The 55575-nt window shown below is 53.1% G+C and overlaps 1 protein-coding gene, 1 long non-coding RNA gene and 1 other non-coding gene across 8 annotated transcripts; 1 reads left to right on the top strand and 2 right to left on the bottom strand.

Annotated features, from left to right (window-relative positions):
- Positions 1-11063: 11063 nt before the first annotated feature.
- On the bottom strand, positions 11064-34745 carry RHCG (Rh family C glycoprotein). Of its 6 annotated transcripts, none has more exons than XM_047738551.1 (11): positions 34416-34745; positions 25901-26087; positions 23136-23286; positions 19740-19887; positions 18735-18901; positions 17205-17342; positions 16950-17086; positions 16522-16646; positions 16229-16302; positions 14253-14345; positions 11064-11941 (listed from the first exon to the last, which is right to left on the bottom strand). In XM_047738551.1, exons 1-10 carry the CDS (start codon positions 34597-34599, stop codon positions 14277-14279), a joined length of 1380 nt encoding a protein of 459 aa, XP_047594507.1. In that variant the 5' UTR covers positions 34600-34745; the 3' UTR covers positions 11064-11941; positions 14253-14276. The 6 variants fall into 6 exon arrangements, with proteins under 6 accessions (XP_047594507.1, XP_047594508.1, XP_047594505.1 ...); XM_047738552.1 differs by having other exon boundaries at positions 11064-11938; XM_047738549.1 differs by lacking the exon at positions 11064-11941 and adding an exon at positions 12969-13412.
- LOC125105257 (uncharacterized) lies at positions 17721-25926 on the top strand. Its single transcript, XR_007128850.1, has 3 exons — positions 17721-17838; positions 23956-24052; positions 25590-25926. It is a non-coding gene; the product is annotated as an uncharacterized LOC125105257 (long non-coding RNA).
- A 1769-nt stretch (positions 34746-36514) lies between the features above and the next one.
- LOC125105821 (small nucleolar RNA SNORA71) lies at positions 36515-36648 on the bottom strand. Its single transcript, XR_007129072.1, has one exon. It is a non-coding gene; the product is annotated as a small nucleolar RNA SNORA71 (small nucleolar RNA).
- Positions 36649-55575: the final 18927 nt, after the last annotated feature.

Genomic DNA, 55575 nt, shown 5'->3' with positions numbered 1-55575 from the left:
GGGTTTCAGGATTGGCATTCCCGTGGTTCCTCCTGCCCATGGTTGGGGGGGTGAGCCCCTCGTGGCTGGGACTGTCTTCTGGGATTGAGGAGCTGCCCGCCAGGGCTCGGGAGGAGACCTGGAGCCCAGATCCAGCCCCCAGGGGACAGGGCAGCTGGGCCTCCCTCAGAGGTGGGCGTGTACCCAGGCTTCTAGGGGGCCAAGATGAGGAAGCAAGCTGAAGACTGTCCTCTGAGGCCCTGTGGCAGGGGTGGGGACTTGATCCGTTGGTCTTTCAGGCCCTGAGGATCAGTAATTAATCCACTAAAGAGGCTTGGTTGTTTTGATCTGACTCAGAGCAGTGCCCCTCACCCCACCCAGTCCCCTTTGTACGCCCTGAGGGCTCAGAGACCAGACAAGACTAAAACCCACAGAAGGGTCAGAGGGGAGGGCCTGGCAATTAACCCCACATCCTGAGCAGGGTGGGGTCGGTGGGGGGGGTGTCGCTGGGGTGGGGGAGGGGCTGGCTGCCAGCTGCCACGCCAAGGGGGAGGCTTCCAGGGGTACCCACAGGTGGCATTCCAGCCCCCAGTCCCCCATCATTCCTGCCCCGCACCACCTCCGGGCGGCAGCACGGTGGTCCAGGCCTGAGAAGCATCATCGATCCCAGGCAGACCAGCCGGTGGGATTCCTGACCAGGCCTCTTCCCGGGTGGGACCCTGCCCCCTGCCCCCAGCTTGGAGCGGCAGCTGATTCTACCCCCCTACCCCCCCACCCCCGCACCGCTCGTACCCCCCCCCTCTACGTTAGGGGGAGAATAACCTGTGATAATTTCTTCTTTTTTCTGGCAACTAATGGACTCCTTAAATAGCAAAAATTGCGGCCTGTAATTAAGATCTTGCTTTTTAAATGATTAATCATTGTAACCCCTTTGAGCAGTTTCCTACTTTCCTCCCTTCTCACATTGAAATGCAGATCGCTGGCGGGGGAGGGAGGTGCTCCGGAGCCATGGAGGAGCAATTCAACCTTCCCAGCTGTCTCTCTCGTCTCTCTCGTTCCAGGCCGCCTCCTGGCCTGTCCAGACACCGCCTGCCTCAGAAAGAGCAGCCCCACTCCGCCGCACGCCTGGGGCCTGGCTTGGGGGGCACCAGCGGGTCTGCCTCTGAGCCTGACCCTGGCATAGCAGCCCAGCCACTGGCTCTTGGAAAATTCTAGAAAAGCAGATCACGTTTGGGGAGCACCTCTTACGTGTCCAGCCCGTTAGTACTAAGATCTCATTCAATATTCACAACAAGGAGATGTGAAGGAGCCCCATTTCCACAGAGGGAAAAATGGAGGTGCAAATTCACTGAAGCGGTGAGTGCTACCAGAATTTCAAACAAGGAAGGACAGGCTGATGCCGAAGGGAGGCTTGATTTACTCCTCCCTGGGATGGACAGGCAGGCACAGGACACCTTACTAAACACACAGGCACACGCGCACGCGCGCGCGCACACACACACACGCACACAATTCCTCGACAGTGGGTGACGTTCTCTCTGGGTTGATGGTCTTTAAGCCATCCTGGCAAACAAGCATTTATATATGGGCCCACAGAAGTGTTTTCCAAGGCTTTTCTCCCTTTGGGCCATACACAGACGGACAACGTGATCTGGGGATGGTACAGCGTGAGAGCTAGCAGGGGACTTGGAACCCCTCACCTTACTTAAGAGCACCCCAGGGCTCAGAGGTAAGGGAATTTGGCCGGGATCACAAACCGTATACACAGAGAGGGCTTAGCTGTAGGCCAGGCCCCTCGCAAGTGCGCATGGTGTTGAATGAGTCAACGGGCAGATTTCTTCCTTAAGGGCTTTGCTGATACATTTCTCAGAACCAATTTGTGTGTGCGCTGGTTGCGGTTGGGGGCAGGGGGAGCAGGCTGAGAAGAGGCACGAGAGAGAGAGAAGAGACTCAAGGATGAACGGGTGTGCCGTGTGTGTTTGGACAAGATCACTGCACAGGGCACTGGGCTGGGGAGGTTGAAAGGCCCACAAACTCCTGGCGAAGCGGAGACGTGTGCATGGAAATCGCCAGCGACCCCTCCTTGTTAAGATCCTAGAAGCCATGTCTGGTGGGTAGGCGATGACACCAGCCCCACGGAAGGCGATTAGGCAAGATATGAGGAAATGACAAGTTGCATATAAGCTTTCACCCCACAATCCCCTTCTGCAAATTTATCTCACGGACACACACACTCACACTTGTGAGAACGGACTCATGCTCTAGGTTACTTGTAGTGACATTTGCAAAAGTGAAAGGTTGAAACAGAGCAAATGGACCCTTGAGAGAGGACTTTTTACATGATCCCATGAAGCTGAGTAAAATGCGGGAGAAAATAAGAACACAGATTTGTAGGGGCACCTGGGTGGCTCAGTGGGTTAAAGCCTCTGCCTTGGGTTCAGGTCATGATCCCAGGGTCCTGGGATGGAGCCCTGCATCGGGCTCTCTGCTCAGCGGGGAGCCTGCTTCCCCCTCTCTCTCTGCCTGCCTCTCTGCCCACTTGTGATCTCTGTCTGTCAAATAAACAAATAAAATCTTAAAAAAAAAAGAATACAGATTTGTATTGGCGTGTTTATGTGGCAAGAAACTGGGAGGATACATAAGAAATGAATAGTTCTTTTTAGGGAGCAGCGAGAATGGGGCAGACGTGGGACAAGGACCTGAAGGACACTTCTTACCTCAAAACTTTTGTATATTTGTCCTAGGTGAAAGTATTAGTTATTCAAAAATGACTAAACATGGATGTCCTTTAACACCCTCACCGGCAGGGCTCGCGCTGGCTCACAGGCTCAGACACAGGTCAGCCGCCCCATCAGTGGGCCGCAGGTGTATCAGGACACATGCCCGCTGCAGCGGGTCCACAGGCTCTGAGGACGTGCCCCGCTTCAGGCATCAAGTGAAGACACCTGCTGGGGTGTCCAGGGGTGAAGGCAGGGCAGGTCCGCAGCTGCCTGTCCTTCCCGAGTGAGGCTCCAGCTTCCTTGGCCTTTTGCTCTCCTGGTCCCACGTTGGGACTCACCGCACAATCTAGGCATCACTGCATGCCCACCTTTGTCTTGCCTTTTTAGAGACTTGGCGTGGTTCAAGGCACTGCTCCAGCCACGTGCGTCCGTAGTAAATATGCATGTGCAAACACGCATGCGCACACGCACATGGTCACACACACAGGCCTGGCCTGGGCCGATCTGCAAGTCATGGATGCTTCGGCCACTGCCAGGAATGAGAGACCGAGGAATGCTGAGTGCGGACGTAGGGGAGAAGGAGCTGGAAGAACCAGGGAACTGGGCCCTTCCATTCTCCGCCGGAACCTCCCAATGGCCAGCCCCTAAGCCGGGAAGGAGGGCCCGCGCCCCTTGGGCCCATGAGAAGTAGCAAGCATAAGTCAAAGTCAGAGCACCCTGGATTCAAATCCCAGCCCCACCTCGGGGTCCTGGCCAGGTGCTGGACTGGAGTGTGTCATTAACACCGGCAGGTGTGTGAAGTCAGGCACGCAGGAGTCAGCTGGGCTTGCTAAGGTCTGACCGCTGGTAAGTGGCAAAGCCAGGGTCCCACGGAGCAGGCTGGCCTAGCCCCTGTGCTCTGCCCTCCCCTACACAGGGGGCCACCTCTCTCCCGTGAGCGGCTTCTGTAGGTGTAGTCTGGGTGCAGGTGCCCAACAGGTGCTAGCAAGCGGAAGGGTCGTTATCAGGGCTGTTTCTGCTCTTGACCCCTGTAAGAGGGGGCTCACTGGCTTTTGCTTGGGCAGGACACCTGGTGGCTAAAGGGTCAGTTGCCTGGTCCTGCTAGGGTCCCAGGGAACCTGGTGGTCGTCCTCGGGGAGTGCCTTTGCTGCCTGAGACCCCCTGGGAATGAGGTATCCTGCGGCAAGGGCAGCTCAGGGGCCACTGCCCTCTGGGAAGGGGCAGCCTGGCTCACTGTGCCCCAAGTCAAGGCTCTGTCCCATATCCTCTGTCCCCTACCATGGCCATGCTGTCTCCCCGTCCCCTGACTCTGAGTAGCGCAAGCCCTTTGTCACTCTGAAAGCTCATGACCCGGGGAATATGAGCCCCGGGCTGTCCCACCAAGTCTGATCGGATTGTTTTTGGCTGCAAGGAAGCAACAGCCTGACAGACAGGACAGAGCTTCACCAATGCAGGCTCATTCACTTCACACAGCGGGAGGGCTGCACATGGTACTTCCAAGTCGTCCCAGGAGCTCAGCGATGTCAGGGAATGGGTTCAGCATCTCTCGTGGCCCTGGGACTTGAAACCCAGACCCTCTTCATGCCGTCCCCTCAACAACATGTCATAGTAGCCTATCTGGAGGAAGGACCCATGAACCCTCATCCTGGTCATCAGATGCCAGGGGCACTGGACCACCTTGGTACCCACAAAGTCTTGGGAGGGGGGCCTGGCGGATACAGGGGGAATTGTGTGGCTCCCAGACTTCCCCCATCCCCGGACACCTAGGCCTGGCCTGGAGGAGCAGGGAAGGGAGCTGAGCTGCTCCCTTCTCTCCCCACCCCAAGCCCACATTCCAGGACATCTCTCAGAGCTGGGTCAGGCCAGCCCAGCTTGTTCCCATCCTCCCTGGGCGTGATGAATGCCAGAGCCGCTCACAGAGTCACAATCGCCAAATTAGGTTGCCAAAGGCATCCTAGGCCCAGCCTGGAAACACCTCCCCAGCTGAAAGGAGGCGCGTCTGGACGGAGCAAACGTCTTTATTCAGCTCTAACTGACGTTTCACAGACGTCTGTGTAACTCCGTCTAGAGGGACACAAAGCGCCCCCAGGCTCAGCCCAGGCAGCGTCTTTATGTCGCCCCCTTTCATCTGGCAAAGTGTACGCACTGCCTGGGCCGTCCTGAGGCCAGGACAAAGGCGGGTGCTGCACACACAGGCCGCTGGTGGGCCTTTCCCTCCCAGAGGGCGTTATGCTAATCAGGCCCGCGGGACCCCTCCTGCATATCGATGGGCTGGGGACTGGGAGAGTCCTAGCTCCCCCAGAGAAGGGGTGTCCTGGCCAGTCCAGTCTGAGAGGGTGGGTCGGCCTGGACTCAGCTGGCTGAGGCAGAGGGGGAAGGGAAACTGGCGCTCAGCAGAGGGGATCCATGGTTCCCAGGGGGAGGAGCACGTGACCCTCTCCAATCACAGGCAGATCTCTGAACAGGTCCTTTCCTCTAGGGAGAGGGTCTGTATCTTCTGCCAGATGCTCCTAAAGGCAAGTCTTACTGCTGGGCTCAGCCAACCTCCCATTTCACAGATGGAAAAGCTGAGGCCCAGAGAACAGACACTCCTTACCCAACGTCCCAAGTTAAGTTAGTGGTAGCACTCGGGCCTCTGCCCCTGCCCAGAGTGTCTCTCCACTGTCAGAGGCCACGTCCTTGTGAGCTTACAGAGACGGGCAGGTGCTATAAGGAGGCATTGCAGGTTCAAGGAGGAGGGACCAGGAGGATGAGGGAGCTTGCCACAGCCCCCCAGGGCCACTGATCCTCAGCCACAGCCCAGCGTTGCCAGGTCCTCAAGAGAAGACTCAGATATTTTTTAACGTATCAAATTTGCCACTTAAAAAAAATGTAGGTTCATATTTTAAAGCCTCTGGAAGGGCGGGGAGGGGTGGCCTGCATGGCCAGCAGGTTGCTGGGTTTGAGACCTTTGCTTTTGGCCTCACTGAGATCCCCAACCTCCATTCCCAGGGCTGCAGGCAAGGGAGGCTTGACCATGGCTCCAGCCCAGATTCTCCCTGTGCAGAAGTTCCCGCTTGTGCAGAAGTCAAGACTGGGCTGTGATGCTAGCCTGGTGTCCAGAAACCCACTCCAGCTGTCCTTGGTGCCCTGGAGCCCGTCTGCAGCCCTCTGACTGGGTGGCTTCTGCTCTGGGCTGTCCGCTCAGGCTGAGATGCCGCATCTCCAGGGAATGCCGGTCCCTTGCCTTTCCTGGGCCCTGCTGTTTTCCTGGCTGGAGGCAGAAATGACAGGTTAATGGCGGTCTGTACTGGTCCCCACAGGGTGCCCTGACCTTCCCTCTGGGCTTGGCATGATCCTACAGAGCATCCTTCAGAAGGGGTGAGTGGGGAGGGACACGAAGGAGGAGAGAGTCAGAGACCGAGAACACCAGAGAGAGAGAGAGAAGAGAGAAAAATAGAGAAGATGGGAAGGAAAGAGGGGGAATCAGGCAGATATAGGAGGAGAGAAGAGGGGAAATCAAAGGGAGAGGTGGAGGAGAGGCTGTGGATGGGGGTAGAGACAGAAGAAGGGAGATGGAGAGAGAGGAAGAGGAGAACAAGACCCACACAAGCAGAGAGAGCCAGACAGACAGAAAGAGGAGGGGAGGCTGAACCCACTGAGCCACGTGGGCAGGTGCCCCAGGAGAGGAGGCAAGAAGGGGAGGGTAGGCGGGAGGTGGGGGGTGCTCACTCCAGGCGCCCTCAGGCTCCGCAGACCCAGACCCCCCTCCCTCGGCAGGGCCATCTGGGCCCTTCTGGGAGGCTCTGAGCAGAGAGCATAGTGCCCTCTGTCCGAGCTGATCTGCTCTTCGCTCTGAAACTCAGGTGGGGTCAGCGCCAGCTCTGTGCTGGGTCAGTGGCAGACTTCCAGAACTGACCCACTGGGGCTCTGGAGGGCAGGAAGATGCTTCTCACTGAGACCCCAGGGAGGCCTTCCAGATGGGGGCTTTATTCAACCCTTCAAAGGCGTTCCCATTCAGCTTGGGAAGAATGAGACCCAAATTTCCAAATTCTTTTTTTTTTCTAAGATTTTATTTATTTATTTGACAGAGAGAGAGCAAGCGTGCTCAAGCAGTCAGAGCAGCAGGCAGAGGGAGAGAAATGAGCAGACTCCCCGTGGAGCAGGGGCTCCATCCCAGGCAGGACCCCGGGATCATGACCTGAGCTGAAGGCAGATGCTTAACCGACTGAGCCACCGAGGCCCCCCATTTCCAAATTCTTAAAAATTTTCTTTTTGAAAGAGGTATTAATTTTTAAGATGATAAAGGAAAAATATGTTTGCTGTGTTGGCACAGGAGGGATCAAAAGTCAAGTTTTTCCCAGCAGCTTCCCTGAGTACACTCGGGGGGACAGGATCTGAGTCCTCCAAGCAAAATCCACAAGGGGTTCCCTCCTCTCTCCCTCCCCTCGGCTGAAGGGACTGGCATCCATGCCCGCTCTGCCTGCTGGACCCCACAGCAGCCTCTCTCAGGAACGTACGGGAGGGCCAGGACCTCCGTGAAGCAGCTTTTTACAAGCACCGACACGCGTGTGTAAGTGCATAAGCGTGCGTATCGTCCACTTTCCAGGGGTGGTTCCTGGTGTGCCCAAGGGTCAGCTAGGGGACCTCTCTTTCAGTCGGTGGTAGCAGCCGACCAGAGGCTAGAAGATGGCTCAGGCATTGGCGGCCACTCGCAGCTACGGCCTTTGAGACATCTGACCTGGGGGGCGGGGGGTCTTGGTGCTCAGTGTCACAAGGAGGGACATTTCAGGGACAGGAGAGACAGCGTTAGCCCAGCGCGGGTGGTTTCAGGGAAAAGAAGAGCAGACTGGCCAGACTCATCCCTTTGTCTGCTCAGTGATTGATCCCTTCTATCTAGCATTTTCAGGGATGTTTCTCTCACGTGCATTTAATTCTGTGCATAAATGCTCCATGTTTTTAGTTTAAAAAAACCATAAAGATACATGTGAATATGTCCTCTTTCTCATAAGCAACATGGTAGTACATTCACTTCTACAGGTCTAGGACCAGTTAGAGGGGAGTACACCCAACCGCGCTTACGGGCTTGCTAGGCAGTTGCAAAAGGCTCACCAGGGGTAACCCGCAAAACATTGACTGTAACCCCACAAAGGTCAGACTCTACCTAATCCCTCCTCTGTGCCAAGCCCTCCATTACGCCCTGGGGGAGCCAGAAACGAATGTTCTGTCCTTGTGGACGCTGTATCCTAGTGTGGTATACCGTCTAGGCACGTGCTGCGTATGCCCTCTGATGTGTGCTCGATGGGAGGTTTGCCTGCGGTGAAATGGCATTCAGGAAGGTTCTATAGAGCAGGGACACTGGAAAGAATTCTCAAAGGGGGAGTAGGAGTGGTAGCGGCAGTCGCGGTTTCAGCCATGCTCCGGAGGCCTGGGGGTTCAAGTGCTGACCCTGCCGTATGCTGAGTGAATGAACTCCTGTGGGCCAAGTTCCTAGAAGTGAGCTCGGCACACAGTAGGGTTCAAGTTCTGACCCTGCCATATGCTGAGTGAATGACTTCCTATGGGCCAAGTGCCTAGAAGTGAGTCCGCACACAGTAGGGCTTTGTGTGTTATTAGTCTTTCCTCCTATCCTGTCCTGACCATCTACTGCGTCAGTGGTCTTGGACTTGTCTCCCCGGTGGAGCCTGTGCTTATGGTGTTGGGGGCCTCCCTGCACCCCTGCCTCCCAGCATCTGGCCCGATGGAGGTCAAATGGTAACTGCGAATCAAAGTATATTTGCTCTGGAAAGAAATTCTGATCATCGTCCCATATAGTGATAAACGTGGACCCTGGCCTTTTCTCCCTCTTGGGTGAGAGGTGCTCAGCTGTGGCTGCAGACCCTCCCCCAGATCTCTCTCCCTGCCACCAACTGCCAAAGCCACCCTACACCCCATCTCTCTGCCAGCTTCCCCCAGGGCAGATCCTAACAGCCCTGGATGGAAGAGTCGGGGTAGGGGTGGGGCGTGGTCAGGCAGCCGCCCTGCGAGCACAGATGGAGAGCGGGCTCCTTACATCCAGAGGGACACTGACGAGCCAGGTGGGCCCAGCAGGGAACAGCCAGCGTGGACAGGGCCCCATAATCAGAGAAACCGGTGTCAGACTGCCATCCCCGGGGGAAATGGGAGAGTCTGGGGAAGGGAGGGGTGCCCGGAGGGAAGGGGAATGCCTCTGGGGCAGAATCCAAACAGGGTATGTTCCTAACATCCATGACGTCTCCTAAGCAACACATCCCCTGCCCGACCCTTCCACGTGCCCACAGCTCCTGGCTGAGAGTGACCGGAGCACACCCTACAGTGTGCCAGGGCTGAGGGTGCCCTCCCTGGGGCATCTTGGTCTCCTGCGTCCTCCATGCCTCATACACAACCAAGTGGACTGTTGGCTCCTTTTTGCTGCTTGAAGGAAGAACTGAACTCCCGCAGTGGGGGAGAGACAGGAGGGGTAGAGGGATCAGACAGAGCTGGGTTCAAATCTCTGTTCCTCACCTATTAGTTGTGTGGCTTTGGGCAAGTCACTTAGCTCCTCTGAGCCTCAGTTTCTTGGTCTGTGAAATGGGAAGCCCAGTGCCTACCTCCCCGGTTCAATAAGCCGCTGTTTGCCAAGGAGGTGCACAGTGGGCTGGTGCCTTCATGGAGGCTTGGTGAACGGGGAAGAACTTTCTCTGAGTCTCCACACGTCTCCGTCTATGCATGCTGCGGCTCTCTCTTTCAGGACCCCATCTCTGCCCCCTCTTGGATCCCATGCAGCTCTCTAGCTGCTCAAGACCCCGCCTGGCCCACAACGGACCAGGCACAGGGACAGCAAGCTGCCCACCTTCATCGTAATGGAACCTGGAGGCCACCTCTTCTGTCCCCTCTGGGGTCCCTGCCTCCTTCCCCGTCCTTCGTTTTCTCAGACCCAAAAGGACATCCCAGAGCACAACTCAAGCTGGAAGCTTCTGGGGTTCATGAGAAAAGCCCCGCACTGGTGCGGAGGTGTCCCCAAGGCCTCACACCCCCAGGCCTGCCTGCTCATCGGAGAAGGGTCCGGGTACCTCCTATTTTCCCAGCCAGGAGGCCTTCGGGTTCCCACATTACCACATGAATGGGGCACAAGCCCCTGGTCCACTCGAGCAAACAATTTGGCTAGCAAATTGACATAATTATGAGAGACAGAGAGGGAAGAAAGCGGCCCCCACCCCGGAGGCCCCCCAGCGGGTGGCTCCCGCCGAGCTCCTCCCTGGCTTTGTGGGCCGGGCGCTCAGGGCTGATTAGAAACCGTGTGGCCTTTTCAAGAGCCCTAAGTGATTGGCCCCCTTAATCTGATTACAATTTGCAGAGCCCCTCCAGCCGCCTCCGAAGGGCCTTTCTCAAGCACCCCCGCTCTATGGTGCGCACACACGCACACACACGCACACACACACACTTAGCACCCACTTGGGCCTGCTGGTGGGGGCTCTGCTTCTCTTTGTCCGCGCCTCACGTCCTCAGTCGGGGACCCTCAGTGGGTCAGTGGCTGCCCTCGGGCCCCAGTCCCTCAAGGTACGCCCTCAACTTCAGACACATGTTGGGTGTCGGCGACCTCCTAACACATGAGGTCCCCTATCTTGAGGGTCTCACACAGATACCCTGCCTGGGCAAGGGGCACGTGGGGATGCCCCGTCCTTCCCCATGACCATCCTTCGTCAGAGAGGCCACTCCGAGCATCCAGTTCTGGGCTGTGTGATCCCATCAAGGGCATCCCTCTCTCCACAGCAGCTATATTTCTGGGGCTCAGGCTGCAGCTCCCAGGGGATTAGGCCCAGCGGGCAGCCGGGACAGCTCCGGCACAGGCTGCCCAGTCTACCCTCCCTGGGAACTCAGCCCTCCACAGCCACTTTGTAGCTCTTAATCCCCGAGGCTAAGCCACAATGGCTCCTTTTCCCATACTTGTTCTCGCAGGCCCCAGCCTGGCTTCCCACCCCAAATGGAGGCCCCCCTCCCCCTGGGCAGCCACTCAGGATGAGGGTGGGGTCGGGGGCAAATCTGGGGCCAAGGCAGAAGGCGACAGAAGATGGGGCTCTGGCCTTGTTAGTGAACCACACGTCCCCCGGGAGGAGCAAGTTGGGTGTGAGCCGGTAGGGAACATGCCTAGCGACCTCCTGGTTGACCACCCCCCGCCCCGAGGCTGCTGCACCCCCATACTTCAGGGCCCTCAGCCTGGAGGTCCTGAGAAGCGTCTTCTCCTCTTAGGAACCCCACTCTCTTCTCAGACTGTCCCGAAGCCCTTCACGTGGCTGGGCCAGAGAGCAATCTGGAGCTCAGGTTGAGGTGTTGGAATCAGAGGGACCTGGGCCCCAGTCTCACTCTAGCACCATCTTTAATAACCCTGTGACCTCCGAAGGGTTACTTATCAGCCAGGCCTCAGTCTCCCCACCTGTGAGGTGGGTGTGCTAACAAGTTTCCATCAGGGTGGCTGAGAGGTCAAAGAGGGAGCCTCGTGCACTCAGCACGGCACCTCGCACACAACTGGCATCAGTCCATGGCTGCTGTCATCACATGGGAGTCAAGACCAGGAGGAAAGCTGGGGTGCAAACTCAGATGGGGGAAGCAGTCTCTAGGAATCCGTGTGGTCCTGCTGGAAACGCCAGGCTCTGCAGTGCTGGGTGTTTTTTTAGGACAAACCTCGCAGGCGCCAACAATTTTTAGATGCCGCCCCGGATCACGAGAGGAGAGGCAGAGCGAGTCTGGGCAACAGGGGTCTAGACCCAGGTGTCTCCCTCCATAGGGCCGGGAGCACGGAGGCGACAGATCGACCCCTTCCCTCGGTGACCTCCCCGCACAGCGCCCAGGATCCAGGTCGGGTAACGGGGAGCGAGGGGAAGAGGGGACCCGTCCCAGCCCCTCGGAGCCCCGTGCTGCACCGGGTCTATCCCTGCGGGCGGACGACTGGCGGGCTCCCGGGGCAGGCTCTGGGAGGGTCTCCCCCGGCGCGCCCCCGCCCCCGCGGACAGGCCCCTCCCCGGGCCTCGTGGGCGTGCCGCTGGGCGGGGCCGCCGGGCCGGGGGCGGGCGGCTGGGGCCCCCGCTCCGCGGAAATCAAAGCCGCCGCTCCCCTCCTCGCCGCGCCGCACCCCTGCCGCGCGGCCGCGCACCTCCTCCTTTGTCACAATGTTTTTCAATCCGGTGAAGCAAACTGTCCAATTAGAGCCGGGGCCTCCAGCTTCCATCTTTGCCGACGTTTAATTAACATGCTCCTCTTGGCAGCTGCTGACAAGTTCCAGAAACAGGTTGTAAAGGGTTTTTGTCTTTACCCAGCATGGAAAATGAGGGGTGTTACATCGCGGGAACATGAATAGGTTGCATTTCAGCTCCCTCCTCCCCTCCTTCTCCTCCCCCTCCCCTCCTCTGGCACGGAGAATGAAGGCCTGTGTATGTATGTATGTGTGAATTGTGAGGGGGCGGGGAGGGCGGATTTGGAGGCAGGAGAGACCTTCTCCTCCCGCTCCCCTCACCCCTTCTTCCCTGGAGTCTGCTCCACAAAGGGTCTGGATTCTGCATCTTATTGGCCAGCTGGCACACTTTTGCCTCACGTCTCTTTTAACCGTAGCAAACCTCGCCATGTTGATTCCCATCTCTGGGTCTCTGCCCCTGCTGTCCCTGTGCCTATGTTCTGGTAAACTCCTATCCAGCCTCCAAAACCCTGCTCCGGTGACCCACTCTGGGAAGCCCCCCTGGGGAACTGGATGGCTGTCAGGGTTGAGGGTGGATCCTGAGGCATCAGGTCGGTCCTCAGCTAGACTGTGAGCCCCTGAGGGTAGGAAGTGTTAGTCTGCCCAGGGTGGTGGCTGGCTGCAGGAAGTGGGGAGAGCCAAACCGCTGAAGCCTTCTCCCACTGTGGAGGGAGGGAAGGCTGGCTTGGCAGGGAGGATGGAGGGAAAGGTTGGGGTCAGGGGATTGGCCTGAAGGAGGCTTCCCCCCTATTCTCCCACCCTGCCCGAGTACCCCTGAACCAGAGCACAGTCACATGAAGGGCACAGTAAACATGGGTGTGTTTCTGGGATGGTTGACGTGAAGTCAACCTTGGAGAGAGGCCCCGGCCCAGAAGTGAGCCTGGAAGGGGGCCCCAAGCCGGGCAGCCTCCAGCATCCCAAATTCCTCCTCTTCAGCCTGGGATGACTCCACTTGCATTGTGGATGGTGGGGTGGTTTGGGAGGGCAGGACTGGGGCAGGAGGCGGGGTCTCTTGGGTCCTTTTCTCCCTCAGATTGGCCCTGTTGAAGTACTCACACCCATTCTACAAAGAATACCAAGAACGTTTATTCACAGAGGCCACCATCTGCATGGCACGGAGTGGTCTGGGGGACGCAGGGAGCAAGGGAGGTGCTGGCCGAGGGGCAGGCAGAGAGTGGAGGAGCCCAGCGGTCGATGGCTGGCAGCTGAGTTGTCTCCTAGGAGGGCTGTGGTCCACGGCCAGCTCCCAGCCCCACTCCTGCCTGCTTTTCCCAGGATGTGGCCACCAAGACCGCTGGAGGCAGGTCGCCTCAGCCAGAACCTGGCTTGGATGCCCACTTTGTCTATACCTCTTCCTTCTCCATTCTCAGGCAGGACCCCTGGGATGAAGGGGAAGGGAAGGGAGGCACCCTGGGCCAGGCCAGCAGTGGGGTGCTGCTCGCCTTGCTCTTGTGTTCCCAGTTTGGTCAGCACGGCTCCTTTGGGAGCACCGGGACAGTCTGTGGAGCCTGTAGGGAGAGAGCCAGGAGCAGCAGGACACTGTGGGTCCTGCTCTAGCCCTTCGGGCCCCTTTACCTTTTCCGGACAGGGTGGGCATTAGAGGCAAGGGGTCATAGCCTCATTCTTCTCTATCCTTAAGACCCAACATCCTCTCCTGCCCCATCACTCAGCCTTTTGCTCCAGACACAGCTCCTTCCAAGCTCTGGCCTTGCAGGGGATCAAATTGTACTACTGAATACAAAGGAAATGACCTGCAGGGATCCCATGCCCCCCACTTGCTCTGTGGGGCCTCAAAGAGCCTGAGCTTCTCTGAGCCTTCATTTTCTCATCTATTAGAAAGAGGGAAGCAGTTGCACCTGTCGAGTGGAGCTCTCTGGAGGGTGAGATGCAAAAGGGAGGGCTTGGTGCATTCCACAGAGGAGCAAGGAAAGGTGAGCTGATGGGAGGAAGAAAGGAGAGAAGAGAGAAGAAAGGAAGAACTAGCTTGAGCTGATCAATGAACAGAGTCAGACCTGTCATTTCCACTTTTAGAGATGAGGAAATGAAGGCTCTGTCTCTGGGTGAGGAGGGGCTCAAAGTCACTACTGGTAAGCAGCAAAGCCAAGTGTGTAGCCAGATCACCTAGATCTTTTTTTTTTTTTTTTTTTTTTTTAGTGCCTTCCACATATTCTTGTACCTGCCTGGCTTGCTAGGAGTCTTATTCTGAGGCCACCAACCCCACGTGCCCACCCCAATCCAGGCAGGAGGGGTGGATTTCTTGATGATTTCTTTTTGCCCCTTTACTGGTGGCATCCAATTCCCAGAGCGGGGGTGGGGGGGGCACACGGGGAGGACCTGCCCATGCTCACCTGCTTCTCACCTGGCCTGGGAGTTTAAGGTTCTGCGGGCTTGAGGGTAGAGTCCTCAGGATGCAAGACCGTGCTCTTTGGCTCCTCAGGCGTCTGCGGAGAGAGGAGGGCAGCTCCAGGGGCCTTGTCCCAGGCCAGGCGGGTGTCCCTGGTAGGACTAGAACAACCTGGCCAAGTCTGGAGGGGGTGGATGGTGTGTGGCGGGCGCCACCTTGTGATCACTGTGCAGAGCGCACGCAGAGAAGCAGGGCAGTCGCACACACAGTATCCTGCCCTCTGCATCAGGTTGGCCACTGTCCAGGGTGCTGGGGCTCTGCAAGGACGACACAGTTTCCTTGCCCCACTTAGAGCAATGGGAAAGCGTTCAGGTGATGGGCACAGTGACAACAGAAGCTGCAAACGCACGCGAGAGGCTGATAACCCGCCCGAGGTGGGGGGGTGGAATTACGGTGGTGCAGAATGAACCCACTTTTGAAAGATGAGGGGAGATGTGCCAGGAAGAGACAGCATGGCAAGCTCCCTGAACACCAGGCAGGTCCAAAAGTGGGGTGGGGTGAGATGTAGGGGAGGCCGGAAATGGATGGGTAGCTGGAGTAGGGGTGGGGTGGAACAGCCTTGCGCTGGCTTCAAGGCTTCGATTTAATCTTAAAGATGGCCTCATCAGAGGTCCTGGGGAACATCTGTCTCACCACATCCTCTAGAAGGCCACCTCATCTCCCAGGTAAAGCAGCCAGAGGCCAGGGGCCAAACGGATGGCCTGATGGTGCCTTACTTCCACAGACACAGAATTAGATCTCAAAACGGAGCACTGCTGAAGGGTATGCAGCAGCTAGAATGTGTGAACTAAGAATGATAAAGATCCAAACAGAACCAAGAGTGAACTCCTCTGTATGGGAATTGATAAGATTTTTTAGTTTATTTCATTAGTGGCAAATCCATGTGATTTCTCATGGTCGTGTCTAATATAGTTTAAGTTCTGACTTTAAATATGGAATGAAAATAATGCTGCTAAAAGAAGAAAGTTTATTAAGAATGCAATGACACAGAATACTTTTTACAATAGAGACAGAGTGAGCAGGATCCCAAATTGGGCATAAATCTCTGCTAAGAAAAGTCTCGGCTGATAAAAAAAAAAATACTGGAGGAACATAGACCCAAAATATTAGCAGTGCTTGAATTAAGGTGATGGGATTTCTTTCTATTTTTTTTTTCTATTTCCCGATTTCTCTTAATGGGCTTCTATTCATTTTATAATAGACATTTTAAAGAGAATGAATTTAAAAATGTTATTAGTTGTGTACATGAAATTGGCTTATAGTGGATATTAGTGAAAATGTCCCAGAAAACTTTCTGGTGTGGTTTTAAAATTACGGAGCCAAATGAAAGGCGGTGATGGGCAGACCCGAGTCACAGGGGCCACCGACAGAGGTTACGTCCTGCCCTGTGTCATGAGGGGAGATACAGGTGGCTGTCATCCCCCCAACATCGAATGCCAGTAGACACCTGCAACAAGGATCCGTTGGGAGGGAGCCCTGCCTCAAGTCAAAAAAACCCGAATTGTGGCAAGTTTTTAAAGAAACAGAGTTCTATGACATCTTACTACTTTCAGCTTCTAGAACAATGTTTCTCAAGTTGAGTTTCTGTACAGGTACCTCTCTGGATGCTGAAAGCAATGGAATGTCGCTCAGTTTTCTGGGCCAGAATCAGCTGGGAACTTGTTCCCATGAGGAGGCCCTATTCAGTGACAGTTCTGGGCTGGCACCTGGGAAGCTGCCACACTTTGGGAATGACTGCTCTAGAACAAAGCCTTTGGCCTCCAGGAGACACACAGCCTCTGGATGGAGCAGGGTGATGCAGGCTCTGTCCCCAACCCTCAGCTTCTGCTCCCTCAGGCCCCAGCTCAGCTGATGAGGGCCGGGTCTGTGGAGAAGGGATGTAACTCCCTTTGTGCAGGGGAACCAGTCCCTGGAACTCACCTCCCAGTAGACCGAATCCTCAAAGCAGTTCTCATCAGCGGGTTGTCCCCAGACTGGCAGTTTCAGGATAATTCCTAAGGAAAGTTTGGGGTCACACAAGGTCAGGACCACTTCCTTTTAGCCTACCCAGTCCTTCCCCTTAGCTGAGAAGCACCCCCTCCCACCCCACAACTCAGTCCCAAAGCCACAAGTGCACAGGATTACTGTGGGCTCCAGGCTGACCCCTGGTACATGCTCTTGGGTCCCCCACCCACAGCAGCCCCGCTTTCTCTGGCCCAGCCACTTCCACTCACCCACGATGCCGCCGCCCACCAGGGCCATGGCCAGGGACACAAAGAGACCAGCAGCCTGAAACTTGCCCTGCATGCTTGCGTTCCAGTTAGTCTTGAAACCATCAAAGCCAAAGGCAAGGGCAAGCCTGGGGTGGAGATCGGGGGCAGATCAGGGCTGCACAGAGAGGCCAAGAAACCCTTGTTGTCGCCCACAAATGTGAGCAGGCACCAAGGCTCTGAGCCTTCCCGTGTGCACTGGACAGATCAGATGGTTTCTAGGACTCATGAGGAGGGACAGAGGTTGGGGAGAGAGGCCCATGGACAGTGTGGTTCAGGTTGGGGAAGGCTAGGGGTAGAGACGGTATGTTGGACCCTGGAGGAACAGCAAGGAGGAGGAATGGAGAAGGAAGGAGGGAGCTCGGGCTCCCCTGTCCCTCCTCCATACTTACCCGTTTCTTCCATACACATCGGTGGTGGCACAAGACGCGGTCACGGCACCCACGATGGCACCGATGATGCCGGGAATGCCGTGCAGGTTGTGAATGCCGCACGTGTCCTGGATCCTCAGCCGGGCCTCCAGGAATGGCTGGACAGGGGAGACGGGTGCTACTCAGGCCCTGAGCAGTGGCAGCGGTATGGGGAAGCCCCAAATACGCGGAAACCCAGGATCCTCCAGCCCTCAGCCCCTGGCCTGGGGTCCTCACCGTCAGGTATACAAAACCCAGGGTGGAGACGATGCCGCAGATGAAGCCAACGATGAGGGAGCCGTAAGGCATGAGCATCATTTCAGCGGCCGTCCCCACGGCCACCCCTCCTGCGAGCGTGGCATTCTGGATGTGCACCTGGGTAGGGCGGGCAGGGCGGGCCAGAGCTCAGTCCTGTCCCCAGATCCCGCCTGCACCAGCACGCCGTGTCTGGGGACGCCAGCGCTGGGAGGCAGGGATGACTCCGAGGGCATCTTGCAAACCGGCAGACCGCAGAAGGCGCCGGCCTGGGCCTGCTCCTGTGCTCTCTGCACACTGGGCACCCCCACCAGCAGGCTGGCCATCGTCCATGGACACAAATCGGTGTAATCGTGTCGGGGTGGGTGAACCCTCTTGGCACGTCTACACCTCCCCTCTGGCTCTGTGTGCGCAGGTGCGCATGTCTGATGGGCTCTACACCCACATCTGCTGACGTCAGGCGCCCGTGGGGCCCCACGCATGCGCACACGCCCGTGTCGGCGTCTGGGGGCCTGCACCAGCGCCCGCTGACCCCTCTGTGGGGGCCGACCGCTCCCGGTACTGTGCTGCCCGCTGTGGGGAGGATTTCACTCCGTCTCCACAACCAGCCCAGGAGGTAAGGACAGTAATCTTTGGATGTTTGCAGAGGAGGAAATGCAGGTGCAGGGAGACCATACAACTAGCAAGGGGCAGAAAGGTGTCTTGATCATGATCAGGGCGGAGCTGGGGGCCCCCGACTTTGACCCTGTTCCGTGTCCTTGTCTGCGCGGGGGTGTTGGGCGCACACAGGGTTTGTCTGATTCTCTTCCCCCTGATGCGAGCATCCCTACCTCTCTGTGTGGTGAGTGTCCCACATATGCTGCGTCAAGAAGCTAGTGTCAGACTGGGAAATAGAGAGGCGGTCTTCTTTTTATAGAAAAATCGACCAACACCTATGGGGTTTGGCCCCTCCCCACTAGAGACAGAACGGTCTGTCCCAGTGGCGGGAGAGGAAGGACACTGCGAAACCATATGCCCTCACAAACCTCTCCAGGGGAGTGGACAGACAGCAAAGGGGTCCCCTTTCTGATGGTATGGGGCCGGGCAGGTGGAGGCAGCTTTAGGAAGGCTGAGGACCAGCGTTTGGAGGATCGGAAGCCTGACAGAGGAGAAATGCCCCTGGCAACCGGACCAGGCTGGTGTGATGGGGCCCTCAGCCCAGAAGAGCTATCAGCACCCCAGGCTGGAAGGAGGAGAATGAAGAGGAGGAGACGCTCACCCAGAGCAGCCAGTGTAACAGAATCTGGGAATCTGGTTCTGGGCTCTGCAGAAAACCAGCTATGGAATCCAAACAAATCATTTCTCCCCGAGACTCCATTTTTTCACCTGTAGGATGGGTGTGATCACCCTGATGCTGCCTGCCTCACAGAGTCGTTGGCCGGACGTGGTGATCAGTGCCCACCGGGCGCAGGCAGTCATAGTCACACCTCCCCCCAGGGCTCCCCAGTCTCCCCCCCTGCCCCTGCCACTCACCATGTCCAGCTTGCCCTTCTTGTGCAAGGCGCTGGACAGTGCTACCGAGGTGAGCACGCAGGCTGCCAACGAGCAGTAGGTGTTGATGGCAGCTCGGTGCTGGGCGTCTCCGTGGTTGGACACAGCTGAGTTGAAGCTGGGCCAGTACATCCACAGGAAGAGGGTGCCTGGCCAGACCAGACAGGACCGGTGGGCCCGGGGGGGAAGAGGTGTTAGATGGGCCCAACAGAGCTTAGGCAGACTTCCTGTCCTTTAGTTCCAGAGATGTCATAGGACTCATGCGCCCCAGTAGTAGTTTCCACCCCTGCAGCTTTACTCATGCTGGGGGCTCTCCCCAGAACATCCTTCCTGCCTAACTTCCACTCAGCCCTCCTCTGCTCCAGGAAGTCTACCCCAGCCCCATAACTGGGCTAAATGCCTCGCCCCTTGCTCCCATGGCATCAGGAGGGAGAATCTTTTTCCCCACTGCAGTTAGATCATGTGGTAACATTGCCATCTCTTCCACCATATTGTGAGGAGCTCCTTGAAGGCAGGGCTGGGTTTTAGGAGACCAGAGTGGGTGGTTGGTATGTATTCTCTGGAATGAATGGACACAGGAAGTAGGAGGAATTCACACCTTGCCCTAGCCCAGGGGATGGACTGACCAGTTTCTGGGTGCCGCTTCATCTGCCTTGGGGCATCCTAGGGAATACAGGATGAGTGACCAACTTCTTCCAGCCCCATAGGAAAAAGGGAAGATATCTGGGATCCTGGAGGTGTCTACAGGCAACCCCTCCTCTGCCTTTCCCCCAAGGGAACTACCTGCCACCCACCAGACCACGTGGGTATCAGGTGTGATTATGGTGGCCTGAACTCCTCCTGGAGACCCTCACCTGTTAATGGGGGTTCTTACTCCTCAAGAGGTCCTCACCCATCATGGCAGCCCTAAGACATCATGATGGCCCGTAGCCACCAGGGCCATCTTCCCCCATCCCAGTGGCCCTCATTCATTATAGCAGCTCTCACCGATCATGGCAAAGAGGTCCGAGTGGTACACAGCTTTCTGCCTCTCCTTGCTCTGATGTAGGCCGGGCCGGTAGAGGATCCAGGTCACTGTGAGCCCAAAGTAGGCACCAAATGTGTGGATGGTCATAGAGCCCCCTGCGTCCTTTACCTGGGGGGTAGGGATCTGTCAGACTCTGATACCTTCTCTCTCTCCCAACTATTAGCACTTTCCTTGCCCACCCCTGTGAAACACACACACACACACACACACACACACACAGAGCTCCATCTGTCTGACTCCACAAGCTTCAGGATGAGCTCAGGGTTCCCACAGACCAATCCGTTGGGAAGGGGAGAAAGTGGGGATCCCTGAGCCCAAGCTGTGAGCCTGTCAGCAAAATGCCAGGGCATCGTCCCCCAGCAGATGGGATTGTGCCCAGATGGGGAACCCCAGGCTTGGAGAGGACCTTGCTCAGTCAAGCAGCGGGAAGAGGTGAAGCAGAGCTAGAACCCAGGCCCAGCCCCTATCTAGTTTGTCACCCACTAGCTTCTTTTGTATCTTAATTCCTGGGAGCCCTGCCGTTCCCTCTGGGCCTCCCCTCTCCACATTGCTTCCTCCACAGCCACTCCTGGCCCAGCCCCAGTCCGTCTAGAAGGCCATTCCTCATCTCCCCAGCATCCTGCCACCCTTGTTGCCTGACAACCTTCCTGCTGACCGCCCGCCCCCAGCCCATCCCCACCCCACCCTCCTCTCCTCTGTCCCCTATAGTCAGAGCACACAGATCGGTTTCTTCCTCTTCTGTCCCCTTCTGCCCTACCCCACTCTGTGCCTCAAGTTCCTCCTTCACAAAGTGGGGGAGACCAGGGTGACTTATTTAGTAGGGCTCTCTCAACGGTGAAACTAGACAACTCGTGTCTGGCAACTGGCGAGCGACTGGTACCCCACAGGGGCTTGGTTGACTTAGCCTTCCTCCCCATGCCCCCACCTCCTCTCTAGCCTCCTCTTCCTCCCCACTCAGAACCAATCTCAGGGGAAATTCCAATCAGAATCACAGACTTGCTCCTTCACTGTAGGTGGGGAAATCCCGGCAGAGAGGTTAAGTGTGTTGTCCAAGGTCACAGAGCTAGTTAGTTGTCGGCAGAGCTGGGTTTCCTGGTTCCCAGCCTGACGGGTGCCTCTATTAGCTCTGGGACCTGGGCGGAGCCCCTTAATCTCCGAGCCTCAATTTTCTCTTCTGTAAAGTGGGGATAATAATTGCGCCTATCTCAGAGGGGAGGATAAATGAGGTAAGCCATGTGAAGCATTTAGAGCAGGGACCAGCCAAGGGCAAGTGCTCCTTGCATGTCAGCTGGGACTTGGCACGGAGACGGACTCAAATGTTGTCGTGCATTCAAAGAATTTCCGTAGCAGGTCGGGAGGATTTTTGAGACCCTCTTAACTTGTGCCCAAGATTCATTCTTGGCGGGCGCCTGGGTGGCTCAGTTGGTTAAGCGACTGCCTTCAGCTCAGGTCATGATCCTGGAGTCCCGCGATCGAGTCCCACATCAGGCTCCCAGCTCCACGGGGAGTCTGCTTCTCCCTCTGACCTTCTCCTCGCTCATGCTCTCTCTCACTCTCTCTCTCTTCTCTCAAATAAATAAATAAAATGTTAAAAAAAAAAAGAAAAAAAAAAAGATTCATTCTTGGCACACCCTCTTCCAGCAGGTCGGCCCACTGGAAACCTCTCACCATAGGCCTCCCTCAAGGCCTAGCCACTCACTGTTCCCTCTGCCTCACTCCTTCGCCCAGTTGTTTCCCACTTGACTTCTAGCTTTGACATCTCTTCCTCCAGGAAGCCTCTCTGACCTGTCCTGCTGGTTCAGACACCTGCCCGCCCCCCTTTTAGGCCAGCAAGGCCCTGACCCCACTCCTCATTATACTATGTTACTGTCTACTGACTTCCTAGCTCCCTCTCTAGATTGTGAGCTCCTTAGGGTCTAAAGAGGTCTGCCCACCTATGTATGAGGTGCCAGGAGCATTGTCCGATGTGTGGTCAGACTCCAAAATGCATTTACTTGATAAATATTTGTTGAGCCCTTATTAGGCATTGAACTAGGTACTGGAGATCCCGATGGCCCAGACACATCAGGTTTATCAGAAAAGGAGAAAGTTTACAAAGGAAATGAACCAAGTCAGTGTGAGAGATAGTGACTTGGGGTGGGGGGCAGTAGAGTAAGGTAGAGGCCAACACTGTGGGGCAGGGGGGAATCTGGGAGGGCCTCTCTGAAGAGGTAATATTCCAGCTGAGACCTCAGTAATGAAAATGACTGAGGGATGAGCATTCCAGGCAAAGGGAATAGCAAGTGCAAAGGCCCTGAGGTGGGACCAAGCATGTGTTGAAGAGCAGACAGCAGGGTGTGGCCAAAGCATGGAGAGATGGGGAGAAAGTAGATTATAAGGTTGGAGGGAAAGACTGAGGGCAGAACATGTGGGGCTTTACAACAAATTTGGATTTTACTCAAAGTGAAATTTTAAAAACCACTGGAGGGTTTTGATCAGGGCAATGGTCTCACACACATTATTAACAGGTCTCCATGGTTGCTGGTGGAGATTGGCCTGAGGCGGTGAGTAGAGCAAGGATGAAGATAGGGAAATTAGTTAGGAGAAAGATATATGGTGGCTTGGACCAGTCTGGTGGCTGAAGAAAATGACAAAATGAATGACTGAATATAGTGGGATCTAAAAGAGAAAACAAAACAAAAACAAAAAAATCTCTCCCCCTTGTGGGGGGCAGAAATGTGCCAGGCAGAGTCCAAATGTAGAGGAGCTGGGGACTAAGAAATGGATGAGGTCCCTGAATGACCTTCACCCCTGCAGAGGTACCAAAGAGGTATCTGAGCTAGAGTCAGAGGTCTAAGGTCCCCTTACTTGGGCCATTGAATCGGCCGACTTCAAGGGGCGTCATTCCTGCCATAGTCCACATGAATGTCATCTTTGGAGTTGTGCAGGACACAACCTATGCAGCTGTCCATGTCCACCATGGCTTTTCCCCTAGGATCCTTCCTTACAGACGTGCACCCCCAATCTACTGGGTCCTTTTCTTGGCAGAGCAAACTGGGAAGGAGGTGTGTATGTGCAGGAACACCCACTCTTTCCATCTGATATGCTGGAAAGAGAAAGGAGGGAGAAAACCACCATATGAGGAACCCCTGCTCTGCCAACGTGCTGATCTGATTGGCTAGGTGGACCACCATCCCTGCCCAAATAAATGTCATTACTCTCCTTTTAGTGATAAGGAGACTGAGGTTCAGAAGGTTAAGTGACCGGCCAAGAGTGAATTGAATCCAGCCAGCATGGCTCCCTGACCCTCCTTTTCTCTCCTCCCCTGCTGTCACCCCATGTGTCCCCCTGAACCGCCATCCTTGAGCCCTGCTCACCTCTAGCAGACTGAGGAGGATGTACTCATTCACTGAAAAGAGGGTCACTTGGAAGAGAGTCATGATGAGTAGCTGGACAGGGCTGACTTTGCCCAGAATTGCCCCAAAGGCCACACAGACAGAGCCCACGCAGAAGTCCGCATTGATGAGGCTGTGGGGAGACAGGTCAGGGGAGGGTCTGAGGCAACAGCAAAAAGTGGCACTCTGAGTCCTGGGTTTGAATCTGGATGTTGGCCATCTGTGCATTTGGCTTTGTGGCTTAACCTTTCTGAGCCTCAGTTTCATGGTGTGGTCATGAGCACACAGTATCTTTTTTTTTTTTTTTTTTTTAATGTTCTGTTAGTCACCATACAGTACATCATTAGTTTTTGATATAATATTCCATGCTTCCTTGCTTACATATAACACCCAGTGCTCCATGCAATCCGTGTCCTCCTTAAAACCCATCATTGGGTTCACCCATTACCACCACCCCTCCCAGCACAGAGTATCTTAAAGCTAATCTAGGAATGAAAAGAAATAGCAGGTGAAAGGGCCATCACAGCAATGGCACGTACCAGATGTCACACCCTTCCTCCGTGGCCCCCATCCCAGTGCCCCCTCAGGGAGCTTGTGTTCATGCCACCCAAGTCATCTGGCTGCTGTTCGAGGACATGCCCCATAAGTGGGGGCTTCTCCTGCCCTCCATCCTCTACCTGCCCTTCTAGAACAACCTCTGACTGCCTCCTTTTTCAGGAAGCCTTCCTCGATTCCTCCACGCAGATGGGGTCTCCACCTCCAGACCCTTATCTCTCACTCCACACATGCTTCTGTCTACCAGGGCCCTGCTTGGGTTGGAGCTCTCATGACCTCCTCTTCACCTTTCCTGGGAGAGAGGATCTGTGTCCCCGGAAGAAAGAGTGGCCTTCCTGTAGGAGGTAGGTAGGGACCTGGGGGCTGGGTGGAAGGGGGCAGGAAAGCCAACAGAGAGAACAGAGGCAGAGGAGCAACTCAATCCTTCTTAAGTCTGGACCCTGAAGGCCCAGCCAGCCAGCAGAAGGCCGATGGAGAGGCAGACAGCCAGGCAGATGTCGTGGGGCCAAAGGAGACCCTGGTTCCATCCACATGCCTGCCTAACCCAGGCCTTTCTGTGCTCAACCAGCAGCAAAGTGGTCAAGGATTCCAAGGCAGACTCATGAGAGTTGTTAATGGGGTGGGGGTGGGTGCAGGGACAATAGAGGCTCCTTCCTCAAGACATTCACATCTAGAAGAAGTGCCCCTGCCCCATGCTCAGGGGTATGAGAGAATCAGGAGGTGAGAAGTAAGAAGCCAGGGACGCCTGGGTGGCTCAGTGGGTTCAGCCTCTGCCTTCAGCTCAGGTCATGATCCCAGGGTCCTGGGATCGAGCCCCGCATCAGGCTCTCTGCTCAGCAGAGAGCCTGCTTCCTCCTCTCTCTGTCTCTGCCTCTCTGCCTACGTGTGATCTCTGTCTGTCAGATAAATAAAATCTTAAAAAAAAAAAAAAAGTAAGAAGCCAGCTCATTGTAGGGCCAGGGTGTGGAATGAGGCCGGCTGTCAGGGTCCCTCCCAAGATGAGGATGTTCCTTGGAACCTCGGCTTCCCTGTGAGCCTTGTTTGCTGCTGTGTCCCCAGGGCCTCACACAGGGCCTGATTGAAGGAATCATGGCAGTTACTAAGTGCCAGGCAGGGAAACACCCGCTAGGTACTGCATAGGCCCACCTGTACCACACCCAAACCTGCGGGGACAGGTACTATTACTAGCCACATCATAGGGATGGAACAGGGGGGCTTAGAGAGGCTGTGTTATTTGCTCACTTTCCCATAACTGACCCATCGGACAGACGTGACCATTGGCAAGAAGGGAGAGGGAGAGCAGAAAAGCCCACATCTTGGCCCATCAGCTCCCTGGAGACGGAGGTTTGCATGTCCCCATCTCAGGAGGGCCCATGGAGGCTGGGGCAGAGCCTGAGGGCATCGCCCTACAGCGACAGGTGGGACCTGGAGGACTCTTTAGCGGGGACAGGACAGAAGCCAGGAGGAGGGTCTGGGGACAACATGGTCATCCAGCCCTTAGCACCAGGACTGGCTCCAGCTCGGTTGCTGGAAATCAACTCCCTGAAAACCAGTTTGCCAAAATCTCAATTTGTCGAGTGACCAACTTGCCCCATAACTGGTTCACCACACACTTCCAACTCACAAAGTATATGATGATTCCCTTTGAAGATTTCTAAAACGTTGTATGCTTCTGTTTTTTCAACTAGCCATAGCTCTCTTGCTGGGGTGGCCATCTAAATATATTACAGGTGTTTTTATTCTCTGGGTCTACAGTTTTGGGAGTGAGACTTTTCTTGTGTATTTCGAACTGCTTGGTGATATGCATGTCAACGGTTTTATATACAAAAGACTGACTTACTGATTCCAACACATTTTCTGTTTTGTCAACTGTTTTTCCAGTTTCTCTTAAGTCACTTAAGAAGACTTAAGTCCCTGACCAGGTTGAGTGAACGAGTATCTTGCAAGTATTTGGCAGGTTTTAAATTTCAGACACCTGGCATATGATCCCCCGTTGGTGCCCTGGATGTGACGTGGTGTTATGGCAATTTGCCTCTAAACCCTTTCTGTGGACTTGGTCTTCCAAGCAGGCTAATGAGTGTTCCTTCGCACACCCGCCCCCTCGCCCTCTGGGCTCCGCCCCCGGGCACGCCCTCTCTCCGGGCCCCGCCCCGGGCCCGCCCCCACTCGCGCCGGGCCCGCCCCGCGCTCACTTTTCCACGCCCACGTGAATGTAGCCTTCGTGGTAGGAGTGGAACCAGCCCTGCATGAGCAGCGCCCATTGGATGCCGAAGGCCGCCAGCAGGAAGTTAAAGCCCACGGAGCTGTAACCGTAGCGCTGCAGGAAAGTCATGAGGAAGCCGAAGCCCACGAAGATCATCACGTGCACGTCCTGGAAGCCTGCGGGGAGAGCGCAGCCGGGGGTCTCGGTGGTCTGGGCCAGCGCCGCCTGGCGCAGCGCTGTCTTCCTGGACGCCTGGCCCCGAGGTAGCCTCCCGAACCCCCTCCTCCCATCTCTGCATCTGGATCCTGGGGCCAGGCGCAGTTGCTGCAGGTAGAGCCGCCACTGCCTGCATCTTGTCCTAAGAACCCCTGGAGGGGTCTGGGCTTGGGGGGGGCGGGGGCCTAGGTGAGCCTCCCACTATAGAACGCTCGTTCTAATGCCAAGACATGCCCTGCCGTGCTAGAGCGCAAAATTGGCGCCAGGCTGTGGCTCACACCTAGAATCTAGGGTCTAGAACCCAGACTTCCTGCGGCCTTGCTCCTTCAACTCCGTTTTTTTAGTACAGAGAAGTTAGTCTCCACTGGGTCTGCGTCTCTGGAGGGGCCAAGCACACGAGTTGATCATCTCCCCCCCCCCCCCATGAATGTCACATCCCACCTCCACCCCCAGCAAGTACACTTTCTTGCATCACGGAGACCTGAATCTGGACCCCAGTTCCTCCATCTGCTGCGTGGATGACTCTGGAAAGTCAGGTAGCATCCTTGGCTTTCCGTGCCCTCTGTAATGCTTACAAAGCCTGCAGAGATTAAATGCGGGTGTGTAGGTACACCACCTAGCAGTGTCCGTCCCATAACAGGAGCTCAAACTGGACAAGTGGCATTGTTGCTTTATTATTTATTATTTGTTATTACTTAGGCGTAGGTTCATTCTGAGTTTTGAGCCAACTCCTCTGCCAACTCTTGGGGTCTAGCCTTGACAACCAACTTCCCCTCTCACAGCCAGTTTTCTCCATAAAACCAAAGGATGGATTAGAGTGATTGTAACTGTCCTCCCAGTGCTAATGTTACCTGATTCTGGAGTCCCAGAAAATTAAAATAGAGGGCAAGGACCTTTGGGAAGCAAAGACAGTTACAAAAACATAAGGCACTGTGTGGGTCTATAGGACACAGGAGCTAGATTGAAGGGTTCCCACTGGCCAAATCTGGGATGGTTTGAGCACCAAAATAATTATGTACTGTAATAAATTAAAACCATTACAAAGTAGCAACTTGGAGTAGGAAATAAGTGAGAATGTGGGGAAGGCTCTTGAGGGAAAGAGAATGCTGAGAGCCAGACAGTTAAATGTGGAATGAGCGACGAAGTTGGAAAATCGTGATTTTCACAGTAAAGACTATCAGTGGATGCTGAATCCAGGGGGAAATTTTGATGAGGAGGAGAACATTTGCATTGTCTTCAAGAGTCTCCCCAGAGACTGTGAGTTGCAAGGGACTGAAAAACAACAACAACAACAACAACCCAGTAATTATGAAGTGGAGAAACAGGACGACTTCTCAGCGGGGTGATCAAAATTAACCTTACTCACGAGGGACAGGTGGGTTACCACGGGCCTTCAGATGTGATCATCTGAAGGCAACTTATCATCTGTATGGCATTCTAGCCCAGCAGGCATTATCCCAGTCTACTGACAAGGAAGATCAAACAGAGAACGAGTAATGTGCCATTAGAGGCTGTGTGTGTGTGTGTGTGTGTGTGTGTGTGCGCGCGCGCACATGCACACTGAGGCTGTAATCTTCAAAAATGTCAGTGTCGTAAAAGACAAAGGCGGCAGAAATATTCCAGGTTAAAAGAGACTAAGGAGATATGCCAGCTACATTCACTACCTAACTTCGGACTGGATTCTGGATGTGACAGGGGGAATGGGAGGAGAGCTGCGAAGGTCGTTGTCAACAAAAGTAGAAAATAACTAGAAAATTCGGTTGAGGAAATGAGATTGGAACCATTTATTAAGCTATCACACAACGTAGATGGATGAAATTGATTAGCATGGTGTTAGAAGAGAATCCCTCCATGCTCGGGACATCCTGGGGTCATGAAGGTGACAACAGGGCCATGGCATGTGTAACTGACCCGCAGGTGGTTCAGAGGAAACAAGTGTGTGTGTGGAGAAAGAGAAGGAACAGGTCGCTGATTCGGAGTTACAGAGTATATAGTGCTCTTTATGCTACTTCTGTTTTAGCAACTTCTTGCAAATTTGAAATTCTTCCCAAGTAAAAGAAAAAAAAAAGGTGGGCGGGACCTGCAGGGTCTTTCTTCATTCCTGGCTCCTCCTCCCCCCATGCACCAGCAGCACAGGTCTGGCGTGTTCCTCAGCCCTGCTCCAGGGTCTCTGGCTGTGGCCTCCCCCTGCCCAGGATGCTGTTCCCGCAAAGTGGAGGCCAACAACTTCTTTTCCTGCAGATCTCATCCAAACATGGCCTCATCACAGAGGCCCTCCTGACCCTCCCGTTTAAAGGCGGTTCGCCCCCTCCCGGCCCCCCTTCCTTCCTTTCTAGTTCTTACGACTGTGTGCAGTTGGAGTGTTTGTCCCGCCCACCAGACTGGAAACTCCCAGAAGGCGAGGCCAGGCCTGTTTCCTTAGAGCCGCTGTTGCCCAGCACCTGGGAGAGTGGCTGGGGAGACTCTCCGACACTGTCTGTGACGGAATGAATGATGACGGCTGTCACCCCAGCAGCACCGAGGGTGTCCGCTGAGCAGCCAGTCAGGGGAGGCTGTGGTCCCTCTCCAGTCGGACACCTCTTGCACCCCGGGGTGGAGAGCCTGGCCGAGGTGGTGGCAACGGTGCTGATGCTACAGCAGCCCTAACCTTGCCTGCCCCCGCCTGCCCCCCCACAGCTCTCCCTGGGGCCCAGGCCACAGCCACAGCCCCCTTGGCTAGTGGGCACCTGGAGGCGGCTTAGGGAGGAGGTGCTGGCACAGTGCCGGGTGGGGGCGGAGGCATGCCAGCTGGTGCCAGGGAGCCGTGGGTCTCACCCCGGTGGGGTGCTGTGAGCGGCTGTCTGGAGACCTGTGCAGGTCTGCATGAACCAACAGCAGCTCAGTGGAGGTTTCACAATGTGTGCGCGGCTGATTTCGTGTATTACCGCGTTTCATGGTTTATCACGTTTCCAACTGTTGTGGGGGGATCTGAGCTAATGCGTGTGAGGCACCATACGTGGCATCATGGTTATTCTTGGGAAGAACGGATGGGTGGCAGACTGGAGGAGAGGTGTGAAAGAGGGAGATGACACTTTCAGACTCCAGTTCCAGCAGCAGGGAGGGGAGCTGGTAGGAGGGCAGGGCTGCCGATAGACCCGATAGACCCGGGGATCTGGGAGCTGATTGTGGAGTGGGAGGGAGGGGCTGGGTCAAGTGCTGGCCTTGGAGGACCACGGCGGGGTGGGCATGGCAGGTGAGAGGGACAGAGCCTGGCTGTGTGGGGTGAAGTGGGGATCTGAGACCGGGGTATGGGGGGCAGGCCCGCAGATGGAGCTGTGAGTCAGAATGTGGGCACAGTGAGGGGGAGACAGCAGCTGAGAGCTGGCCGCCTTGGAAGCTAGCAGGTTGGACAGGGAAGGCGCTGGCAGGGGGTGGGAGGAATCCCCGGGAAGAGGCAGCGTCACAGAGGGTGGGGGCCTTTCAGCCGTTTGGTGGCATAGAGGAACCATGTGGGCAGGGGCGGAGGGTGGGTGTGGTGGGGGGGGCCCTCCTGGGGAATAGCTTCAATTTCAGGGCTGCCTGACGCCCTCCCCTTCTTGGCACACCATCTCTGCCGGCCCCCTCTTGCCAGTTCTCTGTCCTCCGTGACTCCCCTTACTCCCCGGCTATCCTGACTTCTCTCTCTTTGCCCCTTTCTGGGGGTGTCTCTTTTTTCCTGGCCCACTTGGAGCACGCAGACACCAGCTTCCCTCTCCTTGGGCACCTCCCTGTTCATGCTCTTGTTCCCTTTCTGTTTCTCTCCCACAGTGGTCCTAATTTAGAACCCCAACCTACCAGCTGAATAATTTATGTTTCCTAAGGTTGGGTGCTTCCTAAAATGCTTTTACTAGTAATGGTTCGAAGGTCCCAACTGTGTGACCTTCGGGAAGGACATCATCTCTCGGATCTGCAGTTTCTTATTCTGTAAAGTGGGGTTAGTCCATGTGTTTGGGAAGTGCTCACCCCAGAGTTCTGGGGTGCACATGTAATGACTTCATCCAGCCCTGGGTAGAGGCCTGGCTCTTTTGCAAATTGATCAATCATATTAGCTACTATTTCTCTTTTCTCCTTCAAGGCTGTCTTTGTGTTTCGCAGAGTTGGCGCCTTGCTGTAGATCAGTGGAAGGTGGTGAGACACCTCCCTTTACCCCCCTCTTTCCCCAGCCTGGGGTGACACAGCAGTCCTTTGCCGCCCAGAATCTGTCCTCTCTACCCAGAGATCTTCCCCCAAAACCAACGGGGCGGGACAGGCATGCTGGCTTGCAGCCACGAAGGCTGCCACAAGGGGGCACCAGTACACAGCCGCTCTCACTCCCGTTCTCCACCCCCTCGCTAGGTCTAGAGGGGCCCTTTTCCCCCACCTCCAGAATGTGTCCCCAGCGAAGCCGGCAGTGGCTCAGAAATAGGAGTTTCCCGTGTCACTGGACCACAGCAGCTTCCTCCCCTCTGCTGCCCCGGCACAGAGAGCGTGGAGCCCTGCCTGGTGCCGGTGAGTGCTGCTCCCTTCCCACTCTCTGCAGGCCAGCCAGGCCCAGACTTTCCCTTGGAGTCCTCCTGGCCAGTCCAGCACTTCCCCAAGGCTCTGTGTCCACCTCCCCCACACCTCAGATCAGACCCAGTCACCGCACAATCTCCTGGCAATGGCGCAGAGGCCCCGGGAAAGCAGGTGGGCTGTGGGGAGGGAGGGCTCAGCCAGTCCCTGTCCCTGCCACTGGCGCTCAGAGCCCTGGGCACATCTCTAAGGTCCACTCTGGGCACCACAAGATGGAAAGAAATGCTCTGCCTGACAGAGCCTGCTAAAAGCACTTGTAAGTGGGGAAAGCACAGAGGAATTTAAATGCTCACGTTTAGGGACAAACTAATATTCAGGGACACACTCCTTGGCCATATCTCTAAAGAGATCCTGAGCCTCCACTTGCGTCCCTTCAGCACCAGAGCACTCACTCCCCTCTGAGGACACCTGATACCCCTGATACCAGCATTCACTGTCCCCTCACTTCCTGCCCCCAGACGGCCCCTACCGGTCCCCTGGCCTCTTCAGTTTTCCTGGAGAGCCAGTGCATTAAATAACAGTCCCACTTCACAGACGAGCATACTGAGGCTCACTCCATTTAGTGAGGGACGCAGATCTGTTGAATTCCACAGTCCAGGTTGTGCTGCCCTCTGAGACTTGTGGGCAAGCTTGTCCTTTACTAAATGGAGCTGAGTCTGAGGGGGCAGGTCCCAGAATTGCAGAGCGAGCCTGGCTGCCGTGGCTTCATGAAACAGTCTTTCTGGGGTTGAAATTACGGCAGCCTCTGCCCTCGGTCATGTCCTAGAAATGTGTCCACTCCTCCTGCAGTCTTTGCAGGAAGTTTCAGGAGCGCAGACTCTGAGGGCTCTTCCTCAAGCCAGCTTCCCCCTGACCCTTCCAACAGCCACGGAGGCCCCAGAGCCCTAGCCCGGGAGGAGCACGGACCTTAGAGGGCACTGTCAGGGCAGGTCCCCAGCTGGCTTGGTGCCTGCTGCCTGCTGAGGGGCCCATGCTCGGGGAGCAGTCCTGAGGCCTTCCTGAGCCCCAGCCCAAGCCAGCTGGAGCTGGACTCTTCTGGAAACCTGAGATGCCCAACAGGCTCCACTAATCCCCCGGGGAAGGAATGAGGCCCACACAGGTGTTGTGTGGACAGCCTAGTGCCAAGAACCCAGAAGGTACCAGAAGGGCACACCCTCATCCCTGGCCCCGGGAACTGCCATACCGGAACACCACCGGCACCACCTGGGAGGCCGCTTGCCCTCTACCCCTCACCACCACCAGGTAGACCAGAAAAGGGTGGGGGGGGGGAGTGGGAAAGGTGCCAGGAGGAAGGAGAGCGAAGGGAGAGGAACCCAGGGCTCCTACGTGGGCTCTCTGGTTTCCTAGTCACTCTCCTTCCCTGGCCTTGGTCTCCTTGTGTATAAAATGGGAACCCAGACCCTGCCTTCCTCCTGGGGCGGTGGGGGCATCCAAGGAGAGAACGCACACCTGCTAGCTTGCCTTGTTGCCACTACTTGCCAAGGAGTCCCGAGGCCAAGGGTCTCTCCCTGTACTGCTCTCCTCTCTGTCACTTCCTGCGTGGTGCCCAAAAGCTTCTCAGCACCCACGGGGAAACGGCAGGGGAAACTCAAGCCCGCCTTGATGGCTGCCTCGTTCCCTCTTAGGAACCTCCCTCCTATCCCTTCCACAAACCCTACCCTTGGGCCACTCTGCACCACTCACGTGCTCCCCGCATGCCTGCCCTGCTTCCCCACGCCCCCACTGTCCCACTACCTTCCAAGAAGTGGAAGAGAAGTGCCCAGAAAACCTGACCCCATTGAGGACAGGGTGTTGGGGTGCTCTCAATGAGTCTGGGAGCCCTTTGGGGTCAGAGACCCAGGATATGCAACTTGTTCCTCCAGAGCGGCCGTTAAGTCCTGTGTGTGTGACGTGTGTGTCCTGGCAAATGACTGCTAGCACAACTCCCTCACCTCCTCACTCTCCAGAGTGCCATTGGTTGATAAATGACACGGCCACCCCATAGGTAAGTGATTGATAAATGAAGGTGGATGTGGATGAGGTGGGGTTAGAAGCTGGGGAGATGCGAGGGCCACACCTCTTGTTGGGAATGTTCTGTAGCTTCCATTTGAGGGCTTTGAGACTTTCCACTGCCTGGACTCATCGAGGACCCATGAACGCCCGTGGGAGACCTTGCCTCCTGTGCTTTGCTGGGAGGCTGGCTTTTTGGCTAAGAGATAAGTAAGAACCAGCGCGAAGGAGTGGAACAGGCAAAGGAGGGTCTCCAGCTGGCCTGCCTCTCCATTTGCGGGGTCAGTTCAAGGAGAGTCAAGGTGGGCAGTGAAGGGCAGATTTAGAGTCCAAATTCTAAGGCCACAGCTGTCAAGATCTCTTAAAACACGACTCTGAGTAGAGCCCAGTAGAGGCTGTGGTCTCAACCAGCACAGGGTACAACCCCCTTCCATCACCTCCTTTCTTCTAGGCACCATATTTCTATTAATGTAGCCTGTGGATAGCTTTTTGGCAGCCATTTAATATGGCTGGCTCCCACTGAGTTGGCCGACCCCCACTCTTGTCTTTGTTCATGCAGGCCGTCATCCTGAATGTATGCTGTTATTTATCTGGATCTAAGTGACATGTTATTTCTGGAGGTAAAAGCTCCCATCACTGCGGGTTTTCAAGCCATGGAGGGAACGCCAGTTGGGAGAGGTGGCTATTGCTGACGAGCTTTAGGGTCCGTGCCGAGACTAACAGTCCGTGACCACGTGAGCACCACCAAGTTGGAATGACTGTCATTGGCTGCTGGTTGATGGTGTGGGCAGTCGGAAAGCACACGGGTATGGAAAGAGCCCTGGGCTGGGAGTTTGGAGGTTGGGCTGACCTGAGTGACCTTGAGCCAGTTTTTCCAACTCCTGAGTCCCAGGGCATCTGTGCTCAGTGCTCCTCCACTAAGTGCTCCCTTAGGAAGTGAGGGCTCCATGGCCAGCCCCATGCCAGGGCTCGACGGGCACTATCTCACACCAGCCTCTCCCCAGCCCAGTAAGGCAGAGGTGGAAATGGAGTCTCAGTGAGGTTGACCCGTGCCTAAGGCTGCTCACCTGGTCAATGGTGGAATCGTGACAAAAGTGAGGTCTGGTGATTCCAAACCCATGCTCTTAAGCACAGTAGCACAGACCCCAGAGAACTCAGGATGCCCCTTCTTCCTCTCCAAGCCAGAAGAGGGCAGGTGCCGTGGTCCCGCATGCCTCTCCCTGCACACCTCTCCCCACAGCCATCCTGCAGCCCTTGACTTGGGACCAAGACCAGCCCAAGATTTGGGACCTTGACTTGATGGGCACACCTGGACAAGGGAGCTGGTGTCACCCCCTGGCTGGTGACTGAGATGGGACTCGGGTCTTTGCAGGACAAGTAGGGCCCTCTGACGGGAGGCTGGAGGACTCTGATGGCCCCCAGGAGGGAGCTCCCCTGGGGAGTTTTCCCTCTTTGTTTAACGCAGGGAAAAGGAGTTAGCGCGCACGTGGCCTTTTGCGAGCTCTCCAGGGGCTGGCCGGGGCGCGGTTGGGAAGGCTGAATGGGGAGGACCACGGGGCTCCAAGGGAGGGAGCAGGGAGGACCAGCAGCTTCTCCTGCTCCAGCCCCCTCCCGCCCTCTCTTCCCGAGCAGCCAACTGTGCAGGTGCCTCGAGGCAGCGCTCTCGGCGGGAGGCGCCGCGGGGACCTGCAGGGATGCCTCTGGGGGGCCTGCGGGGTGTCCAGACTTACTCGGGTAGCGGTAGTAGAATTCGTTCTCCAGGTCGCTGGTGTTGTGTTGCGCCTTATTGTCGGCCCAGTGGGCGTCGGCATCGGCCTCGTAGCGCACAAACACGCCGAAGAGGACCACCATGGCCACCTGCAGGAGCAGGCAGGTGACCGGCAGCCGCCAGCGGAGGTTGGTGTTCCAGACCATGCTGCGGGGAGGGCGGGGCGCCTGGCCGGGGAGGGCAGCGGGCAGTTCGGACCCACACTCGCAGGCGGGAGAGGCTTATAAGACCCGGGAAGGGGCGGGGCGGCCGCGGGCCGTGGCGGAACAGCTGACCTGGGTGCCGCCCGCGCGCTCGCCCAACCGGCGAGGGGACCCGCGGGCTCGGGGCTCGCCTCCCCCCGGGGGCCTTCCCGAAGCTCCCAGGCCAGGGGCCGAGTGGGCAAGTGGGCGGGGATCGAGGCGCCCCAGCCTCCGCGGGTCCCCTCGATACCTGGGCCGCTGGTCTGTCCCCTTTTGTTCCGGACCGAGTCAGGAAAAGGCGGATTGTCAGCCTCCCACTGAGAGAGGAACTGGAGGAATTCCTAGACGGCGCTCTTCATCACCAACATCACCACCCTCAGCCCTTTCTTTTTATGATCACAGGATTTACAGAGAGTACGTGGAAAACCAGGGAAGGCTAAGAACTGTCACAGACCGAGAAGCTGGGAGAGGTGTGACTGCTGGTTCAGTCCGTACCATGGAACAGAGAGGATGTTGGGGGGAAAACTGGTGAAATCCACACGAAGTGTGAAGTTTAGTTCATAGCGTTGTGCCCACGTGGGTTTCACGGTTGTGGCAAATGTACCAGGCTTAGGTGAGATGTTAGCAGGGGACACTGGGGGCCGGGTAGTGTCCGGCACTAGGGGAGCACAGTACTGTCTTTGCAACTTTTCTGTAAGTCTAAAATTATCCCTGAAAATAGGGTATTAAGAAAAATTTTGTATATGTGTGTGTGTGTATATATATGAATGATCAGAACAGTTGAGTTTTTCACAATTCATTGATCTTGATCAGGAATTATCTGTTGGTCAATTTGTGGGATATTGATGTGAGGAAACCATAGAATTTAAGTTAAATCTTTTGCTTAGCCTATATCTTATCGACATAAATTCAATTTTCTAATTTTTCTTTAAAGAAATTGAATACAGAGTGCCTGGGTGGCTCAGTGGGTTAAGCCTCTGCCTTTGGCTCAGGTCATGATCTCAGGGTCCTGGGATCGAGCCCTGCTTCCTCCTCTCTCTCTGCCTACCTCTCCGCCTACTTGTGATCTCTGTCAAATAAATAAATAAAATCTTTAAAAAAAAATTGAGTGTAACTATATTGTAGAGATTTTGGAAAATATAGAAAGCACAAAGAGGAAACCAGAAAACCACCTGTAATTCCTCCACCTAGAGGCAACAATAACATGAGAAAGAGAAAGAGGAAGAGATTCATCCTGTAATACTGTTTTATAGCTGCTTTATCCACTTAATAGTTTGTAAACAATAGTTTGTAAACGTTACAAACTTAGTAGTTTGTAAAAAAAAAAGTTTGTAAACATACTCTTGTTTACTACAGCATTTTTTTTAATTTTTTTAATTTTTTATTTTTTTTAAGAAGCACTTGGAACCGCTTTACCTATCTGGGAAACCTCTATGCTCACGAACAAGAAAACACTGAGAGAGTCTGGGTCTTAGGAGGTAAATGCACTGAAAGTCTCCCTCCCTGCATCTACCTCGTGCTCCGTTACCTAGGGCTGTCCTAGTCTAGAACCCCTGAACATAAAGAAAGCCTTGCAACTTTTCCTGTGCCTGCATTACCAGTGACCAGGACACAGGTAGCCTGTTATCCTTTCAAACACAGGCAGAAAGCAACACGTGGCTGCGGAAGTTAGAGACCAGAGTCAGAAGACCACAGCAGTGGTTCCCACAACCTACTCAGACATGCATTGAGGCAGGACCCACGCTCGTGCTCCCTTTATAAAACCTCACAGAAACAGAAACCATCCTGAGCCAGGCACAGAGAGCACTCCATAGGACACCATAAGACATGTCATAAGCAGGTGCCCAGAGGCACCTAAAAGGTGGGGAGGAGAAGGAAGTGTGGGAAAGCTCCAGAGTTTGGAAGGGACAGGAAGGGACCCTCCAAACACGGGGAAGCGCTTTCAGCAACTCCTCTCCCTGCACTATCAATGACCAGGACACAGACAGACCATGATCACTTTCGAATGCACGTTTACTACAGCATTTTAAATGGCAGGACATACCCTGCCTTATCTAGCCAAACCCCTAGTGTTAGGTGATGGGGCTGCTTTGGGTTTGTCTGGTGTAGTAAATAGCACTGTTGTGAACATCCGGGTAATAGGTCTTTGTATGGGTTTCCGTGAGTTCCCAGAGGCTGAATCACTTTGATACACGCTGCAAAAAGTCCCCCGAAGTGTGTTCCTCCTGAGTCGTGTGGTACAAATGCACCCTCACCGATGCTGGATTACAGAAAACCATTGCCAGTTTGAATCCCAGATATGTAAAAGGCAGGAATGAGCCCCTGATCAGGGTGCTGGGAACTCAAATGTAGCCCTGCCGTATTCATGTGGGCACCATTCCCTTAGCAGGAAAAGCAGCCGGCTTCAAGACCCAGCCAGACATGCAGAAGCGATACCAGCAAGAGGGGCCATTTATTACATATTTGCCGTGGCCAAACCTTTGAGACATGTTCTGCTTCTCCGTGGAACCCTTGCAGCGTGGACAATGGATCTCCATCCTACAGATGAAACTGAGTTGAGATTCCAACTCAGGGCTGTCCTATCTCATTGCACCGTGCTGCTGGCCCCCTCTGGGCAGGGCAGAAGGAAGGTTTGGTTTCAGGTAGGTGTACCCACCATTGCAGAGAGAGACCTCTACATGCACAGCCAAGGGAGAGTGGAGGGCGGGAGGCAAGGGCTGGGATTGAAGTCTGGTGATGATGTGTTCCGTGGGAACCCAAGGGCTTCTGGAGTCATCCATTCCCCAGGGGGCCATGAGCCCCTTTCAGAGAAGAATGTGTCTTATGTCTAACTCTCTCCCCTGCCCACAGCACGGCATGCATGCAGAGTGAGAAGGAGGAAGTGGAGAATAATATTCTTTGAGCACCTGTGTCCCAGTCACTGTTCTAGGTGCTGGGAGGTAAATCTCTGTCCCCATGGAAATTGTTGCGGGGTGGGGGGGGTGACAAAAGGAAGCAGGATAGAGAACTATACGGTATGTGTGAGGGTGATGAGTGCCATGCAGGAAAAGGACGTGGAAAGTGGACAAGATGGGGCTGGGAGTGGGAAGGTCACTTCAGGAGAGGGGGGCTGGGGGTGTGGAGAGATGGAGGGACGGAGGGAGGCAGGAAGGGAGAAAGGGAGGCAGGAAGATAGAAAAAGAAAGAGAAGATTTGGGACACCTGGGGAGTTCAGTTGGTTACGGATCTGCCTTCAGCTCAGGTCATGATCCTGGGGTCCTGGATTGGAGGCCCACATTGGGCTCCCTGCTCAGTGGAGAATCTGCTTCTCCCTCTGCCTCTGCCCCTCCCCGTGCTCATGTGTGCGCACTCTCTCTCTCTCTTCCAAATAGATAATATCTTTTTTAAAAAAAGATTTTTCTGCTGGCTCTAGTCCCGCCTCACCCCTGACTTTGGGGCCTGGCACCCTCAGCAGCACTTAGATGCTTCCGTACTTTCCTGAATGTCCCAGAGCAGCTGTTCCCTTCATCAGCTGCCCTTGGTCTTTGTGGCGGACTGAGCTCCCAGTCCCCCTGTCCCCCCCTGTTTTATTTCTGGTGCTTCTGGGGGAAAAAATGACCCCTGCTCCCAGCAACCTAGAAGAAAATGTCTCCTCCCAGAATATTTTCTCTCAGCTACCAAAGCAAGGCCAGACCAGCAGGTCGCCCCACTTCCGAAGAGGCTGGTTCTCTGCAGAGTGTCTGTGCTCCCATCGTGATGCGTGCTGCAGGGCTGGAGCTGGGGCGGGAAGATGGGAGCTCTCTCCCCTGGACCCTCTGCCCACTTTCTCCTGTCCCCGGTCTCCATGCATGCATTCATGCATTCAGCTCTCTTCCCAGCCCTGGCCTCATGTGATCTGCTCCTTTGTCTGTCTGTGGGCTGTTGCCTTCTACCAGAATGCCAGCCCCCAGGCCAAGCCTCTAGAAGAGAGCCTAACTCAAGACGGTTGCTCTTAATGACTTTTTTTTTTCTTAAGATTTTATTTATTTATTTGACAGAGAGATCACAAGCAGGCAGAGAGGCAGGCAGAGAGAGAGAGGAGGAAGCAGGCTCCCTGCTGAGCAGAGAGCCCGATGCGGGGCTCGATCCCAGGACCCTGAGATCATGACCTGAGCCGAAGGCAGCGGCTTAACCCACTGAGCCACCCAGGCGCCCCTCTTAATGACTTTTTGAATGAATGAACAAACTCTTTCAGTTTCTAGTAATCAAAGTGTGTCCAGAGCACCTGCCACATGCACAGCTCAGTGTTCAGCCCACAGAGCCTCACAGAGATGTCCCCCTAGTTCATACTACACAGGAGGAGGCCCAAGTGACTGGCCCTGGTGGTTAAAGCAGAAAGGAAGACTTTCCCAGGTAGTCGGGGAGTGCTTGGTGGGCACTGTGGTGATCAGGGTGGGCTTCGCGGAGTAGAACCAATCTAGGATTTGTAGAGCAGGTAGGAGGTAGACCTTTCCTTCTCTGCCCTCTGGCTTTTCTTGTCTCATCTGCCACCCCCCCAAACTGATGATTCCAGGTCACCTCCCCATCCTGGCCTGGTACTTCCTCTGTCCACCAGCAGCCTGGAATTCTGGGCTTGTCCTCTGAGACCAGGGTTCAGAAACTGGCTGCTCAGGTCTGTCAGGCCGGGCCGGGATTTGCCAGAGGAGCTAGCCACTTCCTCCTAAAATGTGGGTGACTTGACAAATGGGAATGACAGGCAGGGGTGACGAGTTGGAATGGTTCCTTCCCCAGCTGGAGAGGCAGGGTGTGGCAGTGACGGTGGCTGGCAGGCTAGAGGTGGGAGAGGCAGTGGCCACGTGGTTTGGGCCAGGGGTGATTCAGATTGTCCTGCTTTGCGGCAGGGTCTCCCTGGTCCAGGCATGGTGACCGTGCCGAGGGAGCTGTGCAGGGACAGTCACTGCCATTGCTCTTCTCCGCGCCTGTCCCTCAGGACGGATCACCATCAGTGCCCTTGGCATCTGTGGCCTGGCTCCCACAAGCAGCCTGAGGTTGTGGCAAGGGCGCTAGGCCAGGACTCACAAGTTCTTGAGTCGGTCCCGGTGCCGTCAAGTTGCTGGTACGCACAACCTCTCTGGGCCTTATTTCCTCCATCTGCAAATGGGTAGGTGCTGCCTGCTCACCACTTCAGTCTGCTCTGATGCTCAAAGGAGAACAGCAGCCTGATGCTTAACACCTTGGCCAAGGTTCAAAGGGGCCAGGGCTTGCGTGCCCTGAGTCTGGTCACCTCCGAGCTGGGTGAACTTGGGCAAGCCACTTAACCGCTTTGTGACTCCATCCTCACATCCACATCATGGTGCAACAGTATCATCCACCTCTCAGGGCGGTTAGGAGGGCTGGATGGCAATTGCTGGAGGAAACAGTAGCTCTCGTTTGCAACTGGAAATGAATGGGAAAGTCCCTCGTAAATGATGCAATGTCATAAATACAATTAAGGGAGGCTTCTATGATGCTGGGTAATGGCATTCTCCTCCAGTGCTCTTTGAAAAGTCTGCAGAAGGTAAGGGCCCTGGAGAGGGATCCCCACGCCCTCCCCAGAACTGCAGGGCTGGGAGCAGGGTTTGGGGCCCTGGGAAGCAGTCCTGGACACACACCGTCCCCTTCATTCCCTCAGAGCCACACCCACGGGGAGCTCTCCAGTACAGCCAGGCCAGCCTGGTGGGGCGGGGAGAGGATGCGGGGCTCTCCACAAAGTTCCCTCCTCTGTGACAACCTGTGGGATCCAAAGTAAGGTGACCGTAGTGGGGAACGGGCCATCTTATTTGCTCTGCCTGGTTGGTGGGTTGCTCTGAAAAGGACATAGCTTCCTGTCCATGCTCTTCCTGCCAAAATCCCTTGCCCTGAATTCAGTCATGCAGAAGCAGTGGGAAACCCAAACTGAGGGACAGCCTGTAAGATAACTGGCCTGGAGGCTTTAAAAAAAAAAAAAAAAAAAAAGTACACGTCTCAGATGCCACAGAAGGGGAGCTAGGTTAGAAAGACATGACAAGTGCCCGCAGTGCTTTGACTGATCTGCGATTGGCTCCTGGATCAAAACAAAAAGCTCTGTATAAGAAAGAACACTCTTGGAGCAACTGGGGAAAGCTAAAAAAGAACCATATGCTAGCTAGGGGACTCAGCAGTGCTGAGGTTTGTGAGGATGATCGTGGCAAGGTGGTTGTCTAGGAGAAGGTTCTAGTTCTTAGAGCGTGCCTGGGGAAGCGTTTTAGAGGTGGAATGTCCTGTCTACAACTCTCAAGTGTGTGTGTGTGTGAGAGAGAGAGAGAGAGAGAGAGATACACAGAAAGAAAAAGCAAGCATGACAAATCCAAGTGAAGGGTGTATGCACATGTGTTGTACTGTTCTTTTTTTTAAATTTTATTTATTTATTTGACAGAGACCGTGAGAGAGGGAACACAAGCAGGAGGACTGGGAGAGGGAGAAGCAGGCTTTCTGCTGAGCAGGGAACCTGATGCGGGGCTCATTCCCAGGACCCCAGGACCATGACCTGAGCCGAAGGCAGATGCCCAATGACTGAGCCCCCCAGGTGCACATGTACTATACTTTTTTTTTAAAAAAGATTTTATTATTTATTTTTGTGAGAGAGAGACCAAGCGCACAAGCACAAGTAGGAGAAGGGGCAGAAGGAGAGGGAGAAGCTGACTCCGTGCTGAGCAGAGAGCCTGACACGGTACTCGATCCCAGGACTCTGCAATCATGACTCCAGTCGAAGCAGACCCTTAACCAACTGAGCCACTCAGGTGCCTGCATGATACTATCCTTGTAACTTTTCTGTAGGTCTTGAAGATTTGTAAACAAGAAGTTTGGAGATAAGTCCTGTGGGGCCGTCATGGGAAGTCTCTGATGTCTGTAGGACAAATTTGCCTCCCCAACGTGTAGGGTGAAGCCACAGAGTCCTAGGGTCAAGGGGAATCCCACACCCACCCTTTGCCTGATTACAGCTCAAACTCTGCCTAACCCTCCCCCCCCCCATTTCCCCCGCTCCCGGGCTCTCTGTGTTCCTTATGGCCTAGGGGCCAGCACCCGCCCCCTCCATAGCCCTGGACAAGCCACTGAGCCATGAAGATGTGGCCTCTGCTTGGTCAGGGCCCACAGTTCACAGGGGTCAGCCCGGATCACTGCAGAGTATGTCATGGGTACGGGAGTCCAAAGACTCACAAATAACTCACAGTGGTCCAGGGGAAGGCGGAAGCAGAAAATATAATGGCAGCTGCTCTGGGAACTGGGAGCGCCTAGAAGCCAAGCACAGAGCTAGGCTTTCCCTGGGCATCCCTGTGTCTCCTCCTCACCGTGCTGACTGTGCAGGAGGCACCTTTTTTTTTTTTTTTTTTTTTTTTTTAACAAGGTGGAGATTCTGACTCAAAGAATTCAAACCACTTGCCTAATGTCACACAGCTAGAGGATGGCAGCCAGTCTCGGCCATGAAGGGGTTTCAGAAGCTGACGGGGGAGAGCCAGGCATTCCAGGCAGAGAGTGGGACAACTGAAGGGAAGATGAGGAGGGAGGAGGGCCCGGGGCGGGGTTCTCAGCCTGGGCACTGGTGACGTCGTGAGCCCAAGAAATCTCTGTTGCAGAGGCTGTCCTGTGCCTTGCGGATGTTAGGTGGTATCCCAGCCTCCTGGATGCCGGTAGCCCGTAGCACCCTCCACTCCTACCTGAAACAACTACAGACGTCTGCAAATGTTGCCGGACAGCGGGGCTGAACACCTTCCTCCTGCCTGGAGCCAGAAGGCCGTTCTTGGTGTAGCCCTGCTCCTGGCTGGCAGTGGGCAGGCGGACAAGCCCCAGTGGGAGTTCTGGTCTACCTCTGCAGTTTCCTCCCACAGAGCGGGGAAGGGAAGGCTAGACCTGGTTTACCCCACACGCTGCTCTTCCCTCCATCGCTGCCCTGTGGCTCTCCCTGGGGATCCAGCAAGTGACAGCCCCAATGGGACCCATGAAAGTGACCAGAGACAGGCCAAGCCCTGTTCATCACCCTCAGGCCTGGGGAAGTTCTCCCCTGCCAGCACCCCAGTGTTCCATCCTGCAGTGTACTTCAAGGGGTCCCCGTGGCCTCAGGGTGCCTGGCCAGGCCTGGCATTCCAGACAGTCAGAAACAAAGGGAGGGATCTTGCGCATGAGCTGACCCCTACCTCCATCCCTACCCAGGGTGGCTGGAGTTCTCTCTGCAGCCGAGGGTGCTGCTCTCCAATTTTATTTTATTTTATTTCATTTCATTCATTTTATGGTTATTTATTTTTATTTACTTATTTGACGGAGAGAGAGAGAGAACATAAGCAGGGGGAGCAGCAGGCAGAGGGAGAGGGGGAGCAGGCTCCCTGTTGAGCAGGAAGCCCAATGAGGGGCTTGATCTCAGGACCCCGGGATCGTGACTTGAGCAAAAGGCAGACGCTTAACTGACTGAGCCACCCAGGCGCCCCCCTCCAGACAATTTTAAAAACTCTCCAAGCCAAGTGTCTGGGAACTTGCCATCAGCACTAAACTGCAGCCAGTAGGGGCGCCTGGGTGGCTCAGTGGGTTAAGCCTCTGCCTTCAGCTAGGGTCATGATCTCAGGGTCATGGGATGGAGCCCCACATTGGGCTCTCTGCTCAGCAGGGAGCCTGCCTCCCCCTCCCTCTCTGCCTGCCTCTCTGCCTATTTGTGATCTCTGTCTGTCAAAAAAAAAAAAAAATCTTTAAAAAAAATAAAGTGCAGCCAGTACTCGGTGGTATGGCCAAACCAGCGTCCTTCTCCACCCCAGCCCACCTGGACCCCTGGCTTCCCCGAAACCAGCCTCTGGAGCCTCAACATTCTTCTAATGGGGACCCTTCAGAACCTTCTCCCCACCCCCACCCTTCCCGGTCCCACCCCCACCCCACTGCCCTACTGATTGTTAGGTATTTTGACCAGCTCTTTATCAGCCAAGTATTGCAGACCTATCAGGAGCCAGATCCTATGATAGGTGCCGCTCTCTGCATGTTCCTGAGCCTCTAGGGAAGAGAGCCCTACGATCGCCTTAACATAGCACAGCGGTTGTCAAGACACTGGCCTGTAGAGAGTGCCCTGGGGGTCCCCACGGAAGTGGGAGCATTTGCGGGGGAGTCTCAGGTATGCAGACTGGCTCTGGAAGACTAAATGGAAGTTCACAGTGAAAGACAAGGGAGGGGAATTCCAGGACAAGGGACCAACATGAACAAAAAACACGGGTAATCCATAGGCTACGGAGAGAAAATATTAGAGCTCGTATTTATACTCATTTTTAGTCTCATACTTATTTTCTGTTTTATATACAATGATGCACATGACATATTAACATAGTTATATATAGAACATTTATATAGACATATATAACGTTGATATATGGTATACAATATGTATGTAAAATATATGTATGTATAATATGCATATATGTATATATAAATACATATTATATATAAATTTATATAGAAGTATAAGTACTTAACATGTATATGTGATTTATATGTATATATATAACATTTATGTAGATATGGTTTATTTTGAATATATGTATTTTGAGGTGCACACCCCCACATTTTTCCTGATATATAATCCAAATTTTGCCGAGCCTGGTTCAGGACGTGCTGTATTTGAAGGGCACATAAATGCCCAGGAGGTGATGTTTAGCATCCCATGGAGCTAGCCATGGGCGAGCCGGCCTCGGGCGCTGGGTGGGAAGGAAGGGAGCAGTGTTTAGAGTGAGTGGAACAGAACAGGGTGGAGGAGGAATCAAGTGGAGCAAGTGTTTCTCAGCCTGGCTGCCCTTTGAATCACCTAAGGAGCTTCTAAAAAAGTCCTCACTCCTAGCTCCTTTGATTTTATTGGCCTGGAATGAAGCCCAGACATCATCTTCTTTTAAACTCCCCAAATAATTCCGGTTGTACCCAGAATTGAGAACCACTCCCCCAGATCAGATTTCTTCAGACTTTTCGTGCCTGTGTGCTCCCTAAAAGGATTTTGGAAAACAACATACCCCTTTTCATGTTTGTAAGTTAATGTCCAGATTTTTAATCATAATTCTGTTTTGTTTTTGTTTTTGTTTTTTTTTAAAGATTTTATTTTTATTTATTTGACAGAGAGAGATCACAAGTAGACGGAGAGGCAGGCAGAGAGAGAGAGAGAGGGAAGCAGGCTTCTTGCTGAGCAGAGAGCCCGATGTGGGACTCGATCCCAGGACCCTGAGATCATGACCTGAGCCGAAGGCAGCGGCTTAACCCACTGAGCCACCCAGGCGCCCATAATTCTGTTTTATTTAAAAAAAATATTCGAGAGAGAAAAAGCACAAGCAGAGAGGCAGGGAGAAGGAGAGAGAATCTCAAGCAGACTCTGTACTGAGGGTAGAGCTTGGGTTTGGGGCTCATTCTCATGATCCTGAGATCACAACCTGTGTCAGAACCAAGAGTCTGATTCTCAACCAACTGCACTACCCAGGGCCCCCCCCCCCCATCATAATTTTAATAGCTGCAAATATACCATTTCCAGAATCATTTCTCCAGAATCTCAGAGTTGCAAATTCAGTTTATTTAATTTATGGAAAAGGTCTGCCATAGAAGCTAATTAGCAACATCAGAATCCATTGCCAAACCAGTCGGCCTAATTAGACTCTTTGTCAAAAGAAAATGTGGATACATTTTTCAATTCAGATAAATATATTAATACATAGCCTTGTGACCACCATCTCACTTCCATATTCTACTTCTAAGCTAAATAGTATATAGAGTCTTGTCACCTAGAATTGGTCCCTTCAGTGTCAGAAAATACTTTGTCACCAATATTTATAGCTGATAGTGTGCTTTTCTGAAGGGTCCCTCCCTCAGGAGGTTCGGTCCCCAGTGGTTGGCACACATCTAGATGATGCACCATGGTCAGAGTGGGGTTGGGTGAAAAGTAAACCTTAGTTGGAAAGCTAAGTGAGACTAGAAGGGAAAACTGGCTTGATGTTTGACTGCAGAGGCAAACAGATTCATTTTAGAAAGAAGGACCTGGAGAAGTTGAGGATCTGGAAATTGGTATCTTTAAAATTGTTCACGGTAGATCGATACATGTATGGTAACTTGTTACAAGAAAGATGCCTATGCAATTCTGTGGGGGCCAGTGTTTTTTTCTATGCATGCTCATGGGGAGGGTGGGGAAGAGCTCTGATCCCTTCCTCACACCATACACATTAATTCAAGATGGGTCAGAGACCTAAATGTGCAAACCAAACAGTAAACCTTCTGGAAGAAAACACGGGAGGGAATCTTTACAAACAGGCAAAGATCTTTTGTGCAGGACATAAAAGGCTCTTCTATAATTGTTTTTAATTTAAGTTTTAGTTAACATACAGAGCAATATTGATTATAATTTTTAATTGGTAAATTGGACTTCATTAAAGTAAAAACCTCTGTTTATCAAAAGATGTCATTAAGAGAGTGAAAGGGCAAGAGAAGTGGCACCTGGGTGGCTCAGGAGGTTAAGCCTCTGCCTTCGGCTCAGGTCTTTTTTTTTTTTTTTTTTAAAGATTTTATTTATTTATTTGACAGAGAGAGATCACAAGAAGGCAGAGAGGCAGGCAGAGAGAGAGGAAGGGAAGCAGGCTCCCCGCTGAGCAGAGAGCCCGACGCGGGACTCGATCCCAGGACCCTGAGATCATGACCTGAGCCGAAGGCAGCGGCTCAACCCACTGAGCCACCCAGGTGCCCCTCGGCTCAGGTCTTGATCTCAGAGCCCCGCATCAGGCTCTCTGCTCAGCAGGGAACCTGCTTCCTCCTCTCTCTCTGCCTGCCTCTCTGCCTGCTTGTGATCTCTGTCTGTCAAATAAATAAATAATATCTTAAAGGAAAAAAAAAAAAAAGGGCAAGCGAAGACTTTCACAATGCATATATCAGACAAGGGACTCGTGTCCTGAATATATAAAGATCTCTTTCAAATCAATGAGAAAAGCACAACCAACCCAACCAGAATTTGGGCAAAGACTTGAAAGAGAGGCTATTTAAAGGGCTAGTAAGCATATGAAAAGGCTCTCAACACTATTAGTCATCAAGGAAATGCAAAACAAAACCTCAGTGAGATTCTGTGATACTCATCAGAATGATTAAAATTGAAGCGATCAACAGTAAGAAACGTTGTCAAGGATATAGAGCAGCTGGAGCATTTCTACGTTGGTGGAGGGAGAATAAATCAGTAAAAACCAGACCTACCCCTGCTCTGGTCTCAGAAATTCCACTCTTAGGCATATATCCAAAGCAAAGTGGTAGCTGCAGTTCAATTAGTGTGCAGGCAATAAGGAGGTACTTGTAGAGAATTTAGGACAGTGATAAAAACTAAAGTCATTCTGCTTTGGGGGTTCCTGGCTGGCTCAGTTGGTAGTGTTGGACTCTCGACCTCCCGGGGTTGTGAGTTTGAGTCCCATGCTGGGGCAGAGTTTACTTAAAAAAAAAAGATGGGGGGGTTACTGGGTGGCTCAGTGGGTTAAAGCCTCTGCCTTCGGCTCAAGTCATGGTCTCAGGGTCCTGGGACCAAGCCCCGCATCTCAGCGGGGATTCTGCTTCCCCCTCTCTCTCTGGCCGCTTGTGATTTCTGTCTGTCAAATAAATACATAAAGTCTTAAAAAAAAAAGATAATCTGCTTTTTATTATCACTGTGCACCAGGATCAGCCATTCTGAACAATGATAAAATACCCGCTACCCCAGAACATCTTTTTTTGGCCTAAGTTCTAAACAATGGCTGCAATTAGCACTGAGTTTTAAAAATGCATGTATAAGCTTCAGTGAGCATAGTTACAGAAGCATTGCATTCTACATGGAAGTGAATTTGGAGGATGTCCAGGTATGCCCTTGGCCCCCAGCACACATGGGTTCTGTGCATTCGTGTATCTTGTTAGTGAGGGGTTGTTTTAAATGGTGGTAGAATATATGTAATCTGCAATCTGCCATTTTACCCATGTTTGAATGTACAATTCAGCAACGTCAATTACGTTCATATTGTTACGCAGACATCACCACCACCCATCTCCAGACCTTCTCGTCTTCCCAAAGGGAAGCTCTGCCCATTAAATACTCACTCTCCACCCTTTGTCCTCCTGTCTCTTGATAACAACCTCTAATATACTTTCCGTCTCTATGAATTTGTCTACCCTAGGCACCTGCTGTATGTGGAATCCTACAGGATTTTTCCTCTTATTTCACTTAACCTAAAGATCTCAAGTTACATCCATGTTGTCACATGTATATGATTATATCTCCCCCTTGATTGATTGATTTTATTTATTTGACAGAGAAAGACACGTGAGAGAGGGAACACAAGCAGGGGGAGTAGGAGAGGGAGAAGCAGGCTTCCTCCTGAGCAGAGAGCCCAGTGCGGGGGTCGATCCCAGAACCCTGGGATCATGACCTGAGCGGAAGGCAGATGCCCAATGACTGAGCCACCCAGGTATGCCATATTTAAAGATTTTATTTATTTATTTGGGAGAGAGAGAGGGAATAAGCTGGGGGAATAGCAGACAGAACGAGAGGGAAAAGCAAACCCCCCACTGAGCAGGGAACCCTCTGCGAGACTCGATCCCAGGACCCTGAGATCATGACCTGAGCCGAAGGCAGACGCTTAACCCACTGAGCCACTCAGGTGCCCCATGATTACTTCATTCCTTTTTATGTCTGAATCATATTCCATCATACCTGCGTTTATTTTATTTTTTTAAAGATTTATTTATTTATTTATTTGACAGAGATCACAAGTAAGCAGAGAGGCAGGCAGAGAGAGAGAGAGAGAGAGAGAGGAGGAGGAAGAAACAGGCTCCCTGCAGAGCAGAGAGCCCAGTGTAGGGCTGGATTCTAGGACCCTGGGATCATGACCCAAGCTGAAGGCAGAGCCTTAACCCACTGAGCCACCCAGGTGCCCCACCTGCATTTATTTTGAGAATAATTTCCTGAGGGTTCAGGACCATGCAACACTTATAGGCACCTTATATAGAAATTTTTTTTAAAGGTAACTATTTGTAGGTGCAGCCACTTAGATGGCTCTCCCAGACAGAAAGGAAGGAAGCCAGCCACCAAAGACTATGCGCCTGACAACTCCATTGACATCAATTTTAAAGACATGGGGTGCCTGGGTGGCTCAGTAGGTTAAGCATCTGCCTTTGGCTAAGGTCATGATCCCGGGTCCCTGGGATCAAGGCCCGCATCCAGTTCCCTGCTTGGCAGGGAGTCTGCTTCCCCCTCCCTCTGCCGCTCCCCCTGCTTGTGCGTGCTCTCTCTCTTTCTCTCTCTCTCTGACAAATAAATAAAACTAAAAGAATAAAAGTAAAGATAGACAAGTTTTTCTAAAGTGTTTTTTTTTTAATTCCAGTTAGTTCACATACAGTGTAATGTTAATATCTGGTGTACAGTATAGTGATTTTTCACGTCCATGCATCACCCGGGGCTCATTGTGACATGTGCCCTGCTTCATCCCCAACAGGCTGTCTGGTAACCACCAGTTTGTTCTCCATAGTTAAGAGTCTATTTCTTGGTTTGTCTCTTTCTCTCTCTCCTTTTTCTGTTTGCTCATTTGTTTTGTTTCTTAAATTCTACATAGGAGTGAAATCAAATAGTATTTGTCTTTCTCTAACTGACATTTCACTTAGCGTGATACACTCCAGCTTTATCCGTGTCATTGCAAATCGCAAGATTTCCTTCTTTTCATGGCAGGATAATATCCCATAATATTTTACGGAGTAATAGTCCATATTCCATATGTATCTCTCACATCTTCTTTGTCTCTTCTATTGATGGACACTTGGGCTGTTTCCGTAATTTGACTATTGTAAATAATGCTGCTATAAACTTTGGGGTGTATGCAACCCTTTAAATTAGTGTTTTGTATTTTAGGGTAAATTCCCAGTAGTGTGATTACGGATCATAGGGCAATTCTACTTTTAAGGTTTCAAGGACCCTCCATACTGTCTTCCACAGGGGCTGCCCTAGCCTGCGTTCCCACCAACAGTGCACGCAGGCTGCCCTTTCTGCACATCCTCGCCCACACCTGTTGTTTCCTTTGCTGTTGATTTTAGCTGTTCTGACAGGTGTGAGATGACATTTCATTGTGGTTTTGATTTGCATTTCCCTGAGGATGAATGATACTGAGCATTTTTTCATGAGTTTGTTGGCCCTCTATCTGTTTTCTTTGGAAAAATGTCTAGTCATGTCTTCTGCCTGTTCTTTTTTTTTAAGATTTTATTTATTTATTTGACAGAGATTGCAAGCAGGCAGGGAGGCAGGCGGAGAGAGAGGAGGAAGCAGGCTCCCTGCTGAGCAGAGAGCCCGATTCGGGGCTCCATCCCAGGACCCTGAGATCATGACCCGAGCCGAAGGCAGAGCCGAAGGCAGAGGCTTTAACCCACTGAGCCACCTCATCTGCCCCTCGTCTGCCCATTTTTAATCAGATTATCCATTTTTGGGGTGTTGAGTTTCATAAGCTCTTTACATATTTTGGATACTAACCCTTTCTCAGGTATGTCATCTGCGAATATCTTCTCCCACCCTGTAGGTCGCCCTTTGTCTCGTTTTGTTGATTGTTGTGAGGACAGGCAGCCGTGACAGTGGTGAAGGAAGTCGGGACAGTGGTTACCAGGGTGGGGGGGGACAGTTATTGACTGAGGGTGGTGGATACTCAGATGTATACGTTTATAAAAATGTATCAAGCTTTATACTTTGGATTAATATATTTTACTATATATAAATTATTCCTCAATACAAAAGAAAAAAAAATGCAAGCTCTAAGGGGGCAGAGATTTTTGTCTGTTGGGCTCAACTCTGTATCCTCAGAGGCTAGAGGAGGGCCTGCACGGGGTAGCACGCGGAAGCCCTGAACGAATGAATGAGCTTCAGACGGCTCTTGGCACTGTGACAGCATTGCTCTTAGCATGTAAGTCCTGCAAGGCTACGTGTATGGATCTGTCTCCCCCATCAGTTTCTGGCCTTGGGGATCAGGGACTTGGTGGAGGGACAGTGAGCGGTGAGGCTGGTCTGTGCCTGGATCAGGACGGTTTGAAGACTTCGGTACGTTCCCCCCACCCCCTTTAGGGGAATCATGATGGGCTGGTCTCCGGAACCACAGAGCATTTAGGATGCATTTTCAGGACTTTGAGATGGACCAGCAGTGTTAATAGAATGAAGGAAGGAGAGAAATAAGGACCCTGTGGCCATGCCGACCCCAAAGCCCTTCTCATTCCCCAACCTTAGACCATACTGTAGGCTCCACTCCTTCAGCCCAGGGTCCCTCTGTGGCTGCTGGCTCAGCTGGGAGGTCTTCCCCCGACCCCCCACAGCTCTTCCAGGTTCTCGTCTGCCCCTCTCTATGGTGGACGCTCCCTTCTGATTGCCTCCAGCAGCTTCCCTGCCCATCCCTCCCTTTCTCTCTCCTTTTTGGAATAGAATTTATGGAAATGTTATTTCACAACCATGCATGTTTATTTCTTCTCCTCTCTTTAAAAGAGTTCAGTGGGTCTCTTTCCTCTCCCTTGTTTCAAACCTCTCTTGCTGGTCTCCAGCTCCCATGTCTGACCTTCCAGCATGACTCATCCTGAACCTGACCTCCCCAAAGCCTATGTTCACATGGAACGCCTTTTAAAACCAAGAGAAATTTGGAGAGGGCAGTGGCTTTATTCACAAGCGCTAATAATCCCTGATTAGGTCTTTCGTCAAATTACAATCCAGATGTGGCAGGTGGATCAGGACACCCAGGAGGGGCCCTTGGCAGAAGTGACAGCAGTGAGAAAGCTCCCCGAAAAGTGGCTCTAAGGGCCAAGTGGTGACAGAGACACACCTAGTCAACGCCTGTCTAGCACCGGAGAGCTGTTCTCCAACAGAGGGAGGCGACCAGTTTCTTGTTTTCAGTTTTTAAATCCTTGGGGATAAAGCAAAGGACACTGGATTAAAAGCAGCAGGAAGGATTGGGGCTCCAAATCAGGAAGAATTGCCAAACTGATGGTGAGAACACGGAACCTGGGCGTGACCTGTCAGGAGCAGTGGGGCAGGCCCCTTCTAGAAAGCCCTGAGCACAAAGATGATTCCTGATTCAGCTGAATTTATGGCCCGAGCTGGAGCCAAGCCTGGTCGTCATGACCTATCACCGTTGCAAGACCAGTGAGCTAGGTCGATGGGGAGGCAGGGCCACCAGATGGCCAGGGAGTCTGTCCCAGCCAAGGAGGGCTTCTGGGTGGGGCTGGTTCTGTAAATGCCTGTCAGGAGCCCAGAGCAACAACAGATTTACCTGTGAGGGTTAGCTCTTGTCCATTTTCCTTCCTGACCGGCTCCTCTGCATCTGTCAGGATTCAACACAGGTACTGCCTCCTCCAGGAAGCCCTCCCTCAGGGTTCTGAGCACACAACAGCGCACTGTGGACTCAGTTGCTTCCATCTCCAGACTACAGATCCCTGGGGGTGGGGCAGTGGGGGGTCACCATTGTGTCCCTTGTGCTTGACATGCTTGGAAATTAGAAGGGAGTGAAGGAAGGAAAGAAGAAGGGATGGAGGGAAAGACAAAGGGAGAAGGGAGAGAGGAAGGATGAAAGAGAGAGGAAAAGAGTGAGATAGGAGGATGGAAGGGATTGGGGGAAGGGAGGAAGGGAGGGAGGAGGGGAGGACGCAGGGACTCCCTGCCCAGAGCTGACACAGATGCCCGAACTCACCCCTGTTCCATAGACAGAGGTTTGCCCATAGCAACACTACCCCAGGCTTTCTGGCAGCTGGGACTTGGACTTGGACATCCCACCCCCATGGCCCCCACTGCAGGCCCAGCCCAGGGACAGGGGCAGCCCAGGCTGGCAGTCCCTGAGCATCTGAGCTGGGGGTTACAGGGGCGGTGATGGGCACAGGCTGGTGGGTGAGGGCGGACAGCTCCGGGGGACCAAGGGAGAGCTCCGTGGAGAATTGCTATTATATCTGGTTCTTGTTCATTTCCACTTGATTCACACAATTCCCGAGCTGCGTTCTTACGGGGAAATGTGCTTTCATTTAATTTAATGTTTTCCACAAAATGATGATAACCTTCTTGTTCTTCCTGAATATAAAAGAAAGAAAGCGCATTATAGCAAATAGAAACAAAGAATACAAGAATGGCCTGAAATCCCAGGTAAGTGTTGTCAACATGTTGTTGCTATCATTCTAGAATTTATATATCCACATATGTACATTAACATATTTAAATACAGAAAGGATTTTTGAAAGCAGACGCAACGGGAATTGTACTGTACATAGGGCACTGCAACCTTCTTGTTTCCGTTCAGTGATGCCTTGTGAACGCTCTTCCTTATCAGCAAATCCACTTTTGCATCATGATAGCCGCGGCCGATATTTTGAGTGCATGAAAGTCTCGTCATTTATTTATTTAACCTCTTTGAACATTTAGGTTCCCCCCCCCCCGGGGTTTTACTGTCAAAAATGACCTTGGGGAAGATGTAGCCCTTATGGCGTCATTTTTTAGGACACACAGACACAAGTGCACTACAGAACGTGGTGGAGTTTGAATCACAAATTTTAGAAAGAACTTGCTTGTAAATCAGCAACGGCGTCATTCGTTAATGTCAAAAATTGTGGTAAAAAAATCAAGAATTGGGCAATATCTGCAATTGAGATGACTGTGAGTGAGATGAGAAAGGGAGAGGTTTTGTCCTGAAAGGAACACTGCGGAGATCGATCTATCGATCATCAATCTCCCGTCCTTCCTTCCTTTCTTTTCTTCTTTCCTGTCTTTCTCTCTTTCTTTCCCTCCTTCCCTCCCTCCCTTCCCTTCCCTTCCTTTCCTTCCTCCCTTTCTCCCTCCCTCACTCTCTCTCCCTTCCTTCTTCTTTCTTTCTCTCTTCTTTCTTTCCTTCCTTCCTTCCAAAAATAGACTTCTCCACATACCTTTGTTTTGAATAGACTGTCGCCTGTAATCATTCGGTCTATCAGTTAACTGACCACAGAGTATACAAAGATATTTGTACACCCATGTTCACAGCAGCATTGTGCATAATGGCCAAAAGTTGGAAGCAACCCAAGTGTTCGTTGATGGATGAAGGGATAAACGAAATGTGGTATATGTGTATAATGGAATATGAATCAGCCTTTAAAAGGAAGAAGATTCCGACACATGTTACAATGTGGATGAACCTTGAGGACCTTTTGTGAACTGAAATTAGCCGGTCATGAATAGACAACTACTGTACGATTGCATTTACATGAGGGACCTAGAATAGGCAAATTCGTAGACAGAAGGAAGGATGGTGGTTGCCAGGGGCCAGAGGGAGGGGAGAACTAGGAGTTCATGTGTAATGGGATGGGAACAGAATTTCAGTTTGGGAGGATGAAAAAAAGTATGAAAAATGTTGTGATGTTTGCAGTGTGAGTGGACTTCATGTTAGAGTTGTACACTTACAAACAGTTAAAATGGTAACTTTTATGCTATGTATATTTCACCACAACTTAAAGTTAAATTTTATTTTATTTTTAAAAGATTTTATTTTATGTATGTATTTTGAGAGAGAGAGAGTGTGTGTACACACATGAGTGGGGGGGAGGGCAGAAGGAAATAGAGAATCTTCAGCGGACCCCACGCTGAGCACAGAGCTCCATATGTGGGCTCAGTCCTACAGCCCTGAGATCATGACCTGAGCCTAAACCAAGAGTTGGAGGCTTAACCAGCTGAGCCACCCAGGCGCCCCTATGTTAAATTTAAAAAACTCAAAAGGAGGGGTGTCTGGCTGACTTGGTTGGAAGAGCATGTGACTTGATCTGAGGGTCAGGAGTTTGAGCCCCATGCTGGGTAGTAGAGATTACTTAGATAAACAAAACTTAAGGGAAAAAAGCGCAAAAGGCAACAAACCCTCATGGGAGCATATACAAGTCACTACTAAGATGAGTGTCTGGAGTGGGCGGGGGTGAGGACTGGAGTGTGAAGCAGGTGGAGAAGGGAGGTAGACTTTCACTATGTGCCTTTAATACTTCTCTAACGAATGTATTGCCTGTTCAAACATTAAACATGTCATAACTTGTTTAAAGAGAAAGAAACTTCTTTCTGATACGGAGCCAAAGATCTGTCCTACAATCATGTTGAACAAGACAGAGGCCTCCTCTAAGTGACAGCCTTTAAGTCCTTAAGAAGATAATCTGCTGACAATGAGCATCTTCTTCAGCTCATTCTGTTCCTCCTTCTCAGTACCGGGGGACTGATCACTGCAGAGGGGTGTCTGAGTCTACGGACTCTCTGGCAGACACCTGTGGTTTGGGACTATCCAGCATCTACTTCCCCGCTGTCCCATAGCATCCTGCCTCTCCTTTGGAGAATCTCCTACTGTGTACAGTCTCCAAAACAGATGTCCCAGCATCCCAATATGAAAGAAAAATGTAGCAGTGGGTCCTCCCTCTGTCTACCCTGGCCCAATTAGAAGGAAAGCATGTGACTCAACCCATGAACTCATTTTTCCTGGGCTTTGGTCTTCAGAATCCTTCCAGGAAGCTGGGCACCTAAAGGTCCTATGTATTCTAGCAGTGATGGGCTAGACTGTTTGGATGGGACAGTCTCTATGCTCCTCTTTTGTGGGGGTACCCGCTGCCCAGGCCTCCAGATCCCCTTGTTTCTGGCCTATTTGCCAATCCTGGCCCTCCAGCCTCCATCGATTGTGAGCCCTAAAGGCGTTACAAAATTTTTTGCTTAATTTAACCAAAACCAACTTCTATAGTTTATGAGCAAGAATCCTGTCTGAGAAAAAGCCCCAACTGACAAATGAATTGAGAGGATGTGACATTGAGTTTTCCCAGGATGGCCTCAGCAATTTCTCCCACCCCACATGCTTGTTGACAGTATAACCTCACCACTCCTTCCATGGAGATGTGGAGTCTAGGTCCCCTCCTCTTGAGTCTGAGCAGGCTTCCACAGGTAAAGTATGACAGAATTGAATGCCCTGTGACTTCTAAAACTAGGTCATAAGA

The sequence above is a fragment of the Lutra lutra genome, chromosome 7 (genome assembly GCF_902655055.1).
Source record: "Lutra lutra chromosome 7, mLutLut1.2, whole genome shotgun sequence".
NCBI classification, from domain to species: domain Eukaryota; kingdom Metazoa; phylum Chordata; class Mammalia; order Carnivora; family Mustelidae; genus Lutra; species Lutra lutra.
Note: the sequence above shows the minus strand (reverse complement) of the source record. Positions and strands in the feature narration are given on the sequence as shown.

Bases quoted from the DNA above. Each gene is read 5' to 3' on its own strand.
- RHCG (XM_047738551.1), bottom strand. From the start codon at position 34,599: ATGGTCTGGAACACCAACCTCCGCTGGCGGCTGCCGGTCACCTGCCTG. The intron at 23,287-25,900 runs GTGAGCGCGGGG...GTCTCCCCACAG, and splicing joins ATTCACGTGGGCGTGGAAAA to CCTCATCAATGCGGACTTCT. The intron at 16,303-16,521 runs GTGAGTGGAAGT...AACTTTCCTTAG, and splicing joins GGTGGGCGGCGGCATCGTGG to GAATTATCCTGAAACTGCCA.